Consider the following 72,089-nt stretch of genomic DNA (forward strand, 5'->3'; position numbering starts at 1 on the left):
AACACCTTAGTTAGAGGTTTGGAGTTGAAGAAAATAGGAGATGAGAGAAGAAGACAAGCTGACGAGCAGTTGGGTATGAATCCGAGAGGACCAAAACTGAGCAGTCTTCACTAAAAGAGGGATATCTTTTTGCACACTTAGAATTTTGATGTCAGGCTATGACCATTGGAAATCTTACTTCCAGGGATTCAATTTGGATACAAGAATGACCTGAAAAGGAGTCCAGATGAAGGAGATATGGCCATTTGAAGTTTGACCTGCAGAGCAAATTTTTGATATTTGCCACAGGGGTGGCCGGTCGGCCACTAGGGTTGGCCGGCCGGCCACTAGGGGTAGTTGGCCGGCCAGTTGAGGTAGCCTAACGGCCACTAAGGTCTAAAACTCATATTTTTTGCAGATCTTTTCCCTCCAGCTGTTCTACACAACCTCCAGCTGTCCCAATTCAGATATTTCGACCAAGGCTCATGTTTTTGCTATATATGGAGGCTATATCTCATATTTTGGAAGGTTGACAGGTTTGGGAGCCTCTCTAAATCTCTCTCTCTCTCTCTCTCTCTCTATAATTTTGTGAGCAAAATTCCAGCCTCTCTCTCTAGAAGCATCCCTCTCTTTCTATATTGTGCTTAGAAGTGAGAATTTCCTACACTCTTGCAAAGAGACCCTAGACCAAACACCTCTACCTTGTTGTTGAGGCTCTTGGAGGTCCTATTTGAGCTCTCAAAGCTGGTTTTGGCTTAGATTTGTACCTATTTTGCTGTTGTGCTTCAATGGTAAGCACTTGTCCCTTTTAAGCTTGTCTTGCACACTTGTTTTGCCACCTTTGAAAACTATTTTTTGCTTGGTTTTGAACTGAAGAAAACTCTGTTTTTTAGTCCTAAAAATGGTGGTTTAAGCCCCTTTTGAGTTTGAGTGTGGTCCACCCTTCTTGTCTCTTTGCTTGTTAAGCTTTTGTGCCATCTTTCAAAGCTTTCTAAAACAATTTTTTGGCCTTTTAACCACTCAATTCCAAAGGAATTTCAGTGGTAGAAATTTGGTTTTGAGGACCAAAATGGGAGAGGGTGGTCCCCCCTCCTCGTCTTGTTTACATGAGTAGATGGCCTAACAGTTGAGCATGTTTTTCTACCATCTCTTGGCTTGTTCTCAGTATGTTTTTGGCCATATTTTAGCATGTTATAACTCTATTTTTGGCTGGTTGGAGCACCTCTTTCTTGCTTCTTACACTTGTAGTGCAATCTTGTTCACTAGCTTAGTGTGCTTGGTGATTTAGCCTATTATTCTAGCATGTATTGGTTCCACTCCAGCAGGTTTTTGGCTTTGATTTAACATGCTCGAACTCTGTTTCAAGTGGTTTTGGTCACATGTGCTCTGCTTTGTATAGCTATAATGTAAATGGCCTTGACTATCTTTGTGTTTTGGGCCCTTTAGCATGCTTTATTTGAGTGATTTGCATGGTATGACATCATTTCACATGTGATTTCAGAGCATATTCCTCTATCGCACTCTCACATCTTTCACTCTTTAAGTGCTTTTGAGAGTTGAGCTTTATGTCTTGTTTGTGAGCCAATACATGAACATCATTTTCTTGCTTTTCATGCTATCATCCCAACACATTTTGGCCTCTATTTTGGCATGTTTTAGGCCTGTCCATAGCTGGTTTGGTTGTTTAAACTTGATATTGCATGTTCCTAGTGTAATGCACTTCACTAGCTTTGGTGCTTTTGGCCTTTTAGCATGCCTTACATGCATTGCTTGCATGATTTAGTGTCTTTTGCATGCCATTTCAGTGCTGAAATTTGTGCAACCTTCCTCCATGCTTCACTCTTTCATTTGTTTTGAAAGTGGTCTTAAGCCCCTTGTTGGCTTAAGCATGGAATCGAGGCTCTCATGCCTAATGGTTTTAGCCTTCTCTTGAGGGTTTCTACTAACCAAAAGCATGAGGCTTCTTTCATGCTTAAGGTGCTTGTGGCTTAGGTCATCTTTCCAATTAGAGGACTTTCACATTGGACCAAATCAATTAAGGAATAGTTTGGTAATGTAAATGAGTAAACAAGAAATTGAGCAAAGTAAAACATGCAAGATAAACATATTTGTGTTGCATTGCATGTGTTTGGATCGTACATTAATCTAAACACAAGAAATGTAAGACGTTTCATACTCATAGTGAAGAAACGTGTCACATTTCTTCGTCACCGACACCCTTGACATGCATGATAGGGTGATGGCCATTTGAGTCTTATCTTTTGGGCCATCATGCATTGAGATGCTTGGTTGGTGGCTTGAAAGCTGAGCACCATACTCCTTTGAGCTTGAGACATGACGAGTGCAGCAGTACACACATTTCGTTGCAAATACATTGCTTTGCCTTTATTGCTCTGTGTTGCAGCAAAAGCAGAATTCTACAAAGAGAAGTGGCTGGCCAGCCACTTGCACTAGCCTACAGACCACTTGCACTGGCCGGCTGGCCACTTGAGGTAGCTTACTAACCAGTTGAGGTGGTCGGCCGACCACCTGTACGGAAAATTGTCCAAAGTGTTCCTGTGTTGGGGCAGATGCAATCTGGAAGTTCGTATGATGTTCTAAGATCACCGCGAGTGCAAACAGCGGCAACTCATGGCAAGTCAATGCATTTTCGAGTGAAGCACACTGAGCATGCATGCCTCCCTCCCCTCGAGGCCATTTTACTACTTTACTTAACTAGTTAATTGCCGATTTTATAATTAATTAGTTAATGTGTTTAGCTAATTTAATTCATCTCTGTAACATTCTAATTAGCTTAGCATAGCTAGTTTCAATTCGGTTTGTAATAATTAATTAGCTAAGTTAGTTAATTAGTTGATTTGTAATAATTTGCTTAGCTTAGTATAGCTTAGTTTCTCTATTTAGACCCTCCTTCACGAGGGCATAATGTTTTAATAAGCCTGCGTGTGTGTGTGCATGTCTTCCAACCCCACGTCTTTCTCATTTTTACTTAATCACTTTCGATGGTTAGTTTAGGGACATTTTCAATTAGCATACTTTATGCTTGCATGTTTTCATCATTCATTTGTATTGCATGCACCGGGCTCGGCACATCATTGAAACTACAGTGTATTTCAATACCTATTTGAACACATGTATCAAATGTCGCATTCATATGCCATCTTAGATAGCCGAGCCTATTTAATTGCATTTTTGCATGTGTTGTATTAGGCATTTTGTATAGTTAGGATCATGCATGATTTCTAACTAGTTTTCTGTTTTGGCTTGGAGTACACTGTAAGTGTTTACGTTTTAGCATCCTTGCATATGTGTGAGTGTTGCCATGTTAGCATGCTTGCCATGAGGCTATGTGCTTAATTGATTAAATTGCATGAATGCTTGTGGATGAAGGCTCTGTTGCTTGAATTGGAACAATTCAATAAATGTGAGTTTTAAGCCCACTTTGCGAAGTGGCAAATCATGTTTTAAGCCCACTTGAGGGTGGCAAATACACGTTTTAGCCTTCTCGCGAGTAGCATTTTCAAACCATTTTCAAAAACAAACATGAGTTGTTTTGTTCCAATTCTTGTGATTGAGTCTATACTTGTATGTTGTGCGCATTACATAGTAAGTTGGATTAATAACTGGAATAAGAACACATGTGTTTATAAAACAACATATCATGTTAGTAGAGGCCGATCTTTGATCGGGCGAGCGGGGGTGCTCATTTCAGGACCTTCTCCTCTTGTACCCAAGTTCCCGAGCCGAGCTAACTTTGGTGATGACGGACACGTGGCCTTTGGCACAAGTCAGGGTTTCCTAAATTTTTCAAAAATAAAATATTTAGGTGGCGACTCTGTAATTTGGCAAAGCAGTCCATGTTTTGCGCTTTTTCATTCAAAATTGATTTTCCAAAACCAATTGCTAGATTTTGACTCTTTGGTATTTATCAGTCTCACATTGCACTTTGTGAGATTAGATTCAGAACCATGACAGGAGTCCGAACTGTAGGACGACCAATTTGCGCCCTCTTCGAAAGGGGGGCGCACAGAGAAAGTCGGGTCCACAAAGCTATCTTATGATAGAGCATGAAGAGAAGAAATGACAAATGTTGTGTGACATGGAGAAATCTTGATGTTGCGTATTCATATAATTTAATTTAATTTTTTGCGTTGCAAACTTGGATTGAAGATGTTTATTCCATAATTGAGAAAGGCTTGTAATGAGAACAACAGTAATGTGTATGGGGTAAATACGTGGTAAGTCTGGATACGGGGTGTAATTGAACTTGAAAAGTTGGCCTGAGTGTCCTTGGTGAAAGACTAGAAAATTGCACGGATAGGTGTCGAGCCTTCCGGTTAACACCGGCAAAAATGACAGTTTGGTAGTACTCGTAGAGTCTACTTGTAGACACCAGCCTAGGGATTACCAGTGTCGTATTTACCACCCCGTTGATTAATAGAATTGGAAGTTTGAAATTGATGAGACCGAACAATGTTAATGATGAGCATAATGATTTTCTTTTAAGAAAGGCATGATATGAGATCATTGTAAAAAGGGCATTGCATCGCATTTCACACTTGCATTTAATATTGGACGTCTTACATAAGTGTATATACTTTGTTAGGAATTTCTCTACTAGGCTTTATGCTCACCCCTATGGGATTTTGGTGTATGTAAACATGTGGTGATCCCGTCGAACTGTGGGCGTGGGTATTTTTGTGAAGAGCTAAATGTGTATGGATCCGAGAGACCATTTTGTGTAACTGGGCTATTGCCTTGGAACATGTAAGCCCTAAAGGGCATTTTATTGTTTTGAGACTAGATCCTTCACATGCTATAGATTCAGGTGTTCTTTTATCGTTGAATGTATATCCTCATGTGAATCTTTTGTATAAACTCATTTATTAACTATGTAAAAATGGATGAGTTATTGTGACTGATAAATGATTGTTACTTAATGTGGGTAGTTCGTGTTGAATTATTTCGGGGCTTGTGTCTTGTGTCTCTTCGCTCGAGCGAGCAGTATTGCGCTCGAGCGTGCGTCTGCGTCTCTTATAGACCTAAAGGATGGCATTCTTCGCTCGAGTGAGCTTTCTTGCGCTCGAGCAAGCGAGCCCTATGTTTTGTGTTTCTTCGCTCGAGCAAGAACTCTTGTGCTCGAGCGTGCTTCTGTGTTGCAGACCTGAAGCTTTGCATTGTTCACTCGAGCGACGCTTCCTGCACTCGAGCGAGGTTCTTTTGTGTTTGGTCGCTCGAGCGACAACTTCTTCGCTCGAGCGAGCCTCGTATATATCAGTTCGCAACAACAGGTTTCACATCACTTTTTCATCCCCTTTTTCATTCCAAACCCTAAAATCGACAGCCTCTCTCTCTACACACACTCTCTCTCTACAAATACTCCATGTTCTAGAAGTTTTCTATCCTAGTCTCTTTGTAAAAAGGATAGAGTATCGTGTGGGCTATCATTTGATCCGAAAAAGTTGGACTTTGGAGCATCTTGGGTTTTTCCTCTTCATCTCCTTTGAGCTTCTCCATTTGAGGTAGGGATAATCTACTCGTTTTTATGGGCTTTAACATAGACATTAGTCATTTTGTATAAATGGTGAGATTTGGTAATTTTGGGAAGTTAAGGTTTGAAATTTGAAATGTTTGAAAGAGGGGTTTTCTATCTTTGGATTTCATTGTGTGTGTGAGGTCTTGAAAATGGGGATATTTGGGTAGAATGGATGAAATTTGGTCTCAGGATCAATGTTTGAAAAAAAAGGAAAAAATGCTCCAATTGAATTTAAATAATTAATTTGTATAATTAATTTGGTAAATTGTGGGAATATGAAATTGGGTTGAGAATCTTGAAATTGGGGGAAATTGCGATTGAATGGTGTAATTGGATTAATAAATCACTTACCGATGGAAAATGTAGTAAATTATCTGTTTGATAGATTTATTTATCTGGTTAGAAATAACTGTTTTGGGCTATCAGTGGAGGATAGTCTTGATTGTTGTAGAGATTGCATGATGATTAGGGATATTGAAACTAATCAATTAGATTATGCCATTTAATGTGACGGTGGAATTAACGCATTGAATATGTGAATTGTTGGGTCATTGTATATGACTATGTGTTTAAATACATTGTACACGTATATTGTGTAGGAGGAGATAGGGGATGTTCTCCATTTGTTTGGGAGGAGATAGGGGATGGACTCCATTGATAATTAAGTTGGCCGGAGTGTCTACGGTGAAAGTCCCGAAATCTTTTATATATTTGGGTGCCGGTTCCCTTGGACGTAGTTCCGTAAAACGGCAAGAAAATGGAAGTGTTGAAGGTTGTTGATTATTGAAGTGTTGATATATGAGTTGTAGTCTCATTTTAAATTGATTGGATACTATTGGATAATATAAGTGGATTGTTTTGGATAAATGAAAGGATGCAGTTTGTAAATGTTGATTGGTTATGGAAAGAATGTAAGTTGACTTATAAGTGTTAAACATTTATCGAATACTTATGTTTTAGTTAATTCCCATGTAATGTTTAGCATATCTCTACTGGGATGTGGTTCAGCCTACTTGGGACACCATTTTCAGGTACAGGTGATATGCCGCCTCCAAGGACATAGCTTGGGAGGTTTAGGGGCTGAAGGCTTCTTTTTGTTGTTACCCTTTTTGTGTTATGTGTAATTCAAGCCAAGGGCTTTATACGTAAAAGAGTTAGAACTCTTCCTTTGTGTTACCAAGTGTTGACTTGGGAGGTTGTAAGCCGTTGGGCATCTATTTTTGTTGACAAGCATGTAACATCTTTTGTAAAGAACACCCTGATGTATGGAATATATTACTTCTTCTATGTTTTATGGATCTTGTGAATGAATGAGTAATGTCTTATTTTGAGGGCGTTACATGTATGAAGATAACTTACGAATTTTTAAGCTGCAATACAAATCTTTGTTTTAAAAGCACATGCACTTTTCTTTGTCTAAATTCGAACGAATGCATAAAACTTTAAGATTCAACCATAATTATTCACAGTGATTTGATCCATGATGGACGATTATAAATATTATGTATATCAGTATAGAAGTAGACACAGAAAATAAGAAAAAATAATTATTTTTTGTTCTTCAATCATCATTGTAATAATTATTTTTTGTTCTTCAATCATCATTGTAACGCCCTCAAAAAATATGACATAACCCAATCATTGACAAGATCCATAACACATGATAGAAAGGTTCTATTCTCATTCATCAGAGTTAATATTACAAAAGGTATTACATGCACTACACTTTCATAAATGTTTATATTGAAACCATAGCATGTAATTCTAACTGTTAACAACAAAAATATGTGCCCTAAGGGTTTACAACTTTCCAAGTGTAACTTGGTTACAACAAAAGAGGGTCATAAGCCCTTTACAATTCAAAGCCCTCGGCTTGAAAGGAAAAGCATATATATATACATCAAATGAAAACAACAAAACAGAGACTTTAGCCCCAAGACCTCCCAAGCTATGACCTTTGTAACGCCCCGAAAATGATTGAACATGAACTACCCATGTAAATTAAATATTCACTACACAATAACAATAATCCTTCCAAAATGATATATTAACATTGTTCCCTTATATGATTCCAAATGTTTTACAAAAGTAATTTCACATGCGATTATACATTCATTGACAAATTAGTGCATGAATCTATAGCATGTAAAATCATTAAATCAAAACGAAAAAGGCCCTCAAGGGGCTTACAAGTTCCAAGGCAATAACCCAGTTATACAAAATGATCTCTTGGACCCAAACACATTAGCCCTTGGCTTACGAAAAAGATCACAACAAAAGTAAGAGGAATGTACTCTTTATAATCATTTGCGCCCTCAACTTGGCGGAATCACCACATCTTTACCTGCACCAAAGTCCTACAGGGGTGAGCATAATGCCCAGTAGAGAATTCTAACAAAGTATATATAGTTATGCAATTCTTAATAAGGATGCAAATGTCAATGCCATGCCATGCTCTTTCAAAAAAATTTCATTTCATGCTCTTCTTGAAGATTTTCATCTTTCAATCAAAACTTGCAATCTCAACACATTTCAAAACTTTCAATTTTAATCAATAGGGGCGGTAAATATGAGACTGGTAATCCCTAGGCTATTGTCTGCAAGTAGACTCTACGAGTGCTACCAAACTTTCATTTTTACCGGTATTAACCGAAAGGCTCGACACCTATCCGCGCGATTTTATGGTCTTTCACCATGGACACTTAGGCCAACTTAACAAGTTCAACTACACCCCCTATCCGGACTTACCACGTATTTACCCCATACACATTACCATAGTTCTCATTACGATAATATCTTTCTCAATGAAAATATTCTTTTCAATTCATGCCAAGATGTACAATAATGATAATAAATCAATTGAGAATTTGATGCAAGAACTTCTATCTCATAGCATTTCTCTATTTTCATAATATCTCTACAACACTATCAATTAATCCCATTCCTCAATTCTTCTTTTCAAAGTTATAACACAAGATAACCAGATGTCTTCAATTCATAGTAACAATAATCTCCCACCATGCACAAGTCACACAAGTTAGTTTCCTCAAAGCAATGTGTGAGGTTTTCAACATTTATTCCCAAGAATGTATGGTTTTCACAATTCATAGTGTACACCTTTTGCCATTTTTCCAACCATATGCCATGATACACTTTCGTCATCTCTATTATATATCATTTTGGTTACCATTTTGTAGAGCAAAACATGAAATCTACACATAATCATTCCATTATCACAAGAAGGATAAAGTCACTCTAGACATTTCCATACATTCCAAAAATCCCCAAATTTCTAGGGTTTTTCACAAAAACCAAAACATCCCACATTTTCATGGAGAAAGTTCATCAAAATCATATTTCTTAAACAATAAATAAAAAGGCTCAATGATCAATATAGAAACTTTTAAAACTTCAACCTGCTTTTAAGAAATTTCATCATTTGTAAACCTACAACTAAAATCTCATAAGAATTTCAAGAGAAACATAAAAACAGCCTTAAATCTTGTAAACCATGTATATATAACTCAAGAATATCCCTACCTCAAGCTTGATGAAGAAAGAAAGTGAAACCCTAGCTTCAATGGAGGATTCTTCAACCCTCACTACGCCAGGAGGGGTTTCAAGCTTGATCTTCAAGATTTAGAGAAAGAGGTGAAGATCTAACCCAAGGATTTGCAAGGATTCAAAGGGTTTTTAATATTTGAGGAAGTTTTCTAGAGAAAGGAGAGAAAAATGGCCATTAGAGTGAGAGAATGAAGCCCTAAAAGTGATATACAACTTGGCCCTAAAGATACAAAAATGCAGAATTTTGGGTCCAGACCGACCGCACATGCGGCGCCCATCCCCACACATGCAAAGTGCCTCTCTCGCACGTGCGGCCCTCACCCCCGCACGTGCGGGGCTCCTCTCCCGCACCTTGGCCGCTCGTGCATTTATTCCAGTGTGTGAGCCACACAATCCCCTGAATTTCGCGTGTGCGGCATGGCCTTCCGCATGTGTGGCCTTGGGCCTCCGCACATGCGACCCTTGTTTTTCCAGCCCAGATTTTTCTGACTCGGTTCCCGGACGCCCCGAACTCGACCGCGCCCACTCCGGAATAGATGAAATTCAATCACTGAACCAAAATCAAGAATGAGAACTTATTCAAAAGAAATAGCTTCCAAACGTTTTAGATCCAACGAGAGCAAAGGGAATGGAGTGGAGGAAGAAAGAAAAGGGAAAAAAAGACCCGGTCGTCAGAACCTTGGAGGTGGCATGTCACCTGTACTTGAAGATGATGTCCCAAGTAGGGTGAGCCAAAGCCCAATAGAGATATGCTAAACAGGATATGAGAATTAACTAAAACATTAGCATCCGATAAATGTTTAACACCACGTTTTCATGCACTTATACACTTTCCATGCCCAATCAACATTTTCATCCACATTTCAACCCATTTCCTTTAATTTATCCAAATCAATTTAAAATGAGACTACAACTCATATTATTAACACTTTAATTAGAAACATTTTCCATGCACTTCCATTCACTTGCCATTTTACGGAATTACATCCGAGGGAACCGGCACCCATAAATAAATAAGATTTCGGGACTTTTACCCAGGACACTCCGGCCAACTTAATTATCAATGGTGTCCATCCCCTATCTCCTCCCACACAATGGAGTACATCCCTTATCTCCTCCCATACAAAGATACATATACAATGTATTAAACATGTTGGCATATGCAATGACCCAACAATTCACATATTCAACATTTTAATCCAACCGTCATATTCAATGACATAACTCAATTGATTAGTTTCAATTTACCTATCCATCATGCAGTGTCTACAACATTCAAGACTATCCTCCACCGATAGCCCAAAATGGTTATTTCTAAACAGATAATAAATTTATCAAACAGATAATTTATCAATTTTTCCATAGGAGGGTGATTATTCAATCCACCATCTAATCACAATCCTTCCCAATTCCACAATGAATTTACTGTTTATACAAAATAGTTATTTAATCCCAAACTAGGGTATTTTCCCACAAATTCCACAACATTGATCCAAAGGTCTAAATCTCACAATTTCAACAATTATACACCACTAACCCCATTTTTAGGACCTATATACACATATGGTGTTGAAAACTTAAAATCCCTCTTTCACAAATCAACACCCAAACCCTAACTTCACCTGAACTTCCCAAATCCAACCATTTATACAATATAACCAACATTTATGTTAAAGCTCATAGAAATGAGTAGTTTATCCCTACCTCAAATGAAGGAACTCAAAGGAGAAGGAAAAGAACCTGGAAGATGCTCCAAAACCAAACTTTTTTCAGATTAATAGATAGCCCAAGCCAAGCTCTAACTTTTATACAAAGGGACTAGGGTAGAGAATCTCTAAAACAAGGTGTATTTGTAGAGAGAGAGGGATTGTAAAAAGAGAGATAGCCGGATTTAGGGTTTGGAGAGAAATGGGAATGAAAAAGTGATGTAAAATCATGCTACTGCGAACTGATATAAATAGGGCTCGCTCAAGCGACCAAACACAAAAGGACCTCGCTCGAGCGAACAATGAGAAGCTTCAGGTCTGAACCAACACAGACGCATGCTTGAGCGCAAGAGTTCTCACTCGAGCTATGGAACAAACAACACAGGGCTCGCTCGAGCAAAAGAAAGCTCGCTCGAGCGAAGAATGCCATCCTACAGGTCTAAAAGAGACGCAGACGCACGCTTGAGCGTAATACTTCTCGCTTGAGCGAAGAAACACAGACACAAGGCTCGCTCGAGCACAAAAAAGCTCGCTCGAGCGGAAACTACGTCTAAAAAAGAAACCTGAAGACCCACAATACTCGCTCGAGCGCACAAACCCTCGCTCGAGCGAAGAAGCAAACACCCTAGGCTCGCTCGAGCGCAAAAAGCCTCGCTCGAGCGAAGAAGCCAAATCTTGGGTAGCAACCATTTGTTTCAACCCACAACTCAAATACTAGGAATTAAAGGATAGAAACAAGACATAGACAACCACAACAACCACGGAAACCCGAGTCCGAAATACAATAAATGTCGGGATAATACCGGGATTGCTACAATCATCAACGTAAAACATAAGGAGAAGATTTTTTTTTTCTTTTTTTAATAAGAAAGGAGACAGTTTATTTATATTTATATAGAACTTTGGAAACAAATATATCTTTTTTAGTATTCAATTTCAAAAATGAAGAGATAGTTGATTTATATAGGACTCTTTATGACTTTTAAAAAATATAATATATTTAAAAAGATAAAATTAAGATTTAAAAAAAATAAAAATTATTGTAAGCTCTTCATACTTTTATAATATAATAATAATAATAATAATAATAATAATAATAATAATAATAATAGATGGTAGGTGAGTTGAGATCTTCCGCCTTCATCCCAAATCATACTTGGCACAGGGTAAGTCGAGAATAGGTTCCTATCTAAAAAACAAGGCGAGGATAGGTTAATTTTAGGTAAATTATAAATATACTTAGTCAGATTTGTTTAAAGTTGGTCCCTTATAATTTAAAAAATTATAAATATCTTATTTTCATAATTTTTTATTTAACAGAATTAGTTAAAAAAATAAAATTTATAATTGTTCTCCTATACAATAATAAAATTACCTAAATTATTAATTAAAACATATTTCTAACATCATTAAAAATTGTTAATTGACTTGATGATTTATTAATAAAAGAGAATATTTGTTATGAAATTAAAACCTCAAGGGGTGGAATGTAATTTTCAAAACTACAAAAGCAATTCATAATTTAATTATATATTAAGAGGTGTATTTATAATTTGACTTTAATTTTATTATGTTAGGAGTGATAGTATTAATAAAAATGAAAAGTTATATTACGAATAATTATTAATAAATGATACAAATTAAAAGATGTAAGATGGGAAATAATAATAATAAAAAAAGTTGCTTCCCAAAATAATCCATAACAAGGACAAAACTTTTAATTCTACTTTCGAGTAATTTCGCGATACACACTCCTCAAAATATGTATCATATGGACATGCACTTTTATTATGTAATTTATTTTTTGTAGTTGTGTTATGTATTTTTTTTGATAAATATTAATTTTTTTTGCTAGAGTTACGATAATTTGTCATTCAAAAATGAAGTTATACATTTTATGGTAATGTTACACATTTTTTAGTTAAAAAATATTTAGATAAAAAAATACGTAATTGTAGACCTGACTTTCTTCGCACACCCCCCTTTCGGAGAAGGCGCAAATTGGCCGTCCTATAGTTCGGACTCCCGTCATGATTCTGAATCTAATCTCACAAAGTGCAGTGTGAGACTGATAAACACCAAAGAGTCCAAATTCGGCAATTGGTTTTGGAAAATCAATTTTGAATGAAAAAGCGCCAAACATGGACTGCTTTGCCAGATTACAGAGTCGCCATCTAAATATTTTATTTTTAGAAATTTAGGAAACCCTGACTCGTGCTAAAGGCCAGGTCTTCGTCATCATCAAAGTTGCCTCGGCTCGGGAACTTGGGTACGAGAGGGGAAGGTACTGAAATGAGCACCCCCGCTCGCCCGATCAAAGATCGGCCCCTACTAGGCATGATATGTTGTTTTACAAACACATGCGTTCTTATTCTGGTTATTAGCTAACTTACTATGTGATGCACACAGCATACAAGTATAGACTAAAATCTCAAGAATTGGAACAAAGCAACTCATGTTTGTTTTTGAAAATGGTTTGAAAGTGCCACCCACAAGTGGGCTAAAGCGCGGATTTGCCACCCTCAAGTGGGCTTAAAACATGATTTTGCCACTTCGCAAAGTGGCCTTTAAAACTCACATTTGATGAATTGTTCCAATTCGAGTAATCAAGCCTTCATCCACAGGCATTCATGTAGTTAATCACGTAAGCAAATAGCCTCATGGCAAGCATGTGAAACATGGCAACACTCGCATTCATGCAAGTATGGTAAAGCGTAAAACTTACAATGTACTCCGAGCCAAAACAAAAGCTAGTTAGAAATCAATGCATGATCCTAGCTAGGCAAGATGCCTAATGCAACACATATAATAATGCAACTAAATAAGCTCGGCTACCTAAGATAGCATATGATTGCAACACTTGATAACATGCTTTGAAACACATATTCAAGTAAGTGTATTGAAATACGATCCAGTTTGAATGATGCGCCGAGCCCAGTGCATGTAAGACAAATGAATGATGCAAACATGCAAGCATAAGGTATGTTAATCAAAACATGCCCTAAACTAACCATCGAAAGTGGTTAAATAAAAGGAAGAAAGACGTGGGGTTGGAAGACATGCACACATGCATGCACACTTATTACAGCGTTGCGCCCTCGCGAAGGAGGGTCCGAATGAATAAGCTAAGCTACACTAAGCTGAGCTAAGTATTAAAAATCAACAATTAACTAACTTTGGCTAATTAATTATTACAAACCAAATGAATAACTAACCAATCTAAGCTAATTAAAATATTACAACACTTTAATGATTAGCTAGTTACACAGACTAAACTAATCATAAGCAATTAAATGGCCTTGCAGGTGAGGGAGAGATGCATGCTCGGTTGGCGTCATCCCGAAAATCTGCTGCCTTGCCGTCGGTTTTCTCTGTTTGCACTCACCTCTGTTTTCTGAACATTGTGCCAATTTCATACTGCCTTTGCTTCAAAATAGAATCATTTTTGCACCAAAAATGGACTGGTGGCTGGTCGGCCACTTCAACTGACCGGTCGGCTAGTGCAAGTGGCCGGTCAGCTACTCTATGTGGCCGGATGGCTACCTCCTTTCCCAAACTCCTGGTTTTGCTACAACAGAGAACAACAGAGCCAAGACAATGTATTTGCAAGGAAATGTGTGTACCGCTACTCTCATCATCATCTCTCAAGCTCAAAAGAGAGTGGCACTTAGCTCTGAAGCCACCAACCAAGCATCTCAATGCATGATGGCCCAAAAACCAAGCTTGTACGAGCTTAGTGAGTGCACAAACAAGACTCAAAGTGCCACCCCCCTATCATGCATGATCAAGGGTGACGATGACCAAGAAATGTGGTACGTTTCATTACTTTGAGCATGAAACGTCCTGCATTTCCTGTGTTTGGATTAACGTCCGATCCAAACACATGCACTGCAAACACACATGTTTTCCTTGCAGAATTTTACTTGGTCCATTTCTTGTTTATAGATTTTAGCTTACCAATTAGTCCATTAACCGGTTAAGTCCAATGTGAAAAATCCTCTAATTGGAAAGATGGCCTAAACTTTGAGTGCCTTGAGCATGAAAGAGGTATTATGCTGTTGGTTAGTAGAAACCCTCAAGGGAGGATTAAAACCATTAGGCATGCGAATCTAAATTCCACATTCTAGCCATCAAGGGGCTCAAGACCACTTTCAGAGAAAATAAAAGATTGAAACAATGGAGTGCAATGACACATATTTCAGCACTGAAATAACATGCTAAGTGACTCAAGATCATGCAAATAACCCATGTAATGCATGTTTAAAGGCTTAACTCATTAAGCTAATGAAAGGGGTTATACTACAACCTTACAACACAAGCCTCAAAGGGCCAAACCAACTCAAAACAGAGTTAAAACATACCAAAACAAAGGCTAAATCATGTTGAGATTGAAGCTTAAAAGGCAAGAAAATCATGCACACAAATTGGCTAACAAGCAAAGCATAAGGCACCACCCTCAAAAGCATTTAAAGCGTCATATATGTGAGAGCTTGACAGAGGAACATGCTCTGAAATCACATGCTAAATGATGCCATATCATGCAAATAACTCAAATAAAGCATTCTAAGAGCCTTAAAACACAAAGCTAGTGAGCAAGATTGCACTACAAGTGTAAAATGCAAGCAACCAGTGACTAAACTAGCCAAAAACAGAGTTTAAACATGTTAAAATATGACCAAAAACATGCTTGAACTAGGCTACAAAAAGGTAGAACGATAGGCTAAAACATCAAGCACACTAGGATAATAAGCAAGATTGCACTACAAGTGTAAGAAGCAAACAAGAGGTGCTCCAACCAGCCAAAAACAAAGTTATAACATGCTAAAACATGGCCAAAAACATGGTTGAACTAGGCTACAAGAAGGTAGAAAAGCATGCTCAAATACTAGGCCATCTACACATGCAAAGAAGACTCAAGGAGGGGAGGCCACCCCCTCCTATTTGGGACCTCAAAACCAAGTTTTTACCACTGAAAATCCCCTGGATTTTAGTGGTTAAAAGGCCAAAAAGAAGTTGTTTGAAATGCTTTAAGAGATGGCACAACGCTTAGTAAATAAGCAACAAAAGATGGTGGACCACTCCTAACTCCAAAAGGACCTCAAACTATCATTTTTAGCACTTAAAAATAGAGTTTTTTGTAGTTGATAACTTGGCCAAAAACAACATGCAAAGGTGGCCAAACCAATGTGAAAAAATAAACTTAAAAGGGGTAACTACTCACCCGTGAAGCACAATAGCAAAACAATAACTTCTTTGAGCTAAAACCAAGCTTTTGACTTCAAATAGGACCTCCAAGTACCTCAGCAACAAGATGACAGTATTTGGGCAAGGGGTTGTGTGCAAATATGTGAAGAAAACTCACTTTCAAGCCTAAAATAGGAAGAGAGAGAGAGAGTTCTAGAGGGAGAGAGGGGGGAAATTTTGCTTCTAAAATTTCTGAACCCCATGAAAGGGGGAGGGACCTCCCCTTATATAGGAATACAAGCTAAAAGCTTGTTTTCATCCCTCCATACGTGTATGGAGCATGACATCAGTGACCAACAGTTGGCACAGCTAGCACACAAAATATCTGAAAAAGGAGAAAAATGGCCGTCAGCCACTCTAGGTGGCCGACCGGCCACCTAAGGTGGCCAACAAGAGGCACAAGTGGCCGACAAGGGCCAAAAGTGGCCAACAGGCCATTTCCTCCCTCCAGGCAAAGGGGCACTAGGGTTTGGCCCAAAAATAAGGCCAAAACACAAAGAGTTTAGAGGCTTAAAGACAAGGCGCTCGGCCGAGACCTTCGGGCACTCAAAACGAGCATAAACATGCATGATCATCACATGTGTGAACGATGATGTCTGAGTCTTAAGGTCAGTCAAAAATAGGGTGTCTATAGTAATATTATCACAAAATGTGTAACATCATTTTTTAATCACAAATTATTGTAACTCTACCCCAAAAAAAAAAAAGAAAAAAAAAAAAAGAAAAACCGATTATGCCTAGCCTAATTAGCTACTATGACTCTCCTAAGGTTTTAGTCTCAAGAGAGAGATCATTGGTACAACTCTCTCTAAGTGGGAATTGAATTAGATAGCAAGCATTTGATACTTTGCAAAGGTGGAGGAGCTAACTTGTATAATTTATAAGTGTTAATCTAACAATTAACATAATCTTTTCACATATCAGTAAAGATTTTTAAAAAATGTTACTTTTTTGAGGAAGTTACTTATTTACTAAGTTAATATTTTTACTTTTTACTTTTTTAATTAAAAACAACTTGTTTGGAAATTGTCAAACATAATCTAAGAATTAGAGACATTTAAGGCTTCCTATAAAAGTTAGCCAAAAGGCTAGCCAAATAGTTAAAAATAAACTTAGAAAAAAATTATTGCTAAAAAGTTTAGCTTGTTTTATACATTTTTAAGTTTTTACTTTTTTTAACTATTTTTCAGCTTAAACAAATTTGATTGGTTTGAATTTTTGTCCAAAAAAAAATGAGTTCAGCAAAATAATGTAACATCCACAAAATAATACATCAACCCATCATTTAACAGTTCTATAAACATGATAAATAAGTCACATTTTCATTCATCAGATTTAATATTACAAAAGGGTATTTCATATAAGTTATAAATGTTTACAAAAAAGTAATAGAATGCCTTGTGGGCTTACATCTTTCCAAGTTGTTACTTGGTTGCACAAAAGAAGAGTGCTAACTCCTTACATATAAAGCCCTCGGCTTGAATTTACATGTAATTACCGAAACAAAAATAACAAAATAGAGCATTCGACTCCTAGACCTCCCAAGCTAGGACCTTGGAGGCGGTATGTCACCAGTACCAGAAAATGGTGTCCCAAGTAGGGTGAACCAAAGCCCAATAGAGATAATCTAAACCAAATATGAGAAATAACTAAAACATTAGCATTCAACAAATGGTTAACACTTGTAAACCAACATATACCCTTACCATATCCCAACAACTATTACATCCATATTTCAATCCACTTCCTTTTAGTTATCCAAATCAATTCACATACATGGTTCATTATTTGTCCAAATAATTAAACATGAGACTTCAACTCATATTATCAACACTACAATCATCGACGTTATTCAAGCGTATTTAAGATTTCGGGAATTTCACTTTAGACACTCCGGCCAACTTAATTATCAATGGAGTCCATCCCATATCTCCTCCCAAACGATGGAGTGCATCCCCTATCTCCTCCCATACAAAGATACATATACAATGTATTCAAACGCATTATCATATACAATGATCAAATTAAAACACATATTCAATGTGTTAATCCAACCATCATATTCAATGACATAATTCAGTTGATTAGTTTCGATTTACCTAATCATCATGCGATTCTACAACAATCAAAGATATCCTCCACCGATATCCGAAAACAGTTATTTCTAAACAGATAAGTAAATTTATCAAATAGATAAATTATCAACATTTCCGTAGGTGAGTGATTTATCAATCCGACTGCACCATTATATCACAATTTTTCCCAATTTCATAATTACTGAACCAATTTCATATTTCCACATCTCACTTCATTATTTAGGCATGTAGTTCAATTAATCCCATTTAGGGCACTTTCTTCCCTTTTCTCTAAAATTGCACCCAAGGCCAAATTTTCATCCATTATAGACAATTAATCCATTAACAAGGTCTCATAGAAATATGGAGCCCCCCAAAAATAAAACCCCTCTTTTATAATTTCAAACCAATCCCTAACTTTGCCTAAAATTCCCAAACACTACCATCTATACGAAATGACCAACATTTATGTCAAAACCCATAAGAAGGAGTAGATTATCCCTACCACAAGTGGAGAAGCTCAAAGGAGACGAAGAGAGAAACCCAAAGATGCTCCAAACTCAAGCTTTTTCGGATCAAAATGTAGCCCACGCAAAGCTCTACCTTTTTAACAAAGGAAGTAGGGTAGAGACACTCTAGATCAAGTGTATTTGTAGAGAGAAGGAGTGTGTAAAGAGAGAGAGAGAGAGAGAGAGAGAGAGAGTCGGATCTACGGTTTGGAGTGAAAAAGGAGATGAAAAAGTGATATAATTCACGCTGCTGTGAACTGATATGAACAGGGCACACTCGAGTGAAGGAGTGGTCACTCAAGCAGACACAAAAGGACCTCGCTCGAGCAAACAATGTGAAGCTTCAGGTTTGTAACCAAGACGCATGCTCGAGCGCAAGAGTTCTCACTCGAGCGAAGGAACGCAAAACATAGGACTCGCTCACTTGAGCACAAGAAAGCTCGTTCGAGCAAAGAATACCAACCTTCAAGTCTAAAAGAGACGTAGACGCACGCTCGAGCGAAGAGTGCTTGCCCAAGCGAAGAGACAAATAACACAGACCTCGCTTGAGCACAAGAACCTTCGCTCGAGCGAAGAAGCAAATACCCAAGGCTCGCTCGAGCGAAGAAGCCAAAACCTGGGCAGCAACCATTTGTTTCAAGACACAACCAACCCGTTTCAAACGTACCCAACACATCCCAAAACTCAAATACAAGGAATTAAAGGATAGAAACAAGACATTGATAACAACAACAATCACAGAACCTGAGTCCGGAACACAACAAATGACGGGGGAAAATCGAAATCGCTGTAACCTCCCCCTTTAAAGAATTTCGTCCCGAAATTTTATATATAAGTTTCAAAATTGTGATCCTTTTAATTTCCAACATGATTTCAATACATCACTTACCAACATGATCCACTACCGATCATTCCACCTCTTCTCAAGAGGACAATTTACAAGTATAGCTAAATATACATTATTAACAGGCATTCTCCCAAAATCCAACTGATTTCAATACACATATTCCATAACTCCATAACATATTCAGTGTTAACAACGTATTTACATTTCTAAAACACATTCAACATATACAATGTTGGATTCAACTCGCATTTCTGAAACATATTCAACAATTACAATATTTCCATAGGCCAAAACATATACAATGTTTTTAGAGTTTATCAATAAAACAAAATCTGAAACATATGCTCAAACATTAACAAACAAGTCCGGATATTTCTCGCGGACTCATAATTCACGTTCTCAAGTAGTTTCCTCAACCCCATGATGTCTCCACAATACCTTGACAAAGGGAATGGTCTTGCCTTGCAAGACTTGGTCCCATCTATCCAAGACCCTCACCGGTCTCTCCTCATACGAAGCGTCCTCATCTACCTCTAAGTCGGTCCAATCCAACACATATGACGGATTCGGCTCATATTTTCGAAGCATACGAACATGAAATATGTCATGCACTCCGGACAACTGCGGAGGCAATGCCAAACGATATGCAACCTCCCCAATCCGCTCAAGGATCTCAAAAGGGCCTATAAACCAAGGGGACAACTTCCCACTCTTTCCAAACCTCATCAAACCCGCCTAGGTGATATTTTCATAAAGACGTGATCACCCACCTTAAATGACAAAGGTCTTCTACGGTTGGCATAACTCTTTTGGCGACTCTGGGCCGTAACCAACCTCTTACGGATAAGTGCTACTTTCTCTGTCGTTTCTCGCACCAACTCCGGGCCCAACAAAGGTACATCATCCACCTCGGCCCAACATACTGGGGATCTATATGGTCGGCCATACAAGGCCTCAAATGGTGCCATAGCAATACTCGATTGGAAACTGTTGTTGTAGGCAAACTCCACTAAGGGTAAGTGTCTCTCCCACGACCCCTTAAAATCAAGGACATAGCCTCGAAGCATATCCTCAAGGATTTGAATAGTACGCTCGAACTGCCCATCAGTCGGAGGATGGTAAGCCGTGCTAAAAGTCAATCTAGTGCCCAAAGCACCCTGCAAACTCTACCATAATCTAGCAGCAAAGCGTGGATCTCTATCTGAGACAATTGACACTGGGACCCCGTACAACCTCACTATGTCTCGAATATACAAGTCGGCAAGATGATCCACTGAATCTCTCACGTGCATAGGAATAAAGTGCGCTGACTTTGTCAACTGATCAACCACCACCCATATGGCATCACTACCCCATTGAGTCCTCGAAAGACCCACGACAAAATCCGTCGTGACGTGCTCCCATTTCCACTCGGCTATAGGCAAGGGTTGTAACAAGCCTGCTGGCCTCTGATGCTCGGCCTTCACTTACTGACAAGTAAGGCACTTAGATACAAAAATTGCCACATCCTTTTTCATACCTCTCCACCAAAACTAGCAACTTAGATCATGATACATCTTCGTGCCTCCCGGATGCACTGCAAGGCGCGAATGATGAAACTCTCGGAGTACTTCCTCTCGGCAAGACTCCGGCATAAACAAACGGTCCACTCAGGTCGGGATACACAGTCAAACCCTTCTCTACCTTCCCACTAGAGATCTTCTCCCGGAGGGATTCTACCTCAAAGTCACCCCTCTGTGCCTCTAACACTCGATTCACAAGCGTGGGTTGTGCAACTACAGAAAACAAGGCTGCTGACTCAACAGACTCACCCAAAAGCAAGTCGAACTCACCAAGAGCACCCAACATCTCCCATTCTCGGATAGAAATACAAGCTACATCACTAACAGTCTTCCTGCTTAGGGCATCGGCCACAACATTGGCCTTTCTCGGATGATAATGCAACTCGAAGTCATAATCTTCTACGAACTCCATCCACCGTCTCTGCCTCAAATTCAAGTCTTTCTGTGTAAACAGATACTTCAGACTCTTATGATCTGAGAACACCTTGAATCTCTCACCATAAAGATAGTGCCTCCAAATCTTCAAGGCAAATATCACAGCCGCCAATTCTAGATCATGTGTAGGGTAGTTCCTCTCGTGTGTTTTCAACTGGCATGAACCATAGGCTACTACTTTCCCCTCTTGCATCAACACACAACCCAAACCCTCTCGTGAGGCATCACAAAATACTGCATAACCTAAACCCCTCTTCGGAATAATCAGGACTGCAGCGGTGGTAAGTCTAACTTTAAGTTCTTGGAACAAATTTTCACAAGTCTCACTCCACACAAATTTGACCCCTTTCCGCGTCAATCTAGTCAACGGTAAAGCTAGCCTGGAGAAATCCTTTACAAACCGACGGTAATAATCGGCCAATCCCAAAAAACTACGGATCTCAAAGACACTCTTAGACTGTGCCCAATCCTGCACTACCTCTATCTTGGATGAATCAACAGTCACCCCTTTTCCCGGATACCACGTGGCCTAAGAACATAACCTCTCTTAGCCAGAACTCACACTTCCCAAACTTAGCATATAACTTATGGGCTCTAAGAAACTCAAGCACCACTCGTAAGTGTTCCTTGTGTGCCTCCTCATAAGGTGAATAAATCAAAATGTCGTCCATGAAGATGACCACAAAGCGATCTAAGAACTCCCTGAAAATCCGATTCATCAAGTTTATAAACACAGGCGGTGCATTGGTAAGCCCAAAAGGCATCACAAAAAATTCATAATGGCCATACCGCGTATGGTACGCCGTCTTCGGGATATACTCCTCCCTGAACCTTAACTTTTGGTAACCCGATCTCAAGTCTATCTTAGAGAAACAACGGGATCCCTTCAACTGGTCAAACAGATCATCTATACGGGGCATAGGGTACTTATTCTTAACCATAGCCCGGTTCAATTTTCGGTAATCGATGCAAAGTCTCAAAGTCCCATCTTTCTTTTTAGCAAAGAGGGCCGATGCTCCCAACGACGAAGTACTAGGGCAGATAAAGCCCTTATCTAGCAACTCTTGGAATTGAATCTTCAACTCACTCAACTCAGCTGGGCAAAACGATACGGTGCCATAGAAATCGGTGTCGTGCCAGGCACTAAGTCAATAGAGAACTCGATCGCTCGATGGGGTGGTAAACTAATAAGATCCTCGGGAAAGACGTCCGAGTACTCACAGACCACTCTTGACAACTCAGTCCGGGTCTTATCACACTCACTACTCATAAAGCAAGTGAGAAGGCAACTAAGCTCACTCTGCCCTCACGGATCATACACCGATGGTAAGACTCTACCAACCCGATCCCTCAAGAAATGGAAACAGTCACCACTCAAGGTACATACAGTAACCGTCTGACGGTAGCAATCTATAACAGCCTGGTATGACGATAACCAGTCCATATCCAAAATCACATCAAACCTAGATATAACCATTACTACAAAACAAAATGGAAGCCGGCTATCGACGATCTTTATATCACAGCCCCGACACCCTTGTTTCAAAACCATCTCGCCCCCAATAGGTGATACAACACAAATAGGAGATGCTAACTGCGCCAACTCCAACCCCAAAACAGATGCAAATGCAGAAGATATAAAGGAATGGGATACACCCGTATCAATTAACACATTGGCAACCGAGTTACAAAACACAAAGGTACCTCTCACCACAGATGGAGCCGATATAAGATCTGGCGCTGTAACAGCATACACGCGCCCTTTAGGTCTCTGATCCACATGCTCAGCCCTCGGAGCATAAGACTGCTGCACAGACTGAGCCGAAGAGGTTCCCTGATTGGCCATCGAGGCCTGAACTGACTAAGCTGGCTGAAAACTCTGTGTCTGTCTCGAACTAGATGCACCAAATGTGCCACTCAACTGCGGGCAAAACCTCTTCAAGTGCCCCGGCTGCCCACACTAATAACAAGTGAGCAGCTGGCCTCTGCCCTGACTCTGGCCCTGAGAACGAGCCGAAGATGATGATGCACGCTGCCCTCCTCCCCTCTACGGGCAAGCTGGAGACTTGTGGCCCAACTGACCACATTTGTAACAGGTGATGTCTCCCTGACCGCCTCTCTCAGAACCCAAACTCAGTACCGGGAAGGTAGACCTCGAATGCACTCCCTGGGACTGTTGAGGGGTAGAACCCCTCTACCTCTTACCATCTCCCTAGCCATCCTGACTCCTCTTGGAGCCCCTCATTCTCTCCTCCTCTGCATGCATAATGGTCTCAAGATGGGCAGCAGCCTCCACAAGGCGCCCATAATCTCTAATCATGGACCCGGCAACTCGAAACATGAGCCCAGCCCTCAATTTCTTCTTAAACCCTAGACAACGGCATTCCTCAGTCGCCACTAACTCAGGTGCAAACCTAGATAGGCTAGTAAAGGTGGCATCAAACTCCGCCACTGGTGTATTTAGTTGCTTGAGCTAACAGAACTGATCCCTCAACTTCTTCCTAACAGTGAGAGGCATAAACTTCTCTTGAAAGGCATCAACGAAAGCCTCCCATCTCCCTCCAATACACTCTCGTACAAACTTCCACCACTGACCCGCATCTCCTTTCAACTGGAAGGACGGCAAGGTCACCCTCAAGCCTCCGTCTTCAATGCCTAGCATCTCAAACATCTTTGTCATCTGCAACAACCAATCGTCAGCCTTCGGTGGTTCTTTCGGATCACCCAAAAACTCGTTCAAATTCGACCGAAAGAACTCCCTCTTTAGAAAAGAAGGGCCCACTTTAGCTACTTGGGCCTGGACTTGATTCTCAACCCTGAGAATGTCCATAGATTCCCTCAATGCTCCTACCATCTCGCGGGTTAAGGTACCCATGGCTTGCTGACCAACCGGCTCGGCCACATTGGCCTGTCCAATCCGTTCCTCCTGTGCCGGAATATCATCTGATATAAGCATCTCCTGCCTCCGAGGCCGACCATGCCTACCACCACATCCTCACCCTAACATCCTAATAAAGGTAACAAAGACATTAGCACATTCACAAATGTGCTGAAGCTATTTCACTCATGTCCTAATAAAATGGACAACTGTAATTCACTCCACAAAAGCACATAATCACATAAGCACTTACGAATTTCATTTCCGGATAATGACCATCCAGTGGCGTTGCTGGAGTTCCAGTTAGAAACAGCAGTGATCAACTGCCTTTCCAACAAGACTCCCAGAAACCCAATGATCCAATCAACAACCTAGAAACTAAATTCCATACCCATATAGTCACATAAACATGTTATCACATAAGCACATAACATTACACTTAAGTCTCTAACAAACGAGACAACCCCATTGTGGTACTAACCACTTCCCACGTACCCAAGGTATTCAAACCCGGTACGCTCTCATACCAAGTTATAATGCCCTCAAAATAATACATCAGCCCATCATTTAACAGTTCTATAAACATGATAGATAAGTCACATTTTCATTCATCAGATTTAATATTAAAAAAAGGTATTTCATATAAGTTATAAATGTTTACAAAAAAGTAATAGAATGCCCTGCGGGCTTACATCTTTCCAAGTTGTTACTTGGTTGCACAAAAGAAGAGTGCTAACTCCTTACATATAAAGCCCTCGACTTGAATTTACATGTAATTACGAAACAAAAATAACAAAACAGAACCTTCGACTCCTAGACCTCCCAAGCTAGGACCTTGGAGGCGGTATGTCACCAATACCTGAAAATAGTGTCCCAAGTAGGGTGAGCCAAAGCCCAATAGAGATATTCTAAACCAAATATGAGAAATAACTAAAACATTAGCATTCAACAAATGGTTAACACTTGTAAACCAACATATACCCTTACCATAGCCCAACAACTATTACATCCATATTTCAATCCACTTCCTTTTAGGTTATCCAAATCAATTCGCATACATAGTTCATTATTTGTCCAAATAATTAAACATGAGACTACAACTCATATTATCAACACTTCAATCATCAACATTGTTAAAACGTATTTAAGATTTCTGGACCTTCACCCTGGACACTCCGGCCAACTTAATTATCAATGGAGTCCATCCCCTATCTCCTCCGAAACAATGGAGTACATCCTCTATCTCCCTCAAAACGATGGAGTACATCCCCTATCTCCTCCCATAGAAAGATACATATACAATGTAATCAAACACCTTATCATATACAATGATCAAATTAAAACACATATTCAATGTGTTAATCCAACCGTCATATTCAATGACATAATTCAATTGATTAGTTTCGATTTACCAAATCATCATGCAATTCTACAACAATCAAAACTATCCTCCACCGATAGCCCAAAACAGTTATTTCTAAATAGATAAGTAAATTTATCAAATAGATAAATTATCAACATTTCCGTAGGTGAGTGATTTATCAATCCGACTACACCATTATATCACAATTTTTCCCAATTTCATAATTACCGAACCAATTTCATATTTCCACATCTCACTTCATTATTTAGGCATGTAGTTCAATTAATCCCATTTAGGGCATTTTCTTCCCTTTTCTCTAAAATTGCACCCAAGGCCAAATTTTCATCCATTATAGACAATTAATCCATTAACAAGGTCTCATAGAAATATGGAGCCCCCAAAAATAAAACCCCTCTTTTATAATTTCAAACCAATCCCTAACTTTGCCCAAAATTCCCAAACATTACCATCTATACGAAATGACCAACATTTATGTCAAAACCCATAAGAAGGAGTAGATTATCCCTGTCTCAAGTGGAGAAGCTCAAAGGAGACGAAGAGAGAAAACCAAAGATGCTCCAAACTCAAGCTTTTTCGGATCAAAATGTAGCACACGCAAAGCTCTACCTTTTTAACAAAGGAAGTAGGGTAGAGACAATCTAGATCAAGTGTATTTGTAGAGAGAAGGAGTGTGTAGAGAAAGAGAGAGAGAGTCGGATCTACGGTTTGGAGTGAAAAAGGAGATGAAAAAGTGATATAATTCGCGCTGCTGCGAACTGATATGAACAAGGCTCGCTCGAGCGAAGGAGTGGTCGCTCGAGCGACCAGACAGAAAAGGACCTCGCTCGAGCGAACAATGCAAAGCTTCTGGTCTGCAACCTAGACGCACGCTCGAGCGCAAGAGTTCTCGCTCGAGCAAAGGAACGCAAAACATAGGGCTCGCTCACTCGAGCGCAAGAATGCTCGCTCGAGCGAAGAATACCAACCTTCAGGTCTAAAAGAGACGCAGACGCACACTCGAGTGCAAGAGTGCTCGCTCGAGCAAAGAGACAAATAACATAGACCTCGCTCGAGTGCAAGAACCTTCACTCGAGTGAAGAAGCAAATACCCAAGGCTCGCTTGAGCGCAAAAAGCCTCGTTCGAGCGAAGAAGCCAAAACCTGGGCAGCAACCATTTGTTTCAACACACAACCAACATGTTTCAAACGTACCCAACACATCCCAAAACTCAAATACAAGGAATTAAAGGATAGAAACCAGACATTGATTAGATAACAATCACAGAACCCGAGGTGGGAGAGGGGGTTCCGGCCTCCTCTCCCTTCCCCTTACCCCTCTTTTTCTCTTTCCTTTGCTTACTTTGCTTTCCAATAACTTAGAATCTTTGGTTTTTCACAATGTCCCTCTTTTGTAAGGTGTTTCTTTCTCCCGTCTATTCACTCTGGGAGTAGCTTTCACGGATCCGTTGCCTTCACCGTCTCTTCTCCCCTACCTTCTCCATTGCCAAATTTGTTGCTGTCGTTGCCCGTTTTTTGTTTGGTTGTGGGTTTGTTTTTGATTTGTTGTTTAGTGTTAGTCTTGAGTTGTTTCCTTTTGTTTTTTTTTTCCTACTGTTAGTTTGATGTTTCTGGGTTTGTTTGGTTTCTTAGAGTCCATCTGTGTGGATTTGTTAAGCTTACCCTTTTTGTGGTTGGGATCTATGATTTATCTCGGACATACTCTATCATCAAACTTTTATGATCGGCTCTTCTTCGCAGTATGAGCACGAGTACGAAATGTATGTCTGAATATTTTCATAGCTTTCATCCTTTGTGCTTCTCGCGTTATTTTCACTTTGTTTCATGTAAGTTTTGGGTTGGATAGACTCTTGTAAGTGCCGTTTGGCTTTCTTGAATGAAATATTTTGTTCCGATAAAAAAAAATAATTATAGCCTTACTTAACTAACTCAAATTATAGCCTTATTTAATTATCAACCAATCATCTCCTTGACACTGAATTTAGAAAGTTGGTCTAACTTTTAGACATGAATAGCAACCCTCTAAAAATAATAATAAATAAATAAATAAATAAATAATACAAAAAGATTGGGCTTAGGCAAGCATACCAAAGATCTGATTTTAGCCCGGTCCAAATCAATTTGTGGGCTCATGAATTAATATCCTCTCACATTACCCATATAAATAGATCGGAATTTGAGATCTTTGAACTCTCTCAATGCGAAGTGTGAACTCTCTCTCCCCCCCTCTTTCTCTCTCTCTCTCTCTCTCTCTCTGTGTGCATCAACAATGGCACTTCCATCTGCATTTTGAGGCTTGAATGACTCTCTCCCCTCCAGGTTCTCCTCCTTTCTCTCTCTAAAACTCTCTCTTTCTCTCTCCCTCTCTCTCTCTCTCTCTCTGTGTAAAAAGCACTAATTCGATGCGATTACTATTATACTCACAGGCCGAGAGAGAAGTGCAAATCAGCAAGTGAAATTTATACACGTGATTCCTAGTACGATGACAATCTTCAACAAATCAGGTAAATTTCATCAATCTCATAGCTCTTTTGCTATACATACAGATAATTTACATAGTGAACTGAAGAATTTACGATCTATGAAATCTGAATTTGATACACTCCATTTTAATTAGGAAAAAAATGAGTACATCAATGCCATCTCTGAATTAGCGGACTGGTTTGAACACAAGAATTTTTTTGCCTCCTCTAATGCCATGTCGAATTAGAGGCTTAAGGTGTTAGAGAGAGGATTAAGTTAGTTAATCCTCTACCTTTATGGTTTATACATATGTATGTATAACACATTATACACTGAAATAGACCGGCCAATGGTACTCTGCTGTTGATTTTTGATCCACTTGCAAAGTAAAAGTGGAGTCATTGGATGGTTTGGTTGGTAATTTAGGGTGCTGAAATGTGAGATGGAGGAGTTGGCAGAGTTGGAGATAAAAAGATAATAGGAAAATAAAGATAAAAAGTCTTGGATCTGAACAATCTAACCTAAGTCATTGTGTATGATTTTATGTGATAGTCAAACATCTTTGCTTTAGATTAAAATTTTGGAAGCATTCTGATTTTTATCCTCTCGATATTAAGAATGAGAGACAAACAAATTGCAACATCTTGGAGATATGATTAGTCTGTTATTTACTTAAAGTTGGATCCTACAATTTTTGAGTCAGTTCTAGTGTTGTAGCTAGTCGTGAAACTGAGAATTACATTTGCATTAGCTTTTAATCTGAACTTTTGCATGCGAAAGAGAATTTGGATAGAAACTTAGCTTCAAATTATCAAATTAAAGCGCAGTTACAAAAGCAACTTCATAGTCTATTACTTGACAAAACAAAGAGTAGGGAAGCTGTGCTAGTCAAATGTCTTGGACAAACTTAAGATCACGATAGAAACTAGGGCAACAAATTAATGCATAGAGACTAATCCTTATTTATTTTATTTTATTTTTACTTTTTTCCCATCTGGAATTTAACACGCTTGCAGTACTCTCCAAGTGCCCACATTGGGAAAATGTTCCTGTATTGTGCATAATGTTGCATATAATTCTTCATGACGACTCCGGTGATTTCCTGTGAGGATAATTTCCATGGTTAGGAAGTTGTAATCTTTGAAGAACATAACTTTTTGAAATAACAAAACCATAAATTCTAAAAGTACTAACAACTTTGTGAACTCAATTGACTCAATTGTGTCATTTCTTCCAAAATGTATGAACCATTTTGGGTCACACATAAGTATTTCCAAGGTAAATTACCTGCTGTGGAAAATCACCATCTTCCATCTATGCATTGATCAATAGCTTTGCTGCTCTATGTAAAGGTGTTGGATCTCTCTCAGCCTAGTTAATAAGAAACAGATAAAAAAAACCTTTAATATAAGACAATTGTATATAGGTATGTTAACTAACTTATATGCTTCATGATATAACTCTCGAAATTGATACTAACCTGTCCACCATAAATAAGACCCAACATAGCCCATGATGTTTGTACTAGATTTGTTATGTTTCCTTCCAGCGGTTGATATTTCTTTTTCATGCATAAAAATCATCGAAATGAGTAAAACATAAAACTTTGGAAAAAAAACAGAGCATTTGGAATAGTTCTATCATTTCTCACATTATTGTCGGGTAGAATTTTTCTTTTTCTTTTTCTAATATATATATTGTTGTGCCCAGTTTGGAATTCGAACTTGTCAACACAGTTTAATTAGGTGTTAGAGACAAGTCTATAATTGAACACAAAACTTAGTTATGGAAGTTACCATAGAAGGGCATGATTCCAATCTCTCTTCCCAACCTTCCTCTTCATTTTGTATTGAAAGCAAAAATTCAATGCCTCTACGAACTGATTGGCTGTTGCTATAAGTCTTTCCGGCTAAAACTAACCCTTGCAGCACAAAAAATGTTCCATAGATGAAGCAAATTCCCCAATAGCCATACCTGCTCATGTCATTGAACATATCAATTCCAATTGCCACAACTCTTCATTTTTAATTTTTTTTAATGTCTACATATATATATATATATATATTTAGAAGTGAAACTAGCTCACCAAGAACCATTGGGCCACTGTCTCCGCTCAAGGAAACCTATTGCTTTTGCCACTGAAATTTCGATTTCTTTCTCCCGATGCGTTGGACGTAAACGTTTGAATAACAATAGAGCATGGATTATATATGCGGTGCAGTCCACATGTGTAGACAACCAATTGACCAAGGTTAATATAAGCTATCCATGGTGTGAAAAATATTTTAATGATAATGAACTAAATTAAAACTTACTCTATCTCGACCATAATGTCAGCAAAAACTTCTGAAGGATTCAACATCTACATAAAGAGAAATGTGATAGTAAAAATCATTGTTTCATATTAAATGTTAAAAAGTCGGGTTCCTGTAAACTACGAAGAGGACTTGTTTGGGTGTAAAATGATACAAATTACCAGAGTAGTATCCTGGTGGTTGGTGGCTTACTCCCATGTGGATTAGTGACCACGAGGAGATGAATTCTTCTCTTTGGGGTGGCGTTTGGGGGCATGGGCTACCGACTCCTTGTTATTATACCCTAGGTGACTCGAGTCAAACTATGGCTTAAACCAGTCTTGAGGGAGTACTTGTGTATTCTCTATGTACGATACTCCGCGTTGTTAGTATTAGAATCCTATTCTAGTTGGATTTATCAATCCCTTAGACAAAACCTATTTAATTTATAATTGTTTTGTACTTAGTTTTAGATGTCCAAGTGGATTCAAGTTAGGAAATTTAATTTGATTTCAAAGAAGCAAGATATATCAACATACAGGTCCAGGCTGCTAAAGGTACAAGCTAGCATAGCCAAGCTTAAAGACATAGTCAAAGCATCATGTCTCAATTAATTCTATGTATTGCCTTGCAATGCAAAAAGTACTTGAATTGTTTGGTTTTGATTTATGTCAAGTCTCAAAGTACGTGCACACAAATAATTGGTTTATCTAGTGGGATGTTGGAGTTGATTATGCACTTTGTTAAGCGCTCGAGCGAGGAACCCCCAAATGATTTATTTTGAGGCAGTTTCAAGCTCATAATTTAATTGGGATTAGTTCTCAAACCATCTGATGGTATCTCCACTATAAATAGGACCTTAGCAAGTGTACCAGAATAAGCATGGAGTACTTTTTGAATACATTGTGCTGAAGGTCGTTCAGTCTCCTAGTTTTCTAAATAATTATTCATACATTGGTGGATTTCCAAATTTTAAAGGGTAAGTAAAAATGATACAAGCTCTTACAATCTATGCTAAGTGTTTACCTGGAAAGAAATTAGTGGAACTGGTGGCTCCCAAATAGCAAATCCACCACTTTCAGGACTCTACGTGAAGAAAAAGGTATAAAAAAAAAATATAATATATTGTTGTCTGAGTCATGTGCCTGCCTCTATGCATTAGAGTTGAAAATGATCTTCATTGTCAAAAATCAAATATAATATGTATGTTGTACCTGTAAGAATAGAAGGACATTCACTGCATCATATAAACTCTGATTGTCAGCTTTTTCCCCTACAATTTCAGTAGGCATTTGCGAAAATGTTAGTAGACACTGCAAACAAATGGGAAAATTTGGTTATGACAACTTCAAAATGAACAACTCAATGCATGAGATTCCCGCTAAAGTGGGGTCTACAACCCCAAATTGCTAATTACCATTGAATTGTTATATAGTTGTAACATAAAGCAAGATTACCTTCAGTGATTCAGCTATGCAGTCCGAGACTCCCCAACCATGATCTTGATCAGAGAAAGTCCATGCTCCTTTAGTAAAGCAACGATACATGCTCTCAAAATCCCCAGCTGGATTGTTTTGGATCTTCAAATTTGAAGAACATACAATGTTAATGAGTGAAATGAAGTCGTTGCATACATTTTGTGCGCGCACAAACAAAAATCATGTTTTTTTTTTTTTTTTTATAAGAAGAAACCTGTGATTCTTTTATGTAAACATGTGCCTTCTTGAGAGAATCCCCATATTCGTCAGCCATATTACTTGCTATAATTGCCTGAGTGGCGAAAGTAGTGTCCCATAATTGGCTGCCAAAACTCTACAATTCAACAAAGTAGTTAACAAAAATATCCTGCTTTCAAATTATAAAGGGTGATTTGGTGTAACTGTAAGGTTTGTCATTTGCGTTTCTAGTGGTGCAGGTTCAACTCACAAAAACCTCTTAGAAAATAGGGATGAGGTTGCTTATGTCTTAGTAGGAAACTATTATCGTAAGTTGTAGGTTTTTATGATATAAACCGGCATTTTCATTCCATCTTCAGCAAGCCACAAATAATCAGGAATTCGGGCAAGATGATGCTTGAACTCATCGCAGGGTTCTCTGCCCACCAACACATCATTTGCAAACTCTGTAATAAGAACATATTAGACTTGTTTCACACTTCCAATACGAAGAGTTTCGAAACCGATAACCCATTTGATTTTGTTTGTGTTACTCGCCTTTTCGACACATCCTATGGTAATGTATCTGCTACTCTCTGCTCCATAACACATGTACTTGACTATTTTTTGGATGGCTCTCTCTCTTATCTTGTTGAAGGGCCAACAGTTCATGATCGGCTCACTTAGATAATGAAGACTATCCCAAAGGAGATCTTGTATGAAGGTATTGTTGGATATCTTTCTCTCCGAGAATATGTAATTTACAGAATATTAACAACAGATATTACATACAGACAGAATAATAAACAGAAACAGATCATGTAGATTTTCCCTTAACAGAATAATAAATAAAATACAGAACTTACAACTTTCTTGAAAATCAAACTTAGAACAAATTTGTGATTGAGGCCAGTGTATGGACACTGTGTCTTTAAGACAGAAATTCGTCCTCTCCTAGGTGCTTGAGAATAATGGACGTCCTGCCTCCAGGATTCAACAATCACCCCAAACAGATGCAGCACTGCAACCTTGTTTGTATAGCGAACCAGAATATGTGCTTTATACTCCCTCAAACTTAAACTCTAAAAATGGAATATGCAAGATGAATAGAGAAGGAAAAGGAAGATCTAAAAAAATAGTTATATTTTTCTTCGAAATAACCAGAATGGAGGACTGCCTAATATAGGCAATGGAAACACTGTTTCGAAAAGACTGGTCTCTGCAACTTTGAAAAATCAGTCCGTTGATGTCCGTTGAAATTTGAATGTAAAATTCAAACTTTCTACCAACTAACTAATATCAATTCAAATAGCTTGGGCCCATGAAAATAAGTAATGGGCTTGACCCAAACCCAACTTATCTAGGACCTTACCATGTCTAATGTTTATAAACCTCAATTAGAAGTCAATTTCCCATTCACCTAAAAATGGTTTGACTCACTAATTATATAATCTAGTTCACCAAATAAGTAGCATAAAGTTTCCGAAACATCATAATTTAAATCATTTTTCCAACAATCCCCCACATGAATGAAATTGACGAAAAGGAAATGCAACAACATGCAACCTGAGAAAGTACAAAATTGAAAATATCCTGCAAAGGATAGGTAGCTTTTGGCTTTGAACCTTCCCGTGTGAAAGACGATCAGGTTTACTGGCTGATTAGTGAACATGATGTCTTGAACTATTCTGCCATTGGTGTAAACCGAGACAACAGTCTGTCACACAGTTTTATTTCCTTACACAATCTGGTTCTATCGGTTGTGCCCATTTTGGCCCTGGACAATACCTGGTTTTCCTGAGTGCTCTAGAGAATTAGCCTTTTTCCAATTCCCATAGAACCGGCCCAGTTCACACTCATATAGGTGATTCTCATTAAGAGTATTCTGCTATACCCCACCTGGATTTCGAAGATATGAATATCATTAAAAGCAAAGCTTAACCTGATTAGCGCTGCAGACATCACTATGTCATCATAGGAAAGGGTAGGAAAATTTTCCCTTAGTGATACTAACGAGTCACACATAATTCGGTTGTCCCTTTGAACCTAGATTTTGGGATCTCCAGTCAACTAGGTTGGGTTGCCATTAAGGCGACTCTTTAGTTAAAAGGCTTTAATCCCATTCCCCTCGATGATCTTAAAACTTGCTCTCTGGTCAAACCTTTGGTTAACGGATCCGCGATATTATCTTTTGACCTTATGTACTCAATGGAGATAACTCCATTTGAGAGCAGTTGCCTAACAGTATCATGTCTACGTCGAATATGACGAGACTTACCGTTATACATATTATTTTGTACTCTTGCCATTGCTGCTTGACTATCGCAATGAATGCAAATGGCTGGCACAGGTTTTGGCCACATTGGGATATCCTCTAGAAATTGACGAAGCCACTCTCCTTCTTCACCTGCTTTATCTAAAGCAATAAATTTGGACTCCATTGTGGACCTTGCAATGCATGTCTGTTTGGATGACTTCCATGAGACTGCTGCATTTCCCAGGGTAAAGACATAACCACTAGTAGACTTAGAGTCTTTAGTGTCTGAGATCCAATTAGCATCACTATAACCTTCTAATACTGCTGGATATCTCATATAGTTCAGCCCATAGTTTCGAGTATACTTTAGATATCTAAGTACCCTAACTATTGTTGTCCAGTGGTTTGTTCCTGGATTGCTTGTATACCTACTTAATCTGCTAACTGCATATGCTAAATCTGGACGAGTGCAGTTCATGAGGTACATTAAACTTCCGATGATCCGGGAGTATTCTACTTGTGATACACCTTCACCCATATTCTTCATCAAATGAAGATTAGCATCTATAGGGGTCTTAGCGAGACGATCGTCATGCTTGTTAAATTTCTCAAGTATTTTATCAACATAATGTCCTTGAGACAAGGTATATCCTTCAGATGTCTTTGTAATTTTTATTCCAAGTATAACATCTGCTATTCCCATATCTTTCATGTCAAACTTAGAGTTCAACATTTTCTTGGTAGCTTTGATCATTTCATTATTACTACCAAGGATGAGCATATCATCTACATATAGGCAAACAATGACATATCCCTTTTCTTTGTTTCTCACATAAACACATTTATCACATTCATTAATTTTAAAGCCATTTGACATCATTACATTGTCAAATTTTTCATGCCATTGTTTAGGTGCTTGTTTTAGACCGTAAAGAGACTTCACAAGTTTGCACATTTTTTTCTCTTGCCCTGGAACCACGAACCCTTCTGGTTGTTCCATGTAAATTTCCTCATTCAGATCGCCATTCAAGAATGCAGTCTTAACATCCATTTGATGGATCTCAAGATTATTCAAAGCTGCAATAGCTATTAACATTCGAATAGACATTATTCTTGTTACAGGTGAGTAAGTATCAAAATAATCTACTCCTTCAGTTTGCCTGTAAACTTTAACTACAAGTCTCGCCTTGTATTTATCAATTGAACCATCCGGCTTCATCTTCTTTTTAAAAATCCATTTGTAACCAAGAGGCTTACAGCCTGGTGGAAGATCCACCAATTCCCATGTATGATTTTCCAGGATTGATTCAATTTTACTATTGATAGCTTCTTTCCAGGAAGGAGCTTCAGGAGTAGACATTGCTTCTTTGAAAGTTCGAGGCTCTTCTTCCAGTAAGTATGTTAAGAAATCAGGACCGAATGATTTTTCTGTCCTAGCTCTTTTACTACGTCTGGGTTCCTCCTCGATTTTTTCCTCTGGGTTTTCCTCAACTTGCCTTTGATCATTGTCAAAAGCAGCATCATATGTCCTTTTAGGCTCTTGAGTCAATTTACAAGGAAACACATTTTCAAAGAATGATGCATTCCTAGACTCGATAATTGTATTGACATGAATCTCTGTGTTCTCACTTTTATGTACCAAAAATCGATAGGCACTGCTGTTGTTTGCATATCCTATGAAAATACAATCAACAGTCTTAGGTCCAATTTTAACCTTTTTCGGTTCTGGTACTGCCACTTTAGCCAAACACCCCCACACTTTCAAGTATTTGTAGGAAGGCTTTCGACCTTTCCACAGTTCATAGGGTGCTTTATGAGACTTCTTATGAGGAATTTTATTGAGAATATAATTAGCGGAAAGAATAGCTTCCCCCCACAAGTTCTGAGGTAACCCTGAACTAATTAACATGGCATTCATCATTTCTTTTAAAGTACGATTTTTCCGCTCAGCAACTCCATTTTGCTGAGGTGTATAAGGTGCAGTGGTTTGATGTATTATTCCTAATTGTGAACACAAGTCACCAAATGGTGCTTCATATTCACCACCTCTGTCACTCCTTATAGCCTTGATTTCCTTGCCAAGTTGATTCTCAACCTCAGCCTTAAATTCTATGAATTTTTTCTAAGGCTTCATCTTTGCTTCGCAACAAGTATACATAGCAGTACCGAGTGCTATCATCAATAAAGGTGATGAAATATTTTTTCCCTCCTCGTGTTTGAACAAATTTCAAATCACATATATCACTATGGATTAGATCCAGAGGTTCAGTATTTCTTTCAATTGACTTAAAAGATGCCTTAGTCAATTTTGATTCAACACATACTTCACACTTATGATTTGCATCAATATGAAATTTAGGTAGATATTCTAAGTTAATTAATCTACGCAAGGTACCATAATTAACATGTCCTAATCTACCATGCCAATTATATAAAGACTCAACAAAGTAAGCAGAAGATGTGTCATTCTTATTAGAAATAGGAACCACTGTCATTACATTTAGTTTAAAGAGCCCATCGCTCAAATACCCTTTCCCCACATACATCCCATTTTTAGTGAGTACAAATTTGTCAGATTCAAACACAAGGCGAAATCCGTTCTTGCTCAACAATGATCCAGATACCAGGTTCTTCCGAATTTCTGGTACATGCAACACTTCTTTCAAAGTAAGCTCTTTGCCTGAAGTCATCTTGAGTACTACTTGTCATTTGCCTTCAACCTTGGAGGTAGAAGCTGTAACGCCCCCAAAATAATAACAATAAACCCATCAGGTAAGACATGCATTTACATTTAAACTAACTGCATTCCTTTCATTCATTAGAATTCCAAGACATAAGTATTACATGTTAACCTCATAACAAAATGCCCTACGGGCTTACAGCTTTCCAAGTTAACACTTGGTTACAACAAAGAGTTCTAACTCGTTTACGTATTAAGCCCTTGGCTTGAAATTACATGTAATACATCAACAGTAAAACGACAAAACTATGTCCGCCACTAGCCTCCCAGCTATGTCCTTGGAGGTGGCATGCTTCCTGCACCTGAAAATGATATTCCCATATAGGGTGAGCCACAGCCCAGTAGAAATACACTAAACCAACCATGGACAATGACTAAAACATTAGCAATTGATAGTTGGTCAACACTGATACAATCACATAAATTACATATTTATGTCAATGACTTACAAGTCCCAATTACCTTTCATTTTCCCTTTTTCAACAGATAAGCATGCTAGCTCTATCATCATTTCCACAGATATGTATAAAAACTATATCTCACATTCAGATAAGCATAAAAGCTATATCCACATTCTCAACAGATATGTATATCAACAATATCCACAGATAAGCATACAAGCTGTATCCACACTCTACAACAGATATGTATATCAACAATATCCACAGATAAGCATACAAGCTGTATCCACACTTCACTTCACAAAGATAAGCATATGAGCTCTATCTTCACTTCTCTAGACAAGCATATGAGCTCTGTCTACGGAGTACATCCCCTATCTCCTCCAAATACCTATCCGGTTTAGAGGTCCATCCCCTATCTTCCCCTAAACCGCGGAGTACATCCCCTATCTCCTCCTCTACACATAACGTATATAAACACATTGGTTCTATATACAATCACACAATACAAACAATTAATGTATTCTAGCAACTGTCAAGTTCCATAACACATTCCATTGATTAGTTTCAGTTTGCCTAATCAACATACATTGTCTACAACAATCACGACTATCCTCCACCGATAGCCCAAAGCAGTTATTTCTAAAACAGAAAATAAATGCACAAATGGATATTCAATCAACATTTCATTTCCTCATTTCTCATCAATTAATTATCCCAATTAATTAAACAATGCAATTAGACCATTTTCCATAATTACCATTTCAACTCTTAGGTCCCATTTTCTTCAATGATTCAGCAATCATTCCATTTTTTTCATGCTAAACATGCATCTAGGTTTATTATGAATAAAACCCCAACTTTTGTAAAATTACACAAAAGCCCCAAACTTTCACAAAATTACCAAACCAAGCCCAACATCTCAAAATACCAAAATTTAAAGACAAAACCCATAGAGAGGAGTAGGATATCCCTACCTCGAAGTTTAAGCCACAAAGGAGATGAAGACTCCAAGATCAACTTGCTCCAAATCCAAACTTTTTCAGATTAAATCGAAGCTCTCAACGCCCTCTATCTTTTTAACAAAGGCCCTAGGCTAGATTTACACCTTAGGGAGATCAAACCTTAGAGAGAGTGCAAGTTTAGAGAGAGAGGGTGTCGGATTTAGGGTTTAATCAAAGAAAAGGACTGAAAAAGTGATGTTTTAGACGCTGCTGTCCGCTGATATAAAACACCCTCGCTCGAGCGAAGGATTGGTCGCTCGAGCGACCAGACACAGAAAACTCTCGCTCGAGCCAAGAAGTTCTCGATCGAGCGAAGAAAAACCCAGACCGCTCGAGCCACGAAAAGCTCGCTCGAGCCAGAAACTACAACTCTCAGGTCCAGAACCGGGGCAACACTACTCCTCGCTCGAGCGACAAACTCCTCGCTCGAGCGAAGGACCAAAAATCTGGGCAGCAACACTATGCTCCCAAACGCAACCAACCTGTAACAAACCTGCCCAACACATCCCATAACTCAAAATACAAAGTAAAGAGGATGCAAACTAGGAAATAAACAACTACCAACCTTCACGGACACATGTCCGGATCATTGTACAACAAGGGTAAACCCGGGATCGCTATAACCTCCCCCCCTTAAAGAATTTCGCCCCCGAAATTAAGCACAAGTTTTCAAAAACAGGTTTTCCTCCATTTTAAACAATGTTACAATTTAACATTCAACAATTCGACCCATTACTGGTCATCCCATCCCTTAAACAAGAGACATAACACAAACATATGTATTATTAACATGCACTAACATTATGCACTAACTTTCCAATGTCAACAATATACTTAACACCTATAATGTTACATTCAACTTCCATATGAGGCAAGTTCCAAAACATACTTCCAATAACCAAAACATTTTCAATGTTTCACAACTTAAGACATATATAAAAGCTCTTAAGTTCAACAAAATGTAAAATTTAAATACAAGATTACATATCAACAAACAAGTCCGGATATTTCTCTCGGACTTCCAACTCACGTTCCCAAGTGGCTTCCTCCACTCCGTGATGTTTCCACAAGACTTTCACCAAAGGAATGGTCTTGCCACGCAGGACCTGATCCCGCCTATCCAAGACCCGAACCGGTCTCTCCTCATACGAGGCATCCTCATCTACCTCTAAATCAGTCCAATCCAGCACATGTGATGGATCTGGCTCATACTTCCGAAGCATACTCACATGAAACACGTCATGTACTCCGGACAACTGCGGCGGTAAGGCTAACCGATAAGCAACCTCACCTATCCTCTCAAGGATCTCAAAAGGACCAATAAACCGAGGGGATAACTTCCCACTCTTCCCAAACCTCATCAGGCCTCGCCTAGGTGATATCTTCAGAAAGACATGATCACCTACCTCAAACGCCAAAGGCCTCCTCCTACGGTCGGCATAACTCTTTTGTCGACTCTGGGCTGTAACAAGCCTCCTACGGATAAGCTCAACTTTCTCCGTCGTCTCCCTAACCAACTCCGGACCCAACAAAGGTGCATCACCCACCTCGGCCCAACACACTGGAGACCTACACGGTCGGCCATACAAGGCCTCAAACGGTGCCATACCGACGCTAGACTGAAAACTGTTGTTGTAGGCAAACTCTACCAATGGCAAGTGCCTCTCCCACGTCCCACTGAAATCCAGGACACAACCCCGAAGCATATCCTCGAGGATCTGAATAGTACGCTCGGACTGCCCGTCAGTCTGAGGATGATAAGCCGTACTAAAGGTCAACTTAGTGCCCAAGGCACTCTGCAAACTCTGCCACAACCTAGCAGTAAAACGAGGATCTCTATCTGAGACAATCGTCACTGGGACCCCGTGCAATCTCACTACGTCCCGAATATACAAATCGGCAAGATGATCTACCGAATCTCTTACGCGCATAGGAATAAAGTGCGCCGACTTAGTCAACCGGTCTACAACCACCCAAATAGCATCACTACCCCGCTGAGTCCTCGGAAGACCTACAACGAAGTCCATAGTGACATGCTCCCACTTCCACTCGGCAATAGGCAAGGGTTGCAACAAACTCGCTGGCCTCTGATGCTCGGCCTTCACTTGCTGGCAAGTAAGGCACTTCGATACGAAAACAGCCACATCTCTCTTCATACCCCGCCACCAAAACTGGCGACCCAAATCCAGATACATCTTAGTACCTCCCGGATGCACCGCAAGGCGCGAATGGTGAAACTCTCGGAGTACTTCCTCACGGCAAGCCTCCGGTACAAACAAACGGTCTCGGTATCTCACACTCAGGTCGGGACACACCGTCAAACCCTTCTCAACTTTCCTACTGGAGATCTTCTCTCGGAGGGATTCTACCTCAAGGTCACCTCTCTGTGCCTCTAACACTCTAATCATAAGTGTAGGCTGCGCAACAACAGAAAACAAGGCCGCAGCCTCGACAGATTCGCCCAGTAGCAAATCAAACTCGCCAAGTGCTCCCAACATCTCCCATTCCCGGATGGCTATACAAGCTACATCACTAATGGTCTTCCTACTAAGGGCATCGGCCACAACATTGGCCTTTCCCGGATGATAATGCAACTCAAAATCATAATCCTCGATGAATTCCATCCACCTCCTCTGCCTCAGATTCAAGTCTCTCTGTGTAAACAGATACTTCAAACTCTTATGATCCGAGAATACCTCGAACCTCTCACCATAAAGGTAGTGCCTCCAGATTTTCAAGGCAAAGATCACAGCTGCTAACTCTAGGTCATGTGTGGGGTAATTCTTCTCGTGTATTTTCAACTGACGTGAGCCATAAGCTACCACTTTCCCCTCTTGCATCAACACACAACCCAAACCCTCTCGTGAGGCATCACAATAAACCGCATAACCCAACCCTCTCTCCGGAATAATCAACACCGGAGCGGTGGTCAATCTAACTTTCAACTCTTGGAACGACTTTTCACAAGTCTCACTCCACACAAACTTGACTCCCTTCCGAGTCAGCCTAGTCAACGGTGACGCTAACCTGGAGAAATCCTTCACAAACCGACGGTAATACCCAGCTAATCCCAGAAAACTGCGGATCTCAAATACACTCTTAGGCTGTGCCCAATCTTGCACTGCCTCAACCTTGGATGTATCAACAGACACCCCTTCCCCGGATACCACATGGCCTAAGAACTTGACTTCCCCCAGCCAGAACTCACACTTCCCAAACTTGGCATACAGCCTATGGGCTCTAAGTAACTCAAGCACCACTCTCAAGTGTTCCTCGTGCTCCTCCTTAGATGACGAATAGATAAGGATATCGTCCACAAAAACAACCACAAAGCGGTCTAAGAACTCCCGGAAAATCCGGTTCATCAAGTCCATAAAGACTGCCGGTGCATTGGTAAGCCCAAATGGCATCACCAAAAACTCATAATGGCCATACCGCGTACGGAATGCCGTCTTAGGAACATCTTCCTCCCTGACCCTCAACTGATGGTAACCCGATCTCAAGTCTATCTTAGAGAAACAACGGGAACCCTTCAACTGGTCAAACAAATCATCTATACGGGGCATAGGGTACTTATTCTTAACCGTAGCCCGATTCAACTTCCGGTAGTCTATACACAATCTCAAGGCACCATCTTTCTTTTTAACAAAGAGGGCCGGTGCTCCCCACGGTGAAACACTAGGGCGAACAAAGCCCTTATCAAGCAATTCCTGGAGCTGAACTTTCAACTCAACCAACTCTGCTGGAGCAAAACGGTAAGGTGCCATAGAAATCGGTGCCGTACCAGGCACTAAATCAATAGAGAACTCTATCTCTCGGTGAGGTGGCAAACTAACAAGATCTTCGGGAAAGACATCCGAATACTCACAAACCACCCTCGGCAATACATGCTGGGTCTCACCACTCTCACCACTCTCAAAGCTAGCAAGTAGACTACTAAGCTCACTTCGCCCTCGCGAATCATACCCCGGTGGCAAAACACTACCAACCCGGTCTCCCAAGAAATGGAACCACTCCCCGCTCAAGGTACATAACGTGACCCTCTGGCGGTAGCAATCAATAACAGCCCGGTATGACGATAACCAGTCCATACCCAAAATAACATCAAAACCCTTCATGGGCATGACAACAAACGGAAAAGGAAGCCTATAATCGGCGACCTCTATATCACATCCTCTAACACCCTGTTTCAGAATCAACTCACCGCCCAAAGGCGATACCACACAAATAGGAGATGCTAACTGTGCTAACTCCAATTCCAAAACAGATGCAAATGCAGCAGATACAAAAGAATGAGATGCACCCGTGTCTATCAACACATTAGCAACCGAGTTGCAAAATAAAAAAGTACCTCTCACTACTGATGGAGCTGGTACTAAATCCTGCGCGGTAACAGCATACACGCGCCCCGTAGGCCCCTGGTCTACCTGCTCACCTCTCGGAGCAAAAGACTGCTGCACAGACTGGGATGACGAAGCTCCCGGATTGGCCCTCGAGGCCTGCACAGACTGAGCTGGCTGAAAACCCTGCGTCTGCCTAGAACCAGACGCTCCCGAAGTGGCACTCAACTGTGGGCAAAACCTCTTCATGTGCCCAGGTTGTCCACTCTGATAACAAATCAAGAGCTGCCCCCTGCCCAAACTCTGACTCGGCGGTCTAGCTGAAGAAGAAGCAGCTTTCTGACCCCCACCCTTCTGCGGGCAAACTGAAACCTTGTGACCCAGCTGGCCACACTTGTAACAAGTGAATTCCCCCTGACTGCCTCTCCCCGAGCCTACACTCGGCACTGGAAAGGTCGATCTAGAGACTGCACCCTGAGACTGCTGAGGGTTATAACCCTTCTGTCTCCTGCCATCACTCTGACTATCTTGGCTCCTCTTGGAGCCTCTCTGACCCTCATCCTCCTCCTGCATCATAAGCTCCATATGAGCTGCAGCGTCCACTAGGTGTCTATACTCTCGAATATAAGACCCACCAATTCTCAACTTGAGGCCCCGCCTCAACTTCCGCTCAAACTCATAGCAACGGCGTTCCTCAGACGCCACCAGTTCAGGTGCAAACCTAGACAGACTGGTAAAAGTAGCCTCAAACTCGGCCACTGACAAGCCCTGCTGATTAAGCCGGCTAAACTGATCCCTCAGCTTCTCCCTAGCTGCTGCTGATAAAAACCTCTCCTGAAAAGCATTCACAAACGCCTCCCAAGTACCACCAACACGAGCTTTCTCGTACTTCCACCATTGACCCGCATCTCCCTTCAGTTGAAAGGATGCCAAGGTCACTTTCAGTGCTCCGTCCTCGAAGCCAAGCATCTCAAACGTCTTCGTTGTCTGTTCGAGCCATTCATCTGCCTTAAGCGGCTCTTTAGTATCCCCGATAAACTCATCCGGATTACACCGAAAGAACTCCCTCTTCAAGAAGGAAGGCCCTGTCTCAGCTGCCTGATTCCCAGCTCTAAGAATACCCAAAGCTCCTGCTATCTCTCTGGCCAAGGCACCCATAGCCTGCTGACCCACTGGCTCGGCCACATTGGCCTGCCCAACTCCCTCCTGCACTGCCGGAATCTCACCCTGTAACGGTACTTCCTGCCTCGCAGGTCTACCACGCCTAGCACCTCTTCCTCGTCCTGACATCCTAATAAAGGCAACACAGAACGTTAGCACATTCATAGGTGTGCCGAAACTAATCACTCACGTCCTAATGCATGGACAACTGTAATTCACTCCACATAAGCACATAAACACATAAGCACTTACGAATTTCATTTCCGGATAATGATAGTCCCAAGACGTTACTAGAGTTCCGGTTAGAAACAACATTGATCAAGTGCTTTTCCAACAAGACTTCCAGAAACTCAAGGATCCAATCAACATCCTAGAAATTAAATCCCATACCCACATAGTCACATAAGCATGTTATCAAATAAACACATAGCATATGGTACTACATCTACGTCTCTATCAAGCGAGACAAACCCATTGTGATCCTAATCACTTCCCACGTACCCAAAGTATTCGAACCCGGTACGCTCTGATACCAAGTTGTAACGCCCCCAAAATAATAACAATAAACCCATCAGGTAAGACATGCATTTACATTTAAACTAACTGCATTCCTTTCATTCATTAGAATTCCAAGACATAAGTATTACATGTTAACCTCATAACAAAATGCCCTACGGGCTTACAGCTTTCCAAGTTAACACTTGGTTACAACAAAGAGTTCTAACTCGTTTACACATTAAGCCCTTGGCTTGAAATTACATGTAATACATCAACAGTAAAACGACAAAACTATGTCCGCCACTAGCCTCCCAGCTATGTCCTTGGAGGTGGCATGCTTCCTGCACCTGAAAATGATATTCCCATATAGGGTGAGCCACAGCCCAGTAGAAATACACTAAACCAACCATGGACAATGACTAAAACATTAGCAATTGATAGTTGGTCAACACTGATACAATCACATAAATTACATATTTATGTCAATGACTTACAAGTCCCAATTACCTTTCATTTTCCCTTTTTCAACAGATAAGCATGCTAGCTCTATCATCATTTCCACAGATATGTATAAAAACTATATCTCACATTCAGATAAGCATAAAAGCTATATCCACATTCTCAACAGATATGTATATCAACAATATCCACAGATAAGCATACAAGCTGTATCCACACTCTACAACAGATATGTATATCAACAATATCCACAGATAAGCATACAAGCTGTATCCACACTTCACTTCACAAAGATAAGCATATGAGCTCTATCTTCACTTCTCTAGACAAGCATATGAGCTCTGTCTACGGAGTACATCCCCTATCTCCTCCAAATACCTATCCGGTTTAGAGGTCCATCCCCTATCTTCCCCTAAACCGCGGAGTACATCCCCTATCTCCTCCTCTACACATAACGTATATAAACACATTGGTTCTATATACAATCACACAATACAAACAATTAATGTATTCTAGCAACTGTCAAGTTCCATAACACATTCCATTGATTAGTTTCAGTTTGCCTAATCAACATACATTGTCTACAACAATCACGACTATCCTCCACCGATAGCCCAAAGCAGTTATTTCTAAAACAGAAAATAAATGCACAAATGGATATTCAATCAACATTTCATTTCCTCATTTCTCATCAATTAATTATCCCAATTAATTAAACAATGCAATTAGACCATTTTCCATAATTACCATTTCAACTCTTAGGTCCCATTTTCTTCAATGATTCAGCAATCATTCCATTTTTTTCATGCTAAACATGCATCTAGGTTTATTATGAATAAAACCCCAACTTTTGTAAAATTACACAAAAGCCCCAAACTTTCACAAAATTACCAAACCAAGCCCAACATCTCAAAATACCAAAATTTAAAGACAAAACCCATAGAGAGGAGTAGGATATCCCTACCTCGAAGTTTAAGCCACAAAGGAGATGAAGACTCCAAGATCAACTTGCTCCAAATCCAAACTTTTTCAGATTAAATCGAAGCTCTCAACGCCCTCTATCTTTTTAACAAAGGCCCTAGGCTAGATTTACACCTTAGGGAGATCAAACCTTAGAGAGAGTGCAAGTTTAGAGAGAGAGGGTGTCGGATTTAGGGTTTAATCAAAGAAAAGGACTGAAAAAGTGATGTTTTAGACGCTGCTGTCCGCTGATATAAAACACCCTCGCTCGAGCGAAGGATTGGTCGCTCGAGCGACCAGACACAGAAAACTCTCGCTCGAGCCAAGAAGTTCTCGATCGAGCGAAGAAAAACCCAGACCGCTCGAGCCACGAAAAGCTCGCTCGAGCCAGAAACTACAACTCTCAGGTCCAGAACCGGGGCAACACTACTCCTCGCTCGAGCGACAAACTCCTCGCTCGAGCGAAGGACCAAAAATCTGGGCAGCAACACTAGGCTCCCAAACGCAACCAACCTGTAACAAACCTGCCCAACACATCCCATAACTCAAAATACAAAGTAAAGAGGATGCAAACTAGGAAATAAACAACTACCAACCTTCACGGACACATGTCCGGATCATTGTACAACAAGGGTAAACCCGGGATCGCTATAGAAGCATTGCCCATATAAAGTTGTTCCTCATTATCTGACAATTGATATGTGGAGAACATCTTTTTCTCAGAGCAAATATGACGTGTAGCACCTGTGTCCACCCACCATGTTTTGGGGTTGTTTACCAAATTCACTTCAGACACCATTCCGGACACATGTAATCCCGAAATCATTGCACAAAGATTTTCCTCCTCTGTTATGTTAGCTTGAGCAGGTTTCTTTTTCATGGTTCGTTGAGTCCGACGCTTGTAACAATCTTTGGCACGATGTCCTTGCTTGTTACACACATAGCATTTGCCTGTGAAGTTTTGAATTTCACTTGTCTTTGAACCAGAGCTACGTTTTGAACTCTCACCGGGATACTTTCTCTTCTTACTGTTGTGCTTAGGCTTCTGTTCCACCACATTAGCCTTAGCCTCCATCAGATTACGCCCATTTTTCTTTTCAGACCCACGGTTGTCTTCTTCAATCCTCAACCGAACAATCAAGTCCTCCAGTGACATCTCTTTGCGTTTGTGTTTTAAATAATTCTTGAAATCCTTCCAAGACAGCGGTAATTTTTCAATCATAGCTGCTACCTGAAAAGATTCACTCAGAGACATACCTTCTGCATGAATTTCATGCAAGATAAGTTTTAGATCTTGGACTTGACTGATCACCGTCTTGGAATCCACCATCTTAAAATCCAGGAAGCGACCAACAATAAATTTCTTTGTTCCTGCATCTTCCGTCTTGTATTTGCGATCCAAGGAATCCCACAACGTTTTTGCTGTCTTGATAGGACTATACACATTGTAAAGTGTGTTGTCCAATCCATTGAGGATATAGTTCCTACAGAGAAAATCTGTATGTTTCCATGCATCTACTGCAGTGACAACTTGCGCATTACTCTCATCTTCTTTTAGAGTTGGCGCATCTTCTCGTAAAAACCTTGCCAAATTCAGGGTGGTTAAATAAAATAACATTTTTTGTTGCCACCTTTTAAAATCGGTACCACTGAATTTTTCAGGTTTTTCCCCATGGTTCACTGGAACATGTCCATGACCCGGGCCATGAGTCAGAGTTGGAGTATAGAAACCACCGGTGGAGGCACAATGGGATTAGGAGGAATAACAGTACCCTCAGTTGCCATCTTTCTGATTAATAAAATAAATTAAATTAAACAGAAATTATTTTCCAAAGAATAAATAATCTAAACAAAAATCTAGAACAAAATATTCTATAGGAAAATAAACAACTAACTAACCATAAGGAGATCTAGAATATATCTTTATTGGAAACAAACAAAATAAATAGTATAAACTAAATCAAACAAACAAACTGTTTAAGAGAATCAATCAAATTGACCAAATGAATTCACTTATCAAATTAATCAAATTATAATGACCAACAGTAACATGACTAAACAAAACAATTAATCAAAGAGTCATACTGTGTAAAAACATTACAATCTAATTTAAACCAGAACATAAAAATACAGAATTCAAATGATAAATGGCAACCCGTTGAGCATTAGACACAATGAAAACTTACTGTAATACACAGTAAATGCTAAAGACAATATGTCCAAAATTCCTAAAGACTAAACTGATCATGCTCCATGAATCCAAATAAATGGATAACCACATACTGCTCATATAGGAAACAAACAAAATAAAACAGTATTCTAATAATATAGAAAACCATTAAACCAGAAACTGAACATACTGCTCATATATTAAAAAACAACTTATTCAACACACATGGCATGTGATAAACTACTTGTGCATTTATGAAATAAAGAATAAAATATATTATTCAAGAAACAATGCAAAATATGAATATTTTATTATTCACAAGAATTGTATTCAAATCAGAATATCTGTCAAACTAGTAAATGATCAAACCAGAATTTTATAAAAAATAAAACGGCTACTGCACTTATGAATCTAAAGAATAAAAAATCCTATCACAATATGATCTCATATACTAACAGGAATATAAACACACTGACTGCTTTATTGTTCTGTCTGGAATATAAATAAACAAACTACCTTTATATTCTGTAAATTAGTTTTTTTTTTTTTTTTAAAACGAAGACCATCTATATAGGATTACAACGGTAAAACAGTAACCAACGAAGTATAGAATTTCTGTCTTAAACTTGTTGGATATCTTTCTCTCCGAGAATATGTAATTTACAGAATATTAACAACAGATATTACATACAGACAGAATAATAAACAGAAACAGATCATGTAGATTTTCCCTTAACAGAATAATAAATAAAATACAGAACTTACAACTTTCTTGAAAATCAAACTTAGAACAAATTTGTGATTGAGGCCAGTGTATGGACACTATGTCTTTAAGACAGAAATTCGTCCTCTCCTAGGTGCTTGAGAATAATGGACGTCCTGCCTCCAGGATTCAACAATCACCCCAAACAGATGCAGCACTGCAACCTTGTTTGTATAGCGAACCAGAATATGTGCTTTATACTCCCTCAAACTTAAACTCTAAAAATGGAATATGCAAGATGAATAGAGAAGGAAAAGGAAGATCTAGAAAAATAGTTATATTTTTCTTCGAAATAACCAGAACGGAGGACTGCCTAATATAGGCAATGGAAACATTGTTTCGGAAAGACTGGTCTCTGCAACTTTGAAAAATCAGTCCGTTGATGTCCGTTGAAATTTGAATGTAAAATTCAAACTTTCTACCAACTAACTAATATCAATTCAAATAGCTTGGGCCCATGAAAATAAGTAATGGGCTTGACCCAAACCCAACTTATCTAGGACCTTACCATGTCTAATGTTTATAAACCTCAATTAGAAGTCAATTTCCCATTCACCTAAAAATGGTTTGACTCACTAATTATATAATCTAGTTCACCAAATAAGTAGCATAAAGTTTCCGAAACATCAAAATTTAAATCATTTTTCCAACAGGTATGATGATAGTAGAGATCCTCCTGCATTTTACAATTTAGTACACATAGGCTTCATTAGGATTGAACATGTTCAAAAATGCAGTTCCATATCATAATTGCAATAATAGTAGATTTCCCTAACCTTGCAGCAGTCATGGCGCGCTTTATTCCAATTTATCTCCTCATATGGCTTTGGGTGAATTTCTCGTCTTAATGATTTGACAAGATCGGTGATCGGCCCATGATATTTTCTCCCATACAAGTATGACATGGGCATGTAATTCGTGCGACAGTAGCACCACATTTTTGCTTAATTTTGCAAAAGAATAGAGTTAGGCTTAGACCGAACAAGAAGATAAAAATTTATTCATTGGATGCCTAGCACGAAATTCAGTCATTTAAACTACCTAATCTTAATTAGTAACCTAGTAGATTATGTAACGTGGAAACTTTGTAACTGGTTTAGTGATCATTAGTAAAACAAGTACAGTTGTCTAGACGAGAGCTAGACTTAGATAGTGTATAAATGTTAGGTTTGATCCTTTTAATAGGTCATTAAATTGAGAGTTTCAAGTACAAGAATGTAGAATGTTTTACATATTTTCTTCAGGTAAAGGATACTCCTATAACTTTTGTTGAAAACAACGAATACAAAATGATAAAATATAGGAAATAAATTTCCCTTTTAGTCACCTGGGTGACAAGGTGAAAATGAAGGGAAAAGCCAGAATTCTGGGGGCAGTGGGTTGCATCTGGCCCATTCATAGACTCCCAACACCTGTAGAAAACGGAGAAAAAAATAATGGAAAGTTACACTTTTTTGTATCACCATGTGCAAATTAGATTTTCGGGTTCAACATCTAAAAATAATGACTGATATCAGTTTAGTGACAGTGATATCCACGGTTATACATCACTGGATAAATGTCACTATTATTTTTTACTTCCCACATGCATCTTACATACCATGTGTATACATATAGCATGGTGTAGGTAAAAAACTGTGAAACCCATTTGGTGATATATAGAAATACTATGTGCCCAGAAAAAAAAATGTAAAGTTAAAATCTGTGTTTTAGATTTAAATTGGTACCCATAATAAATCTGATCCACATATCTAAGATTTGTGGACTTTTCTGTGTATTTTTTCTGGTTACGTAACTTTGTTGGGTGATATATAACAATTTCTAAATATTATGAATCCTATATTTACGTGGTATTTTATGGGTGATATATAACAATTTCTAAATATTATGAATCCTATATTTACGTGGTATTTTATGGATCGACGTAGGAGGTGAAAAAAAATGATTATATGTATATCTGGTGACAAATGTTACTTTCCTTTTACTAATGAGATTCTGTTAATTTTACCGAGAGATAAGTCTTCCCCCAAGAGGGTATTCCAGTAGCACTGCCATTATCAAGTATCCATTGCCGAGCTTTTGTCATTGCCCCTTCTTCTCCATCATCAGGCCCTTCTCCAAGCAAATGCAGAGCAACGTAGTTAAGTGCCGAGCCAATCATGGTGCTATGGCCCTCTATGTAAAATCCCCACCCACCATCATCGTTCTCCATAATATAGACATTTGCTACATTTTAGATATATAGTTCATTAATGACTTTGATATTGAACATTAAGGTTGTGTTTGGATCTTGAGTAATACATACTTGATGAAGATAGATATAGCGAACCAATTCCTTTTTGTGTTCCCATGTTAGGATAGTATTAATTGCTCCACTTATGTGTAGGATAATGATCTGCATTAGTTATGTTGCGTTACCAACAGTTGGGTCAAAATTTGACTAGTAATTCCATAAGTACGTGTGAAACATTGTGCGTTTGGTATTGTTTTGTTGTGTTTTCTGCAAAATGAAAATTGTTAATAGAAATTGAAAACCCAGCAAAATTGGACAAGACGCTTACTAGGGGTGGCGTAAAAACCATTGGGCCTGACTGTTTGATTTTCTTATGTGTGAGAAACATGACTGTGAACTTGTTGAATGAAGTGCTTATGCTAGCTGGAGATATATATTTATTTGGTCATGCTATGGTTGTATGTTTTCACCTGCATTCGCATCAAAAGATCAGAACTGGGTAGAGCCCGAGCTCGTTCTTTTTTGCATTTCTTTTTATATTCTTCTCATGCTTCTTTAACTGCTGTTCGCTCTTCTGGCGACCCTGCATCGGGGTTAAACTCCCAAATTTGTCTACCAACATAATTGTTGGTACTAAACAAGTATGATCCACGACCTTCTGCAATCTTGAGCTTCCACATTTTCTCGTTTCTTCAAGTGCTCAACTCCTTTTTTAGGCCTCTGCATTTATGACAATTTCGAAGGTACTTTGTAAAATTTTATTTTTCATACTTTCGAATCATATTATATTTAGAGCTTTTCACAAATGATCAAATACAATGTTTAATTAGCTCTGTTCTATAAGAATTTGTAAAAAAAAAATATTTATTAGAATTCATATGGTAGATTTCAATATTCACAATTTAAATTTTAGGCACCCTGTTCTGAAAGGTAGGTCTTTGGATACAGATTATACAGATATGAATTTAGCAATTTTCTTTATGAATTACAGGATTCTATTATTTGACATTGCAAAAAACTTTCAGTAACACAAAAATATAGTGAGAATTACAGATAAATGATAGTTTGAGAAAATTATTATAGATTCGGAAAAAAAAAATTATATTTTTAATTATTAATATATAGAGAGTATATCACTTATTTATAATTATTTTTCGAAATGGCCCATGAAGTGAAATTTTTCAAAAATATACAAGCACATAGAAGTGAATTCTATAATTTTGTGGGTACATCCTTTGCTTCGCTTACATGTCATTAATGCATTGGTGAATAAAATTGGAATAATAATAGGGATCATAAAAAAAATATTATGAAATGCTTTATGAAGGTTTTTATCCTTTGATTAGTATGTGGTGCTTTCTTGTATATCTAATCTAATGATGAATAATTTTTTATAATCATTTTCATGATATCTTATCTAGCATTATTGAAGTGGTACCACTTGTCATTATTGCAGTAGTGAAATAATAGATCTTACTTTTAATAGATTTTGTTAATGCATGAAATCATGAGTAATGCTAGAAATCATGTAAAAAAATATCATGAAAATGATCATAAAAGATTCTCCACCGTTAGATTACACATACAATAAAACTCCACACATTAATCAAAGGATAAAAAATCTTTATGAAGCATTCCATGATATTTTTTTCATAATTCCTAATATTATTCGAATAATATTACTCATGAATGATGTTTAAGGTACCATATTGGATTGATAATTTTTTTTTTTTGATGATATCTTGACATTACGAAATTAAATTAACACAAAGCAGATATCTAATGCACATAATTGAGGGCAGATATTTTGAAGCTTATGGGTGTTTTGACAAGTTGTTAAAAAGTCAATTTTTTGATTTTTTGACTTTTTTGAGTCATGTTACCTTTCTATTTTTTTATACAAAAAGTCAAAAAAGCCACAAAAAAAAAAGTCCAAAAGTCAGTTTTTTTTACCAATGTTTCAAAACGCCACTTATAATTCATTGCAAAGAGTAGTGTGTACATAACACTTAAATGAATATTAACAAGTTTAAAATAATTATTTTTATATAATTATAAAAATGTTATTATCATCTAGTTTTTTTTTTTTTTTTTTTTTTGGGTGCCTTTTTTGTTGGTTTATTTTCATTTTTAATGAAATTGTTTGAAAATATTTTTAAAAGTTTTATGCTTCTCAATTTTACTTGATGAGATGACCCGAAAAATAAAAAAGAAAAGACAAAAATAAGTAAAAAATAATTTTCTTGCTTATTTAGGCTTAAATTTATTTTTTTTTTTTGGAATTTTTCAAACTTTTTATTTTTAGATTCATCTATACAAAATGGATCAAAAAAGTTTTAATTTTTTTTTTTTAAAATTCAATAAAGGCAAAAAATTGGCTTTGTTGTAAGTTCCTAAACAAACATCAAATGTATATCACTGATGTAATGACTTGAATTTTTTTTTAAAAAAAAAAATCATTACATAATTTAATTGAATGGTTGTTGCATCACATGATTAGTGATATTTGCTTTATATTAAAAGGTCATTTGTAAATGAGTTTATGATAATTGAAAAAAAAAATAGTTCTTTATTTGTCACACAAGTTCAAGGTGAAATTTGTGTTTCTCGAGTTGAAGACCTTGCTTTTGTTATATTTAAATATATATATATATATATATATATATAGTTGTATAGCTCAAAAACACTTACGAAAATTTTACGAAGTATTTATGCATGAATAATTATTTTCTGAAAATTTACGAATTGAACAGTGTTTAATTTAATTTATAGTAGAATTTTTGTGTTGAGATTTGATTCAAGAGCATGTTTAGTTTATGGGTTTAGTTTACGAATTGAACAGTTTTTAATTTATGGGTTTAGTTTCGTATATATTTGGGGCATGTTTAGTTATGGGTGGAAATTTGATTCAAGAGCCATAATTTAGAATCAAGTTAAATTGGGTTCATATAACACGTGTAATTTGTTTGGTCCTTTTAATTATGTGAATGGAAGGTACCAAGAGCACCCTAATGGAAGAGAAGGATAATAAGAAACATACTGGAAGTTTTACAAATCCCACATCTATATCAACACGAAATCCAACTACAATATGAGCATAGAAATCAATTTTTATACACATCCAACGGGAAACCTTGCACACTATATTATTTGTTTACACTTTACGCCAATTTTCCTTGCTCAAAAAAAAAAAAAAAAACAGCGCCCAGAAACCTGTTTGGGCCACATTCAGGAGGTATTCCAAGGTATGCATTGCCTCCAGCATTAAACATACAAGTTATTTAACTACAATTTGGGGGAGTTGGCATTCTTACAACTAATCAAGCACCAACTGTTTTGTTAGAGAAAGAAGTGATCACAAAATTCAGATCACAAACTATTTCACCTTGATTATATTTCTAGAAAAGGAAAATTACAGTGACCTCTCTTGAGGTTACAATTAGAAAAACTCTCCTTAGGTTTCGTACATTACACTTAGGAAAGAGACAGACGAAGCGATGGCCGTTGATTTCTTGGGAAAGAGAGCTATGGCGGACGGATGGACCAGGGAAGAGGGAATCAGGAGATCGAGAGACAGAGATGAAGTGGAGAAACAACAAGTTCCGGAGACCTATGGCCGTTGATTTCTGGAAAAGAGAGCTATGGTGGACGGAGGACGGAAGAGGGACAGGGCGGACGGACAAAGGAAGAGTGAAAGTTGAGGTTTAGGGCGATTATTATTATTATTTGTTTTGATTTTTTATTTTTTTTATTGGTATTATTATCTCACAGGTGCGTGTATAACACATTATTACAGTGCAAGTATTCTTCACATAGATAAAGGAAGTTGCCAACTCAGTGGGGGTGCTGGGGGTGGTTTTGTAGAGTCTGGATCGTCGGTCGCCTTCCCCTGCTGCCCTTCCTACGGTGCCCCAAAGCGACGTCGTTTTGGGGCCAAATTTCAATTATAGAAAAAAAAAAGACAGAACAGAAGAGAAGAAGGAAGGCAGAGAAAGAGAGGAGGAGGAATAAAGGAGGAGGAGGAAGAAGAAGAAGAGGAGAGGAGGAGGATCGCAACCAAAAAAAAAAAAAAAAAGACAGAACAGAAGCAACCTAGAGAGGAAGAAGAAGAAGAATGGAGAAAAAGGAAGGCAAAGAAAGAGAGGATGAGGAAGAAGAAGAAGAAGAAGAGGAGAGGTGGTGGATCGAAACTTTTTTTCCCTTTTAACAATGGAGTTCACAGATTTACACAAACCCGGTACCAGTGTCCGACCCAGGTCCTTCGAAATCGATCTCAACGAGGCCCTTCGAACTCCATCGATCTCAATGGAGTTCACAGATTTTGGTGTGTGGTGGTTGCGATCCTTCTCCTCTCCTTTTCTTCTTCTTCCTCCTCCTCCTTCTTTCTTTTTCTGCCTTCCTTCTCTGCCTTCCTTTTTCTCTTCTGTTCTGTCTTTTTTTTTTTTTTTAAATTGAAATTTGGCCCCAAAACGACGTCGTTTTGGGGCACCGCAAGAAGGGTGGCAGGGGAAAGCGACCGACGATCTGAACTCGGTTTTGTATGGGGGTCTAAATCGTAACTGCAATAAAAATCTCCTGTCCAACATGGACATAAGGTTTCCAATACAACAACAACACAACCATCATCTCAAACCGTCTTCTTTGTTTTAGATGGTAAAATTGACTCTAAAAAATGGTGATTTTCTAGATCACTTTCTCTTAAATAAGATCTGCTGCAAACTAAAATCATATTTAGATTTATTTTTTAGTGTTAAATTTATTAATCTCTCTTATTTTTTGTGTACGTAGAAGAGGAGAATGGATTCTTGAGTAAGGATAGTGGATATAAAAAATAAATTTAGTTAATAGGACCGGCCCGTAAGTGCAACGCCCTCAAAACATGACTTAAAACAATCATTCATAAAATCCATAAACAATAAAAAGAAACATTATATTCACATTCATCAGAGTGTTCTTTACAAAGGATGTTACATGTTAACCAACAAAATAAATGCCTTACGAGCGTACATCTTTCCAAGTATAACTTGGTTACACCAAAATAAGAGTCCTAACTCTTTTACATATAAATCCCTTGGCATGAATTACATGTAACACAAAGGTGTGACAACAAAAAGAAGCATTCAGCCCTTAAACTTCCCAAGCTACGACCTTGGAGGCAGCATGTCACTTGTACCTGAAAATGGTGTCCCAAGTAAGATGAGCCAATGCCTAGTAGAGATATGCTAAACACTATATGAGAATTAACTAAAACATTAGCATCCGATAAATGTTTAACACATGTAACATAAGTACATCCTTTCATTTCCACAACCAATCCTTATTTACATCATGATTAATCCACTTCCCATTGTTTATACAAAGCAATTCATTGACATAGCTCAATATTATCCAAATAGTCTAAAATGAGACTACAACTCATATAACAACACTTCAATAACAAACATCATAGACATCATTCAGCACTTCCAATAACTTGCTATTTTATGGAACTACGTCCGAGGGAATCGGCACCCAAATATATATGATTTCGGGACTTTCACCCTGGACACTCCGGCCAACTTAATTATCAATGGAGTTCATCCCCTATCTCCTCCCACACAATGGAGTACATCCCCTACCTCCGCCCAAAAAATATACATTTCACGCCCCCAAACCGCCCCTAGTAGTTTGGTGCCGTGATGGCCAGTAATCCGAGATTACCGAAGGCCGACTTACAAGAATCACACCCAATCAGAGTATAAAATACGGGGCTTACAAGTGCGGAAGCAATATGTATACATATACAGAATTTATATAGTCCATGAGAGCCGTGCTTAAGTCCAATGAAATGACATACATTCTTACAAAGTCTTACAACTTAGATACAATAAGGAAATGAGATACAAAAATACATCTTGACCAAAAGGCTTCTCAAGCCGACATATACAAGTACACATGAAATATAAGCTAAGAAGCATAATCTTCAAGATGGTGTAAAATGCTAATCCAAAACACGTCGGCAATGCACCCAAAAACACATCGGCTACACGTCTAGGCCTCATTGCCTTCTTGCTCATCACCTACATATATATAGAGAGGGTGAGCTTGGATACTCAGTGAATGATATTAGAAATAAAGGTTTGCATGATTGATATCCAAGATTTCTTTCAAAACAATACATAGCATACTTTTCAATCAAGGGGGAAATCAAGTTCATTGCCGGCCTTTCAAGTTCTTTGGATGTTATTATATCTACTTAATACAAGGGGGTGATGACATATCAAGACAAGAGTGCAGTTGCATTATAGTCCCCTGCAGCTAAGGACTTTCAAGACAAGAGTGCAGTTGCATTATAGTCCCCTGCAGCTAAGGACTTTCAAGACAAGAGTGCAGTTGCATTATAGTCCTCTGCAGCTAAGGACTTTCAAGACAAGAGTGCAGTTGCATTATAGTCCCCTGCAGCTAAGGACTTTCAAGACATGTCATCAAAACAAGATAGAGCTTAATTATACAAGTAGGGATAGTCATTCATGCTAGATCAAGTACTTTTCAAAACAAGGCAAGACGAGATTTATGAAAACAAGTGTAACATAGCTTTATTAAAAATACCACTCACATAGTTCTTCACACGTCGGGGTCGAGACAAGCCCAAGTCCTACAAACACATGGCAAAGCCTATTGAATGCACCTTCAACAAGTTTCGTATGTACACAAATGATTTTTGGAAAACATGCTGGGCACCAACCAGGTCTAGGCCGAGGTTCCACACCTCCTCGCCGAGGTGTGTTCCCGAGGGCCACATGCAAGGAAAAGAGGTCGGGAAACTCTGGGTTTCCCTCTGCTGATGAATATGAAGAACATGAGTATGAAAACATGGAAAATATGAATGTTCGATCACAATCTGTTATCACAAATCTGGGTTTTTCATGTTACGGGTTTGAAAACATGGACCTGGGTACCCATAGTTGAAAATCATGCAAGAACAAACACAAAACATGAGTCTAGGCAAAAAGCTTTCGGATCAAAACATGACTTTTCTTGACGAACACATGAATGTCATTTTCTCTTTCTAAAACCGAATTTCAAGACGATGCATGGCTTACAAATCATATTCGATCATGCAATGCAATATCATGAACATAAAGGACATCATGAGCAGATCAAGAATCTAACCTTAGAACACGAATCTAACGGTTTGATCTCAAGGAATCAAGCTTGAAGACTTACTTTCTCACTCTAAAACTCCTTCTTCCTCCTAGAGTTTCTCTCTCCACAAGGCAAGGTTATGACACTAAAATGATAAGTGCTCTCACTCGGTTCTGTGCTTAATCCCTCTGTTGGGACACGTGGCGGCGACTGGTTGGGTTCACCCTGAAAAGGTGGCTGACAGACTGGACAAAGCATGGTGAAAGGGTGTTCAACAAGCAAAACGGTATGGGCTTCCTGACAAGGCAACGACATCGGCTAATAACAAGGCGTATCTAACAAGCTACACGGAACGGTACTCCGGCAAGGGGTGACATCGGCTAACAAAAGGACTTCGGCAACTAAGGTGACAATGACCTCGGCTAGGAAGGACGACACTTGACTAAGCTGTGCCACATCTTGGCCTAGATGCGCCACACCTCGGTCTAGGTCATACCACTCCAGGACGAGATCACTTGGGTGCGAAGATAACATCTCGGCTAATGCATCAAAGCAAGGATGGTGGTCGACAAAAGGGGTTTTCAAGATACTTCTAGGCTGAGGATGACCTCGGCTCGGAATGGTCTAGGCGCAACGTAACCTAGGCTTGGCGTAACGTCGGCTAATCATAACTTAGACAAGCACATAACACTTAGACAAATCTCAAAGGTATCAAATCAAGGCATGGATCTCACTCACTTAAGCAGGTCAAGTCACGAACATACACATGCAAGCTTAACAAACCATAATCATACAGATGCTCATGAACATGATTAAGATGAAAAATGTGGGTTCTTACAGTCTACCCTCCTTAAAGAAGTTTGGTCCCCAAACTTAAGTTACCTTGTCCTACAAATAACTCCGGGTAACAGATTTTCATTTCTTCCTCCTTTTCCCATGTGGCCTCCTTGCCATAATGCTTCTCCCATTCGATTTTCACCATTGATATCGACTTGTTTCTCAACTTTCTCACTTGTCTGTCGATAATTCTCATCGGCTTCTCTTCGTAGCCCAGGTTTTCATTGACTACAACCCCGGAGTAATCTATTACATGCAGTGGGTCTCGGATATATTTTCTCAGCATCGAAACATGGAACACGCTGTGGACTTGGCTCAAATCTGGTGGCAAAGCGAGTCTGTAAGCAACGGTGTTAACTTTCTCAAGAATTTCAAACGGCCCAATATACCGGGGTGCAAGTTTACCCTTCTTCCCAAATCTCGAAACTCCTGTCATCGGTGAGACCTTCAGAAATACATGATCCCCGATTTCAAATTCTAACTCCCTCCTTCTTTGGTCGGCATAACACTTCTGTCGACTCTGTGCGGTTTTAATCCTCTACTGAATGAGTTTGATCTTTTCAGTTGTCACCTGAATCAACTCGGGGCCAATTAGAGCTTTGTCTCCTACCTCGGTCCAACATATCGGCGATCTGCACTTTCTTCCATACAAAGCTTCATACGGCGCCATGCCTATGCTGGCTTGATAACTGTTGTTGTACGCGAATTCCACTAATGGCAAATGCGATTCCCAGCTTCCCTGGAAATCCAATACGCATAGTCTGAGCATGTCTTCGAGTGTTTGGATCATTCTCTCCGTTTGCCCGTCAGTCTGGGGGTGGAAGGCTGTGCTAAATCTCAACTCTGTTCCCAAGGCTCCTTGTAGACTCTGCCAAAATCTAGAAACGAACTTCGGATCTCGGTCTGACACAATGGACATTGGCACACCATGAAGCCTAATGATCTCATTCATGTACAATTCGGCAAGTCGGTCGGCATTGAATGTAGTCTTGACAGGCAAGAAGTGAGCTGACTTAGTAAACCTGTCGACTATAACCCAAATGGAATCCATACCTCTTTGCGTCCTCGGCAAACCCACTACGAAATCCATGGAGATGTGCTCCCATTTCCATTCAGGAATTGACAAGGGTTGAAGAAGTCCTGCCGGTCTCTGGTGTTCTGCCTTCACTTGCTGACAACTCAAACACTGAAATACAAACTCGGCTATCTCTCTTTTCATGTTTGGCCACCAAAAGGTCCGCTTTACGTCCTGATACATCTTGGTGCTCCCTGGATGAATGGCAAACTTGGAACTATGGGCCTCTTGCAAAATCTTCCTTTTCAACTCTGGTACGTCGGCTACACACAATCTTCCTTCAAACTTAAGCACCTGATTTTCCACTGTGTATCCTGGCCTCGGCTTGGAGACGAATTCATCAATTACCCTTTTTAGGAACTTATCTTCCATCTGCCTGGTCTTCACTTCCTCAACGATGGTCGGTTCCGCTGAGATCGTTGCCAGACACGCCAAACTTCCCACTAGCTTCCTTCTTAATGCGTCGGCTACGGAGTTTGCCTTACCTGGGTGATACTGAATCTGCATGTCATAGTCCTTCAACAGCTCGAGCCATCTTCTCTGCCTCATATTTAACTCTTTCTGGGTGAACAAGTACTTCAGACTCTTGTGGTCGGTGAAAACTTGGCAAGATGTTCCATACAAGTAATGACGCCATATCTTCAAGGCAAAAACCACGGCAGCTAACTCCAGATCATGGGTAGGATAATTCCTTTCATTGGGCTTCAACTGACGAGACGCGTACGCTATGACTTTACCTTCTTGCATTAACACGCAACCCAAACCCTTATGTGAAGTATCACTGTAAATTTGAAATTCCTCATTAGCCGATGGTAGTATAAGAACTGGTGCTGTAACTAACCTCGTCTTCAGCTCCTGGAAGGCTGATTCTCTTTCATGGGTCCATTCATAAGCTGCTCCCTTCTTAGTTAGTTGTGTCAAAGGCACTGCAATCCTCGAGAAATCCTTCACAAACTTTCTGTAATAACCTGCCAAACCCAGGAAACTACGAACCTCGGACACGTTGGTCGGCGTCGGCCAATTCACAACAGCCTCAATCTTACTGGGGTCAACTGATATACCATCTTCATTAATCACATGCCCTAGAAATGAAATGCTGGAAAGCCAAAACTCGCATTTACTCAACTTGGCGTACAACTTTTTATCTCTCAAGGTCTGCAGGGCAAGTCTCAAATGATTCTCGTGCTCGCTCGTACTCCCGGAATAGATCAATATGTCGTCGATAAAAATAATGACAAACTCATCTAGGTATGGCTTAAAGACTCTGTTCATCAAGTCCATGAATGCCGCTGGGGCGTTGGTTACTCCAAAGGGCATTACCAAAAATTCGTAGTGGCCATATCTTGTCCGAAAAGCAGTTTTCTCGATGTCCTCGGCTTTAACCTTCAACTGGTGGTAGCCTGACCTAAGGTCAATCTTGGAAAAGACTCGTGCTCCTCGTAGTTGATCAAGCAAATCATCAATCCTTGGCAATGGATACTTATTCTTAATGGTCACTTTATTAAGTTCTCTGTAGTCGATGCAAAGGCGAAGTGTGCCATCCTTTTTCTTAACAAACAGAACGGGTGCCCCCCATGGCGAAGTGCTCGACCTGATAAATCCCTTATCCAACAATTCTTGTAGTTGCAATTTTAGTTCTCTAAGTTCGGCTGGGGCCATTCTGTAGGGTGTTTTGGAGATAGGTTGTGTTCCTGACAAGACGTCCACAGTAAACTCTATTTCTCTATCGACAAGGTGGCCAGGCAACTCATTCGGAAAGACATCGGGGAATTCCTCAACCACGGGTATGTCGGCTAACTCAACACTTCCATTCGAATCACTTAGTATACTGCACAAATAACCCTGACATCCCTTTTGGATCAACTTGTAGGCCTTCATGGATGAGATTAAGTAAGGTGGGGGTACTACTCCTTTACCTTGGAAAATGACCTCAGCTTGACTTGGGGTCTTCAATGTGACGCTCTTAGTAACACAATTAATGGATGCATGGTTCGCTACTAACCAATCCATTCCCAATATGACATCGAACTGGGTCATGCTTAATGGCATCAAATCAACTAACAACTCTACCCTCTCAATCACAACAATACACGCCCTATAAATGGATGTGACAATCATATTTCTCCCAGATGGAGTAGACACATATAATATGTAGTCAAGGGGTTCTAATTCTCTACTCAACTTCTCGGCAAATATAGTGGACACAAATGAATGCGTAGAACCCGAATCAATCAATACGTATGCATCTTGAGAACAAATTGAAATGGTACCTGACACCACTGCTTCAGCATTCTGGGCGTCTCCTGGCACTAATGCGAAAACTCTGCCCTGCCTCGCCTGTATCCCCCCGATGTTATTCTTCTGTGCAGAGCCTGAGGTGCTTCCATTCCTCTTCCCATCATCGGTCCTTGCTTTCGGGCAGTCCTTCACGCGATGGCCTATCTCGCCACACTCATAGCAAGCTCCTGTTGCCCAACGACAAACCCCGAAATGTAGTTTTCCACAGCTCGCGCACACCGGCTTGGCGTTACCTTCCTGATTTGAGTTGCTGGAACTGTCTATGCTCATTCTCTTCTTGGCGTTGAACGGAACTCGGCGATTATCATAATTATGTCTCTTCCTCTGACCCTCACCTGAACTCTGGTATCGGTTTAAATTAGCTTCAGCCAGGATGGCCTTGTCCAGTACTCCAGCGTATGTCGGCATATTGAGCATATTGACCCGATCTTGTATCGGTCCACGCAACCCACTTTCGAACTTCCTCGCCAGTTCAGTAAAGGCACGATCGTATTCTGCGACTGTCTTGTTCCCTTGCATCAGATTCTGAAACTCCGTGGTCTTTCGGTCTCGGACGCTAAGGGGGAAATGCTTGTTATAGAACAACTCCAAAAATTTTGCCCAAGTCAAACCCGGATTGCTTTCTCGGACCATCATCCACCACCTACGAGCATCGTCGTCTAATGTGAATGCTGCCAGAGATACCTTCTGAGCGTCTGTACTGGGGAAGATCTCAAACAACTTCTCCATCTCTAAAACCCATGCCTCGGCTTTCATTGGTTCTATACCTCCTTGAAATCTCGGCGGTTTCATCTTCTTGAACTCTCTGATCAGAGTTATCGTGTCGTTCCCATACAAAGCTTGTGGTAGAGGCACTTGCGGTACTGGAGGGGGTGGAGCTGTATAACGGCCATTCGTCTGTTCGGCCTGCGTGGAAGTCGTACCAGTATCCTGTGGCCTAGGTTGTCTCTGCTCACGAACCAAGCCTTCGACTAACCTTTCCAATCTCTCCAATCTATCTTCTGAACGATCTCGGCCAACCGGAGGTCTACCTCTCCTCATGATGCTAGGAAGATGCAAGATGAACTTTAAAAAATAACTGAACATATAATACGTATACAAGTAACAAATGTCTATGCCGAAATGATGCACACGTAGTCAAGTAGCAAGTAATATGATGCAATCCTAATATCATTCTAAGGAAAATCCTAGGCTCTTTAGGACTCAAGGTAGGTGATTAACGTACTATAAAGATCTTGTGCTCTGATACCATTCTGTCACGCCCCCAAACCGCCCCTAGTAGTTTGGTGCCGTGATGGCCAGTAATCCGAGATTACCGAAGGCCGACTTACAAGAATCACACCCAATCAGAGTATAAAATACGGGGCTTACAAGTGCGGAAGCAATATGTATACATATACAGAATTTATATAGTCCATGAGAGCCGTGCTTAAGTCCAATGAAATGACATACATTCTTACAAAGTCTTACAACTTAGATACAATAAGGAAATGAGATACAAAAATACATCTTGACCAAAAGGCTTCTCAAGCCGACATATACAAGTACACATGAAATATAAGCTAAGAAGCATAATCTTCAAGATGGTGTAAAATGCTAATCCAAAACACGTCGGCAATGCACCCAAAAACACATCGGCTACACGTCTAGGCCTCATTGCCTTCTTGCTCATCACCTACATATATATAGAGAGGGTGAGCTTGGATACTCAGTGAATGATATTAGAAATAAAGGTTTGCATGATTGATATCCAAGATTTCTTTCAAAACAATACATAGCATACTTTTCAATCAAGGGGGAAATCAAGTTCATTGCCGGCCTTTCAAGTTCTTTGGATGTTATTACATCTACTTAATACAAGGGGGTGATGACATATCAAGACAAGAGTGCAGCTGCATTATAGTCCCCTGCAGCTAAGGACTTTTAAGACAAGAGTGCAGTTGCATTATAGTCCCCTGCAGCTAAGGACTTTCAAGACAAGAGTGCAGTTGCATTATAGTCCCCTGCAGCTAAGGACTTTCAAGACAAGAGTGCAGTTGCATTATAGTCCCCTGCAGCTAAGGACTTTCAAGACATGTCATCAAAACAAGATAGAGCTTAATTATACAAGTAGGGATAGTCATTCATGCTAGATCAAGTACTTTTCAAAACAAGGCAAGACGAGATTTATGAAAACAAGTGTAACATAGCTTTATTAAGAATACCACTCACATAGTTCTTCACACGTCGGGGTCGAAACAAGCCCAAGTCCTACAAACACATGGCAAAGCCTATTGAATGCACCTTCAACAAGTTTCGTATGTACACAAATGATTTTCAGAAAACATGCTGGGCACCAACCAGGTCTAGGCCGAGGTTCCACACCTCCTCGCCGAGGTGTGTTCCCGAGGGCCACATGCAAGGAAAAGAGGTCGGGAAACTCTGGGTTTCCCTCTGCTGATGAATATGAAGAACATGAGTATGAAAACATGGAAAATATGAATGTTCGATCACAATCTGTTATCACAAATCTGGGATTTTCATGTTACGGGTTTGAAAACATGGACCTGGGTACCCATAGTTGAAAATCATGCAAGAACAAACACAAAACATGAGTCTAGGCAAAAAGCTTTCGGATCAAAACATGACTTTTCTTGAAGAACACATGAATGTCATTTTCTCTTTCTAAAACCGAATTTCAAGACGATGCATGGCTTACAAATCATATCCGATCATGCAATGCAATATCATGAACATAAAGAACATCATGAGCAGATCAAGAATCTAACCTTAGAACACGAATCTAACGGTTTGATCTCAAGGAATCAAGCTTGAAGACTTACTTTCTCACTCTAAAACTCCTTCTTCCTCCTAGAGTTTCTCTCTCTACAAGGCAAGGTTATGACACTAAAATGATAAGTGCTCTCACTCGGTTCTGTGCTTAATCCCTCTGTTGGGACACGTGGCGGCGAAAGGCAACGACATCGGCTAATAACAAGGCGTATCTAACAAGCTACACGGAACGGTACTCCGGCAAGGGGTGACATCGGCTAACAAAAGGACTTCGGCAACTAAGGTGACAATGACCTCGGCTAGGAAGGACGACACTTGACTAAGCTGTGCCACATCTTGGCCTAGATGCGCCACACCTCGGTCTAGGTCATACCACTCCAGGACGAGATCACTTGGGTGCGAAGATAACATCTCGGCTAATGCATCAAAGCAAGGATGGTGGTCGACAAAAGGGGTTTTCAAGATACTTCTAGGCTGAGGATGACCTCGGCTCGGAATGGTCTAGGCGCAACGTAACCTAGGCTTGGCGTAACGTTGGCTAATCATAACTTAGACAAGCACATAACACTCAGACAAATCTCAAAGGTATCAAATCAAGGCATGGATCTCACTCACTTAAGCAGGTCAAGTCACGAACATACACATGCAAGCTTAACAAACCATAATCATACAGATGCTCATGAACATGATTAAGATGAAAAATGTGGGTTCTTACAATACATATACAACGTATTTAAATAAGTTGTCATATACAATGACTAATTCATTCACATAGACAACGTTTACATCCAATCGTCATATTCAGTGACATATTCCAGTTGATTAGTTCCAATTTACCTAATCATCATGCAGTATCTACATAATCATGGCTATCCTCCACCGATAGCCCAAACAGTTATCTCTAAACAGATAAATAAATTTATCAAACAGATAATTTACCACATTTTCCATATCTACGTGATTCATCAATCCAACTACACCAATTAATCCCAATTCCATCCAATTTCATGATTTCCAAGTCAATTTCATATTTGCACAACTTATTTCATCAATTATACAAATGATTTCTTCAATTTAAATTAGGGCATTAATCCCCCTTTCTTAATTTTTGCACCCAAGGCCCAATTTTACCAATTATATACACATAACTTCTCTTCAAGACCTCACATACACAATGGAGCCCAAAAGTAGAAAACCCCTCTTTCAAACATTTCAAATCTGAAACCCTAACTTCTCAAAATTTCCAAATCACACCATTTATACAAAATGACTAACATTTATGTTAAAGCTCATAAAAATGAGTAGATTATCCTTACCTCAAAGGAAGAAGCTCAAAGGAAGAGAAGAGAAACCCAAAGATGCTCCAAATCTACACTTTCTCAGATCAAAGAGAAGCCTAAGCCTAGCTCTAACTTTCTTACAAAGAGACTAGGGTAGAGAGACCCAAAAACAAGGTGTATTTGTAGAGAGAGAGACAACCGATTTTAGGGTTTGGAGTAAAAAGGAGATGAAAAAGTGATATGAAAATTCGCTGCTACAAACTGATATATACGGGGATCGCTCAAGCGAAAGAGTTGTCGGTCGAGCGACCAGACACAAAAGAACCTTGCTCGAGCGCAAGAAGCGCTCGAGCAAACAATGCAAAGCTTTAGGTCTGCAACGCAGATGTACGCTCGAGCGCAAGACTTCTCGCGCGAGTGAAGGAACACATAACACAGGGCTCGCTCGAGTGCAAGAAAGCTCGCTCAAGCGAAGAATACCAACCTTCAGGTCTGATCTAAATGCTCGCTCGAGCGCAAAAGTGCTCGCTCGAGCGCAAAAAGCCTCGTTCAAGCGAAGAAGCCAAATCCTGGGCAACAACCATTTGTTTCAACACACAACCAACATGTTCCAAACTCGCCCAACACATCCCAAAACTCAAATACAAGGAATTTGAAGGATGGAAACAAGACATAGAGAACAACTAACAATCACGGAACTCGAGTCCGGCAAATAATAAATGATGGGAAGAAACTGAGATCGCTATAGTAAGCGCTCCTCAATTTAATATAAAAAATGGAATAAATTACAAATCCACTCTTAAAGTATTTGACAAATATATTAGATAGAAATCTACGGAGTTTGGCTTAGTGAAAAGAAAGGAAACCAAATGGCTTACCATTTAAGAGGCTATAAGGTTTGAATCTCACAAATGTCAAATATTCCAAATGTTGGGATTATTAAAGGTTTGCTTAGTCGTTAATTTTAAAATTTCAGGATTAATCAAGATGCACTTAAATTAGGCTAGGCACTCAATTATTAAAAAAAAAAAAAAATACATTAAACACAATAAGATTTTAGACAATATGTCAAATTTAGGCCTGATCTATTAGTTTATTGATATTAGTTGAAACAATAGAACTACTTTTCACATACTTATGAGTAATGATAAGTGAGTTGACTAATATATTGGGCACGGGGTAAGGCTATGATAGATTAATTTTATTAGGATAAATCACAAATACATTCTTCAAATTTAATTAAAATATAATTTATTTTTTATGTTTATAGAAATTATATTTTACTTATTGAACTTTCTAATTTCATAATAAATCATCATTTTTGTTAATAAATTATTAAGTCAATTAATAATTTTTAATAATATTATAAATATGTTTTAATTAATAATTTAAATAATTTTATTAGTGTATAGGAGAATAATTATAATTTTTTAGTTAATTTTATGAAATAAAAAATTCTAACAACGATATATTTATAATTTTTTAAATCATAACAGACAATTTATATTTTAAATAAATTTTAAAAAGGATATTTGTAGTTTATTTATTTTATTAAGTGGAATGATAGGTGAGTTGACTGACCTTCCGCTCTCATCAAAATATTTTCACATACAATGAGGAATTAGTGGTTGGGTACATGCATGTGGCATGTTTTTTTTTTTTAAAAGTCAAAAGTTAATTTTTAAAATATTTTGAATCATATCATTTCTTAAATTTATTATATGTTTTATAAAAAAAAAAAAAATTTTAAAAAAATTAAAAAGTCAACTTTTAACGACCTTTCTAAAATAGGCTAAAGTATGAAGACTTATATGGATAAGAAAAATGACTGAGACCCCCAGCTGGGGGTGCTGGGGGTCAGCTCCCATTGGACAAAAAAAACTGTTTTTTTTTTTTTTTTTTTTTGGATTTTCGGCCAACCCTAGTGCGACACGTCACTGGGGGTCATCAGTGGGGGTCACCCCACTGGGGGTCTGTAGCATGGCCCTATGGATAAATTGATTTATATCTAAAATACAACTAAATAAGAAATTAATACATTCTCGACTGAAGAATTTAAATAATAAATGAGAAATTTTATAACTAGATTGTTGATATTACAATCTTATCTTAAACAAAAAATAATAAGCAGGTCTTTTAAATATATAGTATTATACAAAAAAAATTCTATCAGCTTCGTACTTCAATTTTCATAATCCGTACCTATAATACAATCGAAAGTATAAAATTAATTGCACAATGACACAATTTTATTTAATAGTTTATCTCATAATACAAATTCATTGAACCCACTATTGCATATTATTTGCATACTATTGGTGTAAAAATGTATTAATATCAATATGTAATATATTTCTATACATCAAGAGTTGTTGAGTTGTTGAGTTATTAATATCAATTTTTCATAATCCGTACTTGTAATACAATTGAAAGTATAAAATTAAATGCACAATGACACAATTTTATTTAATAGTTTATCTCATAATACAAATTCATTGAACCCATTATTGCATATTATTTGCATACTATTTGTGTAAAAATGCATTAATATCAATATGTAATATATTTCTATACATCAAGAGTTGTTGAGTCTCGTTTTCTATGCCACGAATATCTTGCTTGATGAAAAAAAATAATAATAATATTAGTCATTAGTATATTTTCATTTATGTAGAAAATGTGAAATAGTTTTTTTTAAAGAAAATGAAATGATATTATAACTTAATATTTTGATGGGTAAATTACACTAACACCCCCTTGAGGTTTCTGTTTAATGATACCTTTCACATTTGAAAATTTTCACTTACCCATTATCAAATTAAAATGACATATTTACCTCCTTAGCCTTTATACATATAAAATAATAAAATAATATAGATATTTTGTTCATATCATTTCAAGAGAAATTACAATAATTTTCTTCTGTTTAACTCACATAAAAAATTGAGTTTTTTTATTTTTCGTGTTTTTTTATTTTTACTTATTTTTTTAATATTTTAAATAATATTTTATTTGTTATCTTTTAGATACACCTAATCTAAATATTCTAAAGAAATATAATCAGTGTGTTTGGTTTCAGTTTTCTAAATTCAGTTTTCTGAAAATTGAGTTTTTTCGTTTTTAATATTTTTATATTTTTAGTGACTATTTTTTAAATTTTAAGCATTTTTTTTTACTTTTTTAGATGTACCTTACTTAGATGTATCTAAATAGTAATTTATTTGTGAAAAAATATTTTAACAAATTAATAAATACACAAAAATATGAAAAATGTACAAAATTTTCATTTTTTTTTTGGTATTTAGTGAATTTTTTAAAGTTTTTTTCCACAAATATTGTACTTGCTAAGTGTATTTATGTTAGGTGTGTTTAAAAATTTTTAAAAATGTTTAAAATATTTTTAAAAATTTAGTGAAAACAAACAAATACGGAAACGAAGAAGTTGAATTTTCTAAAAAGTGAATTCTAAAAAATGGAAACAAACAGGGTGAATACAAAAAAATATAAAAATATAAAAATTGAATGCATTATCTTATTTTGTTGTATTTAATGGATTTATAAAAAGTTTTTTATACAAATTTTATACTTTTTAAATATATATCTAGATTAAATTGATCTAATCTAAATATAATGGTGGAAATAAAAATGAAAAATTATATTCATATGTAAAAATTTATACAAAAAAATATCATAAAAATGTTGTGATAGTGATATTGTTGTAAATATAAATCATGTTTATAGATATTTTGTTTTAAAGTGAAAGGTCACAATTAAGGGAAATTTTATTTTCACACACCTAATTATCTCAGTGTACACACTTAATGAAATATTATTTTAATAACAATTATATCTTAAACTAAAATGAACATAATGGACATCTACTAACACCCATAATATTATATGAAAATATTCTCTGTACACATCTTTTAAATATATATATATATATATATATATATATATATATATCAATGTATACATTTTGAGTAAAAAAAAAACTAAACCCTAATTTTTCTATTATTGTCGCTTTGCTTGCTACATACTCTATGCTCCTCTATTGCTTGCAAAGCAATACTCTCATAACAATTCTCATATTACTTTAATCCATAGATTTATACTTTATTAGTGATGGAAATCTTAGTTTTTTTGCGCATAACTTCTTTTTTTCGCGATTTTTAATATGACAACCAGTGCCTAATTATTTCATTATATTTAGACATCAACTACCGAATTATTTCATTATATTTGGACATCAACTGTCAAAAGTTTTTTTTTTTAAATTTTTTTCAGAACAATTTGTTGAACTAATCACTTTTATTTAGAAGTTAAATTTCAAATTAAATATATAATTTCGGAAAACCAGTGCTGAAATCCCCAATCCGAAAAACATGAAAAAAAATTTAATATAAAAAAACAACGGTTTTATGTCAATGGAGATCTGGAAATGGTAAATACAATAACAAAATAGAAAGATGTTTTATCTTCAATAATATTTTAGAGAGTTTTCAATGATGTTTTTAATGGAGGTTCAATAAAGTCTTCAATGGAGGACTTTGTCTTCATTTCACTGCACACTGTGGCCTTGAATGATATTCACGTGGGTTTACAATGGGTCTACAAATCTAGAAGCAGGATCACTCAACAACTGTGTGGAAAGGAGGGTTGAGTGGTGTGTGTATAAGTGAAGGATATAATTATAACTTTTAATATGTAGATTGAAAATTTTAATTAATAATCAAATTAATAAGTATGTGTACTGAGAGAAGATGTGCACTGAGGTAATTAAGTGTGTGGAAACAGAATTTCCCCACAATTAAGCTATATCATTGTGTTTGAAAATTCTATATAAAATTTATGCTTGTGTATCATTACTCAATAAGAATATGTTCAGGTAAAATGTAATGATAAAAAGTTGTAGAATGTAGTCATGATGATATGTAGAAGAAATGGTAAGAAAAATGACAAGATGGTCATTTAGAAAATTTTAGGACATGACATCAACACTCCATGGGATAATTTGTAATGAGATTACAAACCTCAAGGAGGCGAATGTAATTTTCCAAATATGAATGGGAGATTTTTATTAAACAGAAACTTCAGAAGGTGTCAGTGTAATTTACCCATATTTCGATCGATATAAGAATTTTATAATTGTTTTTACGGCATTTATAGATCTATACTTATAAGTGTTTGCAGGGTTACTTTTATGAAATTGTCAAGTTACATTGGCATTTGTAAGTAATCAATATATAACAAAAAATTATTGAAACTTTTTATTTGATGTACTTACTTTCTGCGTCATTGAGTTGTTGCGATAATTTTTTAGTATCATTTGATTTTTTCTTATAATTTCACTAAAATGTGTATATGAGGTACATTAATTTTCTTAAATTTCACAATAAATAGGACAATTTCTACTTCAGCTTTTAACTTTCTTTGGAGAGTATGTTGCAATATATCTTCTGTAGTTTTTGTTTCATCATCTTCTTATTTTTCTTCTTTCTCATCATTATAACTCATTGTAATAAAAATATTTTGAGGAGTAAGAGTTTGAAATGCCATATTATTATGAATTTCAAAATCTATTTTCCC

At 38.3% G+C, this 72,089-nt stretch overlaps 1 pseudogene across 1 annotated transcript; it reads right to left on the bottom strand.

The window, feature by feature from the left end:
* Positions 1 to 29,005: 29,005 nt before the first annotated feature.
* On the bottom strand, positions 29,006 to 51,793 carry LOC114268584 (dammarenediol II synthase-like; annotated as a pseudogene). The gene is made up of 18 exons (XR_014339491.1): positions 51,442 to 51,793; positions 51,186 to 51,275; positions 50,889 to 51,086; positions 50,208 to 50,292; positions 49,657 to 49,823; positions 49,538 to 49,556; positions 32,686 to 32,855; positions 32,485 to 32,594; positions 32,165 to 32,284; positions 31,930 to 32,052; positions 31,687 to 31,785; positions 31,499 to 31,558; positions 30,494 to 30,540; positions 30,265 to 30,408; positions 29,975 to 30,152; positions 29,659 to 29,739; positions 29,466 to 29,549; positions 29,006 to 29,280 (listed from the first exon to the last, which is right to left on the bottom strand). The product of XR_014339491.1 is annotated as a dammarenediol II synthase-like (transcript).
* Between the last annotated feature and the right edge of the window lie 20,296 nt (positions 51,794 to 72,089).

This window comes from Camellia sinensis, chromosome 9 (assembly GCF_055761805.1).
Source record: "Camellia sinensis isolate YWXY chromosome 9, ASM5576180v1, whole genome shotgun sequence".
Classification (NCBI taxonomy): domain Eukaryota; kingdom Viridiplantae; phylum Streptophyta; class Magnoliopsida; order Ericales; family Theaceae; genus Camellia; species Camellia sinensis.